General features: G+C 37.6%; 4 protein-coding genes across 5 annotated transcripts in view; all 4 read left to right on the forward strand.

Annotated features, from left to right (window-relative positions):
* Positions 1-1,584: 1,584 nt before the first annotated feature.
* pi4k2b (phosphatidylinositol 4-kinase type 2 beta) lies at positions 1,585-19,447 on the forward strand. The gene is made up of 11 exons (XM_028462138.1): positions 1,585-2,169; positions 9,706-9,857; positions 10,808-10,888; positions 10,981-11,100; positions 11,173-11,304; positions 12,519-12,672; positions 14,008-14,069; positions 14,378-14,480; positions 15,353-15,486; positions 15,601-15,660; positions 18,321-19,447. The coding sequence occupies exons 1-11, from the start codon at positions 1,815-1,817 to the stop codon at positions 18,492-18,494; spliced, it is 1,527 nt and encodes a 508-aa protein (XP_028317939.1). The 5' UTR covers positions 1,585-1,814; the 3' UTR covers positions 18,495-19,447.
* Positions 19,448-21,637: 2,190 nt separating this feature from the next.
* On the forward strand, positions 21,638-34,768 carry LOC114470000 (serine protease HTRA3-like). 2 transcript variants are annotated; one of them, XM_028457972.1, is made up of 10 exons: positions 21,638-22,205; positions 23,775-23,880; positions 25,780-26,005; positions 27,140-27,334; positions 30,025-30,057; positions 30,159-30,273; positions 30,353-30,421; positions 31,417-31,474; positions 31,590-31,685; positions 34,394-34,768. In XM_028457972.1, exons 1-10 carry the CDS (start codon positions 21,785-21,787, stop codon positions 34,560-34,562), a joined length of 1,488 nt encoding a protein of 495 aa, XP_028313773.1. In that variant the 5' UTR covers positions 21,638-21,784; the 3' UTR covers positions 34,563-34,768. The 2 variants fall into 2 exon arrangements, with proteins under 2 accessions (XP_028313773.1, XP_028313781.1); XM_028457980.1 differs by having other exon boundaries at positions 31,420-31,474.
* Positions 34,769-53,682: 18,914 nt separating this feature from the next.
* LOC114470012 (G-protein coupled receptor 26-like) lies at positions 53,683-60,045 on the forward strand. Its single transcript, XM_028457993.1, has 3 exons — positions 53,683-54,690; positions 56,344-56,457; positions 59,236-60,045. Exons 1-3 carry the CDS (start codon positions 53,990-53,992, stop codon positions 59,477-59,479), a joined length of 1,059 nt encoding a protein of 352 aa, XP_028313794.1. The 5' UTR covers positions 53,683-53,989; the 3' UTR covers positions 59,480-60,045.
* Positions 60,046-61,872: 1,827 nt separating this feature from the next.
* The window catches only part of cpz (carboxypeptidase Z), a 12,158-nt gene continuing 1,941 nt past the window's right edge, over positions 61,873-72,089 (forward strand). Inside the window, exons 1-11 of the mRNA XM_028453967.1 lie at positions 61,873-62,065; positions 62,570-62,602; positions 63,714-63,765; positions 64,399-64,721; positions 64,822-65,037; positions 65,471-65,706; positions 67,907-68,068; positions 68,816-68,974; positions 69,066-69,201; positions 70,940-71,079; positions 71,216-71,315. Of these exons, the coding sequence (XP_028309768.1) occupies positions 61,915-62,065; positions 62,570-62,602; positions 63,714-63,765; positions 64,399-64,721; positions 64,822-65,037; positions 65,471-65,706; positions 67,907-68,068; positions 68,816-68,974; positions 69,066-69,201; positions 70,940-71,079; positions 71,216-71,315 (1,708 nt within the window). The 5' untranslated portion in view covers positions 61,873-61,914. The remainder of the gene's footprint in view (positions 62,066-62,569; positions 62,603-63,713; positions 63,766-64,398; positions 64,722-64,821; positions 65,038-65,470; positions 65,707-67,906; positions 68,069-68,815; positions 68,975-69,065; positions 69,202-70,939; positions 71,080-71,215; positions 71,316-72,089) is intronic.

The following is a 72,089-nucleotide window of genomic DNA, read 5'->3' on the forward strand; positions in this document are numbered from 1 at the left end:
GGTCTCTCTTTTTTCCTCCAAGCTCGGGTCCTCTACCAGAGGCCTGGGAGCTTGAGGGTTCTGCGCAGTATCTTTGCTCTTCCTAGAACTGTACTTTCCTGGACCGAGATGTCTGATGTATTTCCTATGATCTGCTGGAGCCACTCCTCCAGTTTGTATATAACAAAATATGTGCAAATCACTAACAAGTAAAGTTTTCTTGCTCGCTGTAAAAACTCAAACTAGTGCATAGCTCGGTCAAAATGAATACTAACAACACCAAATCTGAGATGCCTGGTTGGTTTGTGACTGCGGAGGTATGCCCCAAATTTGAATAAATTAGGCCGCTAGGGGGCGCTGCAAATATGGGAAATGTAAATCTCTTTAATGGCAAGACCGATTTTTACCAAATTTGGTGGGTATGACCTTGGGTCACTCCTGAGGCCATATTTTAAAGTTAATCACGATTGGTCAAAGTGGGTGTGGCTTATTACAACATAAACAACAAGCATTTATTTCAGCTGAAGAACTATGTTGATGGCTGAGAAATTTGCAGGGTATATATATAAGAGCACACAGACCACTCATACCAAAAAGCGTGCCACTAGGTGGCGCTATAATGAGCGCAAAAGCATTTTAAATCACATCTTCATAATACATGTGTTCCCGAAATAGAATCACATCTTCTGCCTTCTCTCGAGGCATATTTTTTTCGATTACAACACTGCAAATGGCACGTTGGCTTGTGTCCTGAGGCTCGTCCGAAGTCGGTCAATCCTTTGTGATGTACTTGAACTTCCATGGGCTACGTAAAACCTGGGGGCCGAGGCGGGTCAGACATGTTTAACACAATTCATCTACGTGTCAGTAGAATCTGAATCAATCACACTTGATAATAATTGCACTCATTTTTGTAAAAAGACGCTGTACAAAGTGTTTTATCGGAAATATTAATTTTAACCAGTTTGAGGGCTAGAAACAAAAATCAGAGTCTGATTAAATCTGCAACACAGGTTTGTTTATCACCAAACAGGAACATACACTGTAAAATGGTTGATCGCTGGTGTCTGAGAGAAATTATGAATAGAAACATTTTCAAAAGAAAAAAATAAGTTCGTTTTTATTTGATTGAAAATATTTTTTAGATTGAAACATTTTTTTTTAAGTAATAAAAACACAAATCTTTCTTTTTTACATATGAGCACACACATGCTTTTTGGAATTTATTACAGGATTCCATTTCTGGGCAGGATTCAGGTTTTCCATCTCTTGATTTTTATTAGATTAAGTTTGTCTTGAAAAAATAAAGGATATAAACGCAGATATTTAAAAACGAAGCCACGTTCTTTGAATGCGCCAAAGATAATTAAAAAAATAATACATTTTCTGAAACCACTGGACATTTGTACTTTGAGTGATCTCTTATTTTGGTTTTAGTTTTATTTTGGTTTTATTGTTAATGTTTTGATCAGTATTTGAATATTTGTTCATGTGTTTCTCATTATTATTATTATTATTACATTTTACTTTTTTTAAATAATGAAAGCGTTGAAACTTTATTTTCCCAGCAGCACTTGAACCGACGCTGCTATGACGACCGCTCAGGATCCGTTTTGCGCATGCGCACAGAGCAACAAGGAAGCGGCGTTTGGGATGATTGAACGTTTGTGGAGAATGGATCGATTACGTGGAACCACAGAGGCAGCAGTGTTCCTTTAATTCATGTTGGATATTTGTATTCTTGGTGGAACCGGTCGTGCCTTTCTAATGGAGGGCTAAGGATGTCTGCGTAATTCTGTGTATACTTAACTGTATGTATCTCAAACGGTGCGACCATGATGACAGAATGTGACCCGACGGAGACCAGCTGCGAGCTCGTACCGGAGCCCGGGGCGACACCGGTGGCTCCGGTCCTGGACTTCAACTTTTCTTCCACAGACACACCCAGTGTGTTGTATGACAGAAACCGGACATGCGTTGGGCTTACGGGGAACCCCGGAGTCGCAGTCCGCATCTCGGACTCTCGTGAGAGCTTGTTGACGGAGCTGGAGACGGAAGGCTCCGGCGAGGAGTCGCTGTTGTTACCGTGTATGCCCGGAAATGCGTCGTCTCCGCGGGCTGCGAGTGAGAAGCGAAGCCGGAGAAACAAACAGAGCCCCTCCTCGGATAAAGACACCCTATCCTCTCCAGGTAATCACACTGGATCAAGGACTATGTGATCCATTTATACAGAGCTGTCCGGCAGGTAGATCAGGGTTACATAATCTTTGTCTAATGGTGTATACTACATATGTCATTTATAAAGTCATTATTTACACCTTTAAATGGTTTGTTCAAGGCTTTGCGTGGAGTGCAACGTGTTCTACTTGTTATCGTTTAATACAAGATCTCTGAGATCCTGAACAGGTGACTAACAGTGCTCAATTTAGACTCAAATTAACTTCATTTGTGTTTTTGTTTTGATACTGAAACGTATGAATAGACTGTGAATCTGCTCATACGCAGTGGATCTCATTGGCCAGTTTAGGTGACGTGGTAGGTGCACTACGTGACTTTAAGTTCCGTCAGTTTTATTTTAGCTCATATTTATTTTTAGCTAACCCTTTTATTTTGCCTTAGATCAACAGGCCATCCAGGCACATTATCCTTAAAAACGTCATTTCAACATCATTTTTGCCCTAGTTTCCACTTCCACGTGTAAATGATATCTTCGTCCAAGCAATGCATGACAGATTTGAATCCCTGCAGGACCTTCACTTCTGAATTCTTCGATTTTGAAAGGCCAATTTTTGTGTACGTTGTTAAATATATTTATCTTGCCATGCCTGCATATGTTATCAAAGGTTAATGCTACATGTACTGCTATATTCTTCTGTTTTTTAACAGCACAGCAATACATTGTTTAGCCTTTAATAAAGTAAAATAATGCATTTTTTATTGTAACTAATTGTGAACATCTTTTGTGTAATCTTTAATTTTGTGCAATTGTTTGAGAAAATTTCAAAGTTTAAAGAAATATTCTTTCCACAATTTGTGTTTTAAAAAAAACAGTAACTTTCTGGGCATGCGGAACGTCTCCGTGCCGAATTCCATGTTCCCGAGAATTCAGTGAAGTGACTCGGTTCTACCGAGTAAAACAAATATGTCGCACTGCTATGTTTCGATAAATTAAAATTAAAAAAAGGGGCTCGAGCATCTCATCATATTCATTCATAGATTATTCATACCAATCTAACGAGAACTAACAGAGGAGTAGTCATTTGAAAAATGGGGCCCTCAGGGTCCCCCTGGCGCCCACGTTACACGTACAAGGTAATTGACCTCATTTATATAGTGGTTTGCGTCAATGATTTGGTACCACCAACCATTGTAATATTTGACTCGCAAATAAATGAGAAAACGACTTTGGTTTTTTTATTTTTTTATCTTGGGGCCCCAAATCGAAAGTCGGGCTCTGAGCGTCAATGCCTACACATCCATAGATTATACCTACCAAGTTTCAACCCAATCCGTTAACGAATTGATTTCGATTGTTGAAGTATTGCTTTGATTTGTAACCGATTTTATATTATTAATGATTATCGGTTTGATTTTAAACCAGTAACAATTATTGATCTTCCATTTAACATCAGTCAGCTGCTGAATTAGTTTTATTTAAATATCCAAATTAGGAGGACAAGCCTGGTTTGTATCACAATTGGAGAAAAAATCCATTTTTCGAAAATTAATTAATTCATAAACTTCTATTAAAAAATAAAAATCACAATTAATCGATTATCAATTTTTCCCCACAAATCCAGATTCATTTTATTGTAAACTGAGTCAGCATTTTCTTCATGAATAGAAATCCATCAGGTGTAATTCTAAAGTGGGATTTGATTCAATAAAGTTCCAGCTTTGCGCTCGAGGCAACAGTTTCACTATTTTTTTTAAAAGTCGTCACACAATCCAGTGAAAGACTGGATTGTGTGTGCGTGAGTATAGACTGTAGAGTTTGTACTTGGTCAATATTGTCTGAGCTCCCTTGATATCACCTGTGATGTGAATGACATCAGCTAGACTTTGACCAGTTTTCCTAATCAGTCCAGCCACGTGTTCACAATCAGTATCTAGTCAAACATCATGGTTTCTTTAATCTGAAGTCACACATAACTCTTTTTTCTTTTCTATTTTTGTTGTTGTATATTTAGACACTTCTTATTGCTGAAAAAGGTGTATTTATATCCCTTGTCATGACTTGAATCTTCAGATCTTCACAGCAATGATTGTCAAATGCTAAATAATGCTAATGTTGAAGGTGAAAGTGAGTCAGTGATATAACAGCACACCTCCTTATACTGCCTACCTCTGTTTTTTCACCCACTTCTTTTTCAGCCTTTCACTTCCAATTATTCAGCTGTGTTAGTGCTTGGACAATCTGGGCCAGAGGCAGACTGTCCATGCTTGGATTAATACAAGTTGTTATCAATGATATCCTCTTTTCCATGGCCTTTAAAATGATTACTGCTAATGATTAAAAATTACGTAATAGCCTGTTACGTTTATAGGCACTAAATCTTCAAAGCTGCCACTTAGTAGAATTGAAAATGTCAGTGCTTCCTCCATTTCAAATCATTACAGTTACATTATACGGTCTTTAGTGGTCCACGTGGACATGAGATAGAGGTACAGGAAGTGGATTGACAAAGTGCTTCCTGTCCCTTTTGTAACTTCTTCTTTTCTGTTTTTCAAATATAAACGGGTATGTTTAGACTCTAAATGTGATTTGTGCTTGGTACACTACCAAAAACCAACCCAATCAATAAGATCAATGCCCAAAGTACCATTATTGTTTTGCCATCATATGCAAACATAGCAATGACTAAAAGTTAAGCGAGCTGTGTGTGCCTGCAACATTTTGCTATGATTTACTTTATAAGCAACTCAACCACTTTTCATTTTGCAGGTTTGGGCATCTTCAAATTTTGTTCAAAGCATGATCCAAAAACTTGTTATTTTTCTTAATCATGTTATAGTCATTAAGGATGCACCGCCGACCGATCAGCACAGATTTCCTTCATTTTGGGGGAATCAGCGATCGGCCGATACTTGCATACAAAACGGATCCTTTCTACCACCGCAAAGGTCTTGAAGTCTGCCAACGTGCCCTTCTGCTGTGAGATGACTGAGAGGCCTGCCCACCTGGTCATGTCTGCTACACGGGTTAACAATAAGCCGGAGTGCGGTCGATGTGCGGCAGTATTACACCAAAAAAAAAGAGCAAACGATCGTGTAACAGCGGAAATAAGTGGTGGTGGGACTGCAAACAAAATGTTAAAACAAACCTCATTTGCTTTTTAAGAAACCACCACACCGCTGAGTATGCAGCATTTTAAGCTAGCAATCTAGCTAAAGCTAAATCTAGCGGGGCCACTGTCAGCGCTTATGAGCAGTGAAAGGAACAAAGCTGCTACGAGGAAAATGATGGAGTTCCGGACATCAAGAAACAGCTTCCACTGATGATCACGTGTCTCCAATAAGTCTGAGAACAACTTATGTTAAATCTTGTCATTAACCGAAAATGTTACACATGCTGCACTTTATTTATTTTTGTAGAATATTTGACTTTTAGGAGCTTTTATCCTGTAGGCTGTTGCAAGTTATTTCTGGATTGATACTTTTACATTTAAACAACCAAAAAGCTGCACTTAGACATTTTTTTTCTTTTTGCACTACAAGGAAACCTAAACCTCAGGAGCAAGAACACTTTATTGGTGCTTTAAGATGTTTTGTTAGTTTGTCCTGTAGATTATTATTTTATCATCTTCCTCAAACCTTTTGATTCTTCTTTATTTGTAAAATCAAAATACTGCTGCGCTGCTTTATTTTTGGGAAAATAGCTCAGAGCAGGTCTGTAGTGTAACCTGTTGCATAAGTTTTGTTTGTTTTTAAAATGAATGAAAAAAGACTAAATTAAGGAACTGATATAATTTAGTGTTAGACAGCAATGCTCTAAACTTTTCATTTATATTTCAGATAATTACCCCATGTGCAGTTAAAACAACAAGTTTGTGTTGTTTCATGGGTATTGTTCAACGTTTTACAATAAAATAAGTTTAGAACATTCAAGATGTATGCTGTCAGTTATAAAAAAAAATCGTGATCGGTCGTAAATTGTAAAATCGGTACAGTCATAATAGTAATTCTTTGTATCCCAATGTCATGACATGTGACACACACTGTAGGTAGGCAGAGTGAGTTTCTTCCCAGCTGCGAAAGGAAAGGTTCTATTAGCTGACCACATCTGAGAGATGGTTATTTAATAATTAATATGTATGAGGCACACATGCAGTCTGCAGGGCAGTACAGCTACAGCATGTGATGGGAGGAGGGAAGAGAGGATGGCATGTGTATTTGCTGTAGTTTTTCAAGCAAGTAATATGATGTTTTAGAGAGATCTGTTCTTGTGCAGGTACACTAAATATTTACAGTGCTGTGACAACTATTTATCAGTAAAAATGTGACATACTATGCTATTCAAAGCAGTGGGAATTACATCTGTTTTTGGGCTGCAAAATAACATTCCCATTTTGCACGAATTGTAAAGCCGAAACTCCGAGGTTAAGTGTATTGCCACATGCAAATGATTTCCCAACAACATACACATTTGCAGAAAAATACAGAAAATGACAACAATTATACAGAAAAATAACTGAAAAATAAACAAAACAAAACATCAACAAAAATACAGACAGAAAATGACTAGAAATGTACACAAAACAATGGAAAAATGTACTAAATGTCAACAAAAATGACTTTAAAAACAAGCAAAATAACAAAAATATACAAATCGCCTCCCATAACACACAAAAAGGGAGAAAAATATTCAAAATTAATCCAAAAACACACAACGCGACAACAAAAATAGTGATAAATGGCCACACTAAACCCATTGTTCTTTCTTATGTTAATGCTCGGATTGGTCATTATTTTGAATGCTGACATAGGATCAGACTATTGTGTTTTTGAGGTGCCCGTTTTGATAAAAGTTGTCCATCTTTGCTGTATCTGGTGGACAGGAATCACTAATAAAAGCTCCACATTAGACCTGTTTTAAATACTTGTGTGGGTGTTCATTTGCTTTTATTTTGTAATATCTCCTTTTGGTTGAAATACATCCTTTACAATAGACGAAATGGTAACTTTGTTAAAGAATAATAATAAAAAGGAGTTTGAAATCTAAAGGTATTTTAACAGAGACATATAATCCATTGTGTTGTGTTACTGCATCAAACAAACTCTCTCTTGTTGCATTGCGGTGCATTTGGAGAAATTATTTTAACAGCTCTGATTGTATCCCACCTTGGCCCAGAAGCATTATGACATTGAAATGTCATGGCGGTTGTGTTGCCCTCCCACGTTTAAAACATGACTGTCAGTTCAAGCCTCTTCTGAGAGAGTGAGTGTCAGCAAATGTGTACTTCAAAGACATTCAAGGTTTTCCTTGTACAGAGCTTTCATCTTTCATACGTATCCATGGCGCCAGTTTCAATGAAAGTCACTGTCGGCTGCGAGGAAAAGAAATGCTTTCTGACACATTTGAAAGTCTTTGTCAAACTCAGGACAATATAAATGTAACAGTGGACAGCCAGATTCTACTCTGCATATGTATGAACGATAACTGATACGCGTAGGCTGCGTATCTCAACACTTGGTGCACAACTATTGCAGTTTCTAAAGAAACAGATGTCCGTGCCAACATTTTAACTACTGTTTAAAAAAAATAAAAAAAACAAATGACTTATGTAATAATTGTGATTCTTGTCTTGTATTTTTATTTTCTCCTCTCTTTGGCCCTTCATGTGAATGAGCCTCATGGCCATCTTTGTTTCTCCTTATCTCCCAGTGACAAATGGCACATTAATTGTCCTGCACTTCCTTTTATCCAGTCCTCCTCCTCCTCCTCCCCCACACTGCGTCTGGCTCTTTCATCATTTAGTGCATCCCACTGAGGCCTCAATGTGACTGATACACAGCACATGGGCTCCATCCATCAGCTAACTGTTATGCACAATCCCAAGGCGAAGTTTGTTATGTACTTGAGCAATAGAAGTAATAACTACCAGCAACCATCCATTGGTGGGAGGAGACTTTAGTAGGAGAAATGCCTTACGTTTTCAAATTGCAATGCAACGGAAGGCTTCTTCTGGGAAATCGATTCACAAATGACTGAATTACAACAAGCTGTGGTAAAATTGTGTAAATGAAAATCAGCTCAAATAATCTCAAACGGGTTTCTGGAACATGATGACCAATTCTCTCCAAAGACAACTGTGATTTATCGTGATAGAGGAAAACAGATGTAAAAATGCTGGCATGACCTCACATGCATGTTTTGGGATAATATTGCATTTTCACACCAGAAAACGGGTGTGTTACTGTCTAGAACAGTGGTTTTCAACCTTTTCAGCCCAAGACCTCCACTGTACCTGAAGGTGTTTGAACACAGACATGAACATTGATGAACAGTCATGTGGAGACAGGACCATCTATAAGGGGGAATAAAGGGGAGAGTTTTTTGGGGTCCATCCATAAAGTCAGCAAAATGATGATCCATTGTTCTATGAATCTGTGATAACCACATTTATTTATTTATTTATTTGATAATAATAATATCCACTGTCATTCAGGAAGTTTATCATTATTTGTGCCACAGTATATAGTCATCTTAAAGACATAAATCCTTGTTTTAATCAGAAATAAAATGGGTTAAATTTGTGACCGCTGCGGCTTCTCGGCGGTCGAGAAGAAGCATGCTATGTCAACTGCGTAAACTTCTTTGTAGCTATTAAGGAGCTATTTACTCCCCCTTAAACATGACGCTCTGGTGGGTGAAGTAAATGCAGACTGGAGAAGAATTACAAACGTGTTTAAGGGGGAGTAAATGTCCGCAGGGGTTGGAACTGTCGCCACCTCCGGTCACAGATTCTTTTGGGTCACAGATTTTGGCACAACAGCGGTCTTCCCCCGCTAACGGAGCCTCCGCCCTGCACTGCTGATGTTTTTCAGATTTGCTTAATACGCAGACATGTTATCACTACAGCTAACGTTAGCATGTATATTAGCCGTAGTATCTGCCTACCAGCTGCAGTTTGAGCACAAACAAGGAAGGAGCGAGAAACGCTTGATGTTGTGCTGCCTTGCCGTGCAGGGGTACTAGGACCTTCGTTTGCTGTGTTGCGCCGCCATCTTGGGCAAAAGTCAGGTACTGCAACTACTCGGTCATGTGGACAGAGTCGCGAGACAACACTAATTCTGATTCTGACTAGTCGACTAGTCTGTTCAACCCCTAGAGGAAATAGTTTTTTGAAGTCGGTAAGTTTGTTTATTGTTCTGCTCCACTTCACATGACGACGTAAATCGTTATTTTTGCACTTTAGCTCCACGTTACATTTTGTTCACGGCTGCATATCTAATGCAGTATAATAATATAATGCTCTTTAAATTTTTAGCCCATTCTGCATTTTGTTTAGTGTTATTGATCTTTATTGTCATTGAAGAAAGGTTTTTAAGAAGATTGGCATGAAACTGAAAATGTCCTCCTGTTTGTCACGCCCCACCTGTCATACCTCCATTCCCCACCAGGGGAAGTTTTGTCATTTGCTCCTCTATTGTTGAATCGTTATGTTAAAAACATTCAGTCTCTCTACGTTGCTGAAATAATGACAAGATGACTTGTTTTGTTAGGTAACAGCAGCGGTGAGTCCAACCATTTTCCAGACGACCCAGAGTTCGAAGAAATCATCCAAAGGGCGGAACAAGCTATTGAGAACGGCGTCTTTCCCGAGAGGATTTCCCAGGGATCCAGTGGGAGCTACTTTGTCAAAGACCCCAAAGGGGTAAATATGAGTGATGTTGTCTAAGAGTTAACAATAAAATATATGGTTTGTGTTTTTTAGACAACGTGCCTCTAGGGACTTTCAATTGCAAACTCTATCAAAAGATCTTCCATAATACTAGGTTTATTATGATTATGTGATCCAACACGGTGGTGGTTCTGGACATTCCAAAGGCGGAATTCCACATTTATTTGTAAAATTCAGTCACATTGTGTTAGCCAACATCATCAGCCACTAAAATATGCCAGATGATGATGGTTACACTGAAGTGACCGGAATAACCATGTAGTCCGGTCCCGGATTGTGTCACAACTCTGACATGCAAAATGGCAGTGGGTGTGTCTAAGGAAATGGCAGGTTTAATTAAATTCCACCTGCTGGGAAAGACTTTTAAAGAAGATAACCCAGCAAAACTTCCAGTAGGTCAAAATTTGCAAAAAGAGAAAACCGATTTAAGAAAATGTTTTTTTGGACAAAACTGATGGAACGTTGTGTTTCTGTGAAAGGTATGAGTTTATGGAACAATATGAACAAAAAAACCAAGGAATCCAAATTCAAATTTAAAAGAACAATTGAAGCCAGTATGTTAAGGAAATATAATGAAATATGTTAAGTTTGACTGTCATGAAAAGTATTAAAAAATATTTCTCTTTTTGAAGGAGATTAACTGAATTGTACCTCGGAATTTGATTGTCAGCATTGGTCAACAGCTACTTTATTTTTATTATTATTGTTATTTATGTTTCTTATTATGTTGCCGTTGTTTTCTTTGTTGTGTTCTTTATAAATGTATTTCTTGGTGAAAAGGGGCAGATAATACAAGATTATTGTTCTTTCTTCTCCCTTTCATTCAAGATATTTGTGTTCCTATTAAAGAGTTTTGTTTTAATCAATGAATGAAATTAAAATGTAAAATAACAATAAATAAAATAACTTTTTTTTTTCTACAGAAAATTATTGGTGTTTTCAAGCCAAAGTCAGAAGAACCGTACGGTCACCTGAACCCAAAATGGACCAAATATTTTCACAAGGTACACTGAGACAACCGTCTGTACAAAATCATATTTGAAGTTTTTAATATCAGGTGGTTTATTATAGACCTCTTCATTTTGTGTCTCTGTAGCTGTGCTGCCCATGTTGTTTTGGCCGAGGCTGTTTGGTGCCCAACCAGGGGTACCTGTCCGAGGCTGCGGCCTCTCTGGTCGACTCTAAACTTGGCCTTGGAGTGGTTCCTAAAACGAAGGTTTGCTCCTCAAGTCTTTTTATTCTGGAACAAAATCTAAAAGTTGTCGTTTTTTTGTTTCTTTGTCTTCAGGTAGTTTTTTTGTCTAGTGAGACATTCCACTACAACGCCATCGACAGAGCAAAGTCTAGAGGGAAGAAATACGCCTTAGAGAAAGTCCCTAAAGTAGGACGACGCTTCCACAGAGTCGGTTTGCCTCTCAAGGTAAAGATTTTATATTATACATGCATGTAGGGCTGGGCATAATATTGAGATTCAAGATATATCCATTTTTTTATTTTATTTTGGTGTTATAGAAAATTGCAATATCGCCTATATAGATATATATTTTTTTTATTGTATAGCTTATTTTGAATTAAAATACTCGATTGAGGAGTCGCTGCTATCACTACTGCTATCACTACTTTGAACACAGTTAGATCTATTCCTGAGTTCGTCCTAACCCTAAACAAGCCACACTACAGAACTCACTGACACGTGCTGTCCCTTATAGGTCAAAAAGGCGAAAGTAGTGAATATTGTGCAGCTGTTTGTTCATAAATGTCCCAGTCCCATTGTGTATTTTTTTTCTTCCTTATGTGTATTTTTTTGGTAATTTTGGATGTCTTTCTGAGTCATTTGTGTATTTTTTGGTATGTATTTTGTTTTTAGATTTTATTATCCTTTTGTTTATTGTTGTTCTTTTATGTCTTTCTGTTGTCCCATTTTTTTCTCTTTTTGTTTCCTTTTGAGTATTTCTGTTGTTCTTTTGTGTATTTCTCTGTTTATTTATATGTTTTTTTGTGTATTTTTGTTGTTCTTTTATGTATTATTGTTGTCCCGTTGTGCATTTTTTTTCCTGTTATGTATTTTGTTGTCCTATGTATTGTTTTTGTTCTTTTGTGTATTTTTCAATAATTTTGGATGTCTTTTTTTTAATCGTCTTGTGTATTTCTTGGTATGTATGTTTTTGTATTTATGTTGTCCGATCGTGTCTTTTGTTGTCCTTTTGTTTATTGTGTTTCTTTTATATATTTTTGTTGTCCCATTGAAAATCACCGTTTTGATAAAAAAAATATGGAAATTTGAATTTTGGTCCATATTGCCCAGCTCTACATACATGCACTCACTCAACTCTGGTGTTTCAAACATAAGTGCTTCGAGGGTAGATAATGAGCTGCCAGATAATGATGGTGTACTTGTACACAGGTATGTTGAAGCTGCTTTTTTCTCATGCCTCTTTTCTACCTGGTTAAATAAAGCTTCAGCTTTAACGTGAGCTGTTATCATCAGCAAATGTTCACAGAGGAGATATTTACTCGACTTGACCGTTAAAACACATGCTCTTTGCATTCTCGTGTGTGTCTGTGTTTGTGCCTGTGTGTGTGTGTGTGTGTCTGTGTGTGTCTGTGCCTGTGTGTGTGTGTGCTTGTTTCCAGGCGGGCTCCTTCCAGCTCTTTGTGGAGGGTTACCGTGAAGCCGACTACTGGCTGCGACGTTTCGAGGCCGAACCTCTGCCTGAGAACATCAGGAAGCAGCTGCAGTCCCAGTTTGAGCGACTGGTGGTGTTGGACTACATCATAAGGAACACAGGTGAGGGCGTGTCTGGTTTCACTGGCTGTCACGACTAAACCAGCTGGTCTAGCTGTGTTACTGAGCTGCTGCTTAAAATAATAAAAGGTTTGGAATGGAGGTTGTTAATGACGTCAATTGGAGGCTTTTCTCAATTGTTTAAACTGTAGTGTTTAAAGAGACGCTACAGCAAGATTTCTTTATTATTTTTTGGCTTGTTTTCCTGATCCCCGGTTTATCATGACTCATTTGATTGGCTGATTTTATTTTATTGTTTTATTGAGGCATTGGAATTATTTATTAACTAGGTGTATTAGAGCTGAGACATTCACAGATATGCACAGCAGCTGATCATCAGAATTAATACAAGCACTGCATCACGTGGACAACAATGATTCCCTGAATAGATTATCTATTAGAAAATGAGATTTTAGATGCCCTTAATGCATGGGCCTCTACTGCCATGGTCAAACTGTCAAACAGAGGTATCATAATTCTAGAGATGGGTGATGTTATCGACCTATATTAGCCATAAAATGTATTATTGGTCAACATCGTTATCATTTTTCAATCGAAACCAGTTCTTTCTGACAACCGGTTCCCCGTAATCCAATTCCTAGGAATCGTTTGTTTGTTTGCCTGTCAATTCTGCTTATCGGTTCCTCTTACCTCGCAAATACATAACGATAAACTTCTCCAGGTCCTGTATATTGTGTGTTTATGCGAGCACCAAGTGAAGCTCCTTCCACCATATAGTTGTTTGCTGTGCTGTCCTCCATGCTCTGTTTGTAGCGTCTCTGTTGCTACGCTAGTCACTTCCGGGTTCTGTACACTCGCTAAATTCTTATCAATTCCCATCCCTAATAATAAGACATAAAAACAAGGTCTGTATATATCGGTATTGGTTAATTTTAATCAAACTTATTGGAAATTTAGCTTTAGACTCAACGAATATTGGCAAAAAGCTAATATCAAACATCCAGTGGTGATTTTAGGTAGTAGGGGGTACCGGTACGTGGCTTCAGGTTAAATGTCTGAAGGGGTACGGGACTGGGAAAAGTTTGGGAACCACTGACATACAGGATTGAATTGAGTAGTTTTAATGAGTGGGTAACCTGTTCCAGGACAGAGATATTAAACTCAACACGTGCATGATATCATGAGTCAAAATCATCAGGCGCCTCTGCCACTGAAAAGCATGTCAGGTTGGCTCGTTGTTGTTCAGCTGCTGCAGCTCGTTAGTAAACCAACACATTGATCTGTAAATATAACTAATAAATCACCTTCCTTAAGCACATTAGTCTGTGTCATTATTAAAGCCTCTCATCAGGTTATTTTCTTCTCGTTTTTTCTTAGATCGAGGAAACGACAACTGGTTGATCAAGTACGAGAAGCCTGGAGACGGAGCAGGACAGAAGGTGTGGTTGATCTGTATATAGTATATACTTAAAGGGCGTTTCACACTGTTAGAGCTACATATTCACTGATAGATCAACCTTAGCAACACACACACACACACACACACGTGCAGACAACAGCAGCTGAAGAGCAAACAGGTGGTGTGATGATCCTGGATAACATTAATCACTCTTTGTCACGCAGCGATAAACCAGAGCGTTCATCCATTTAAATATTCAGCCGATCAATATCCAGCGTGTTCACGACTCATCAATAATTCACCCAGGTAATGACGAGGCGTGTTTGATCTTCTCCCTCTGCGCCGTAGGATGCAGAGTGGCCTGAGAACTGCTCCGACTCCTGCATCAAGATCGCAGCCATCGACAACGGCCTGGCAGTTCCCTTCAAACACCCAGATGAATGGAGAGCCTGTAGGTTTAGTCATTACATTTTACATTTACATACTGTAATATTTCTATTGACCTGGTTAAATTTTTCATTTTGTCATCAGTCGATGCCTGATTAACCTCGCTGAGAATTGTGGTGATGGTTTAAGTTATTTCATCAATGTCTATCTATGAATATTACATTGTTTTTCTTAGACATAATTTAAACTAACAGGAAATTAAATATGTTTCAGAGGAATGTGAAATTATCTTTAGCATTGGGATGAAAGGCTGTGTTTCATTACTTCTGCCAAGGAGCTCATGTTTTCACTTTTTTAATAATTTATTTGTTTGTTTGTAAAATTTGAACCAAAAATGGACTGTGGAGGGGATTCAAATCAATAAACTGATTCTGGATCAGTTTCAAAAATCAAAAGATCTCTAATCCTCATCATTAATGGTGATACAAATTTTTAAAAAAAAAACACCATTCATTCAATCAATCAAACTCTATTTATATGAACTAGAATTTAAATTCAAACAATTTAAATTCTAGTTCAAAGTGCTTTTCAGGATTTTATTAAAGGGATTCACAAAAGGTTTGAGAGACCAAAGCACATAGAAGTAATTAAAAAGATGACAAATAAGAAAGAGTGAGAGATAACAAAAAACAAAGCAGAGAAGGGAATAATTTATTAATATAAAACATTAAGATTTGCATAAAAACATTAAAAGTTGCACAGTTTGAGCTGGAGCTGAGTGCAACGATTGAAAAAAATCGCAGTGTATCCCAGCCTTTACTGGTTACTAACTGTCACCGTTGGCCCCGCCCCCTTTGTGTTTAAAAACCATTGATAGGTGAAGTTTGTGCTCTGATTGCTCTTATTTAATATCCTTTTTTTTTTTCCTCCAATCAGATCCGTTCCACTGGGCGTGGCTCCCACAGGCCAAAGTGGCCTTCTCCCAGGAGACCAGAGACCTGGTTCTGGCCCGGATCTCTGACATGAACTTTGTCCAGGATCTGTGTGAGGACCTTTATGAGATGTTCAAGGTACGAGACATTTCATTAAAGCCTTTTATTTGCTTTGCTCTCCATGACTAAACATTAGAGGCTTTGATGCTTAACATGGAGATAAAAGGGACTAACGTGACTTTATTCCTGCAGACGGATAAGGGCTTCGACAGAACCATGTTTGAGCGACAGATGTCTGTTATGAGAGGACAGGTGGGTGGTCTTTGTTTGTTTCAAACAAGGTATTTCTGATGTGTTTTCTTGTACATCTGATCCTCTTCACTTTCTATCCAGATTTACAATTCTGGCTTTTTCTTTCTTTCTTACTGTTGAAAAACTCGTACTGTCATATCTGATCTCATCTTCTATACCACATGTATCAAACTCAAGGCCTGGAGTCGCCAGATGTCTTCGAGAAACTAAGAATATTTTTTGAACAATTTGAGCCCTTTTTTTTTTTTTTGGCTTATTTTTTACAATTCTTCTGCAACTACACCAAACTTGCCATATTTTAACCAGTTTTCATCACATTTGTTTTGCCATAATTTTGCTACTTTTAATGCATTTTTGCTACATTATCCCCCTTTCCGGCAACTTCTATCTCAAATTTCCATGTCTTTTTCCACTTTCAAGACATTTTTTGCACTTGTAAACCCTTTCCACCTAACGTTGCATATGTTGACCCACTTATATCACTTTTAACCTCTTTTCACCTTATTCATGCTTATTTTTTTCAATTTCACCACATTCACAATTTGTCCTACCCAATATTTGCCAGTTTAAACTAATTCTTACTACTTTTTAAATTACATTAACCAACCTAAAAACAAGGATTTACATCTTTAAGGTGACTATATACTATGGTGCAAATGACAATAAACTTCCTGGGTAACAGTGGATATTATTCAGATAAATAAATAAATAAATGTGGTTATCACAGATTCATCATTTTGGGCTCCAAAAAGCTCTGTTCTTAAATATAATGAAACTCCACACTATTTTTAGTGCTCCAAGTTTTCACATGATTTTTTAACATGACTGCAGTCATTTTTCATCTCAAAATATTCAAAGTTCTCAAGTTTTCCTGCTATTTTTCTGTAATTATTCCAAAATTTACAGCAAAGATGCTGGAGGGACTGAAATCTGTCACATGTTTAGTGATAGACTGATACATCGGCCGATTTTTGCGTTTTTTACGCGTGTCGGCATCTGTTGATGCGCTGCTGTGTTCGCCGATCCGCATTATTTATAGAGTGCAGAAATATTTTTGTAATTGTTCTTGTTTTTAATATTTGTAAATATTTTTACTTGTTGTTCTACCTCACCTTTGTTCATTTCAATTAAGTGGTCTTGTGGATCCAATCCAACCTCACTTAGACTCACCCACCCCCCAGATAGGAGGTTATCTTACTATCCCTCACTCTAACCTAGTTTTTTGACTGCCCTGCTTTATTTCCACTCTTTCTATTTTGGTTTTTGGTTTCAATGATGTGCCTGAAGCACATGTTGGTGGTGCGTGTGTTTAAAAGGCTTTTTCCACAAATACTTTAAGTTCAGATTTCAAGTTTGATCTAAGTTACAGGGCGTAGCCACCATGCTAACATTCAGCCCGACACAATGTGACCATGTCCAATTAGCTGATCTAAAATGCTGATAAACTCTGAGTTAAGGAAATGCCAACCTCTCTGTTGCCATTTCAAATTAAAAGCCCAAAAGTGAAATAAATCTAAAAATTTCACCAGATTTGAATATTCCCTCTGGTTCTATTGGAAGGGAAATACTTTTACTTTCTCAGATTTTAAATATAGAAATGTACTGTCTCTGTGTATGTTTTAGGAAAAAACAATGTATTTTTATATGTAGTTTTCCACCCCACTGCACCACAGGGAGGGGCTCAATGCAGAGAACAAAATGTCATGTTGTGGTCAATTTTTCAGTTACAATTACGTTTTCAATTACCGATGTTTAATTACAATTAAATTACAAATATTTTTAATCCTCAGAAAGTCAATTACAATTCCATTCTCAATTACTAAAGTTCAATTAATCGCAATTACTGAGCCTGAAATAAATAACCTAATAAATATTCCTCTTGTTGTAGCTTTCTGTTAGCATCTCTAATGATAATGATGGTCCTAAATCAGCTGTAAAATATACTAAAAATCTGTCTATCATCTAACTTTTTTTTTTTCCTATTTATTGGTTACCTTGGTTCCTAATCAATGAAAATATAGGTTTTAATATTTCTGAGCCATTTTTGTGTCAGTATAGCCCTAGATTTCATGTTTAAAATGGTGAAATGTGGCGACGCTTGATATGAAACATAATAATTAACTACATATGTGTAGAACTGTGCATAGAACTGTAACATGGTTTCCCAGTTAGCACAATTTTTATAGTATTTTCATGGCAATTACAATTACAAAGTCAATTATTTGAACTTAATTACAATTTAATTCCAATTAAGACAGCAACAGATTTTTTTTAATTACAATTATAATTATTAATCATAATTGTAATTAATTATCAATTATGCATGGAAAAGTATAATTGGCCCCAACCCTGAACTGTACATATGTGACAACAATGAAGGTGATCTATCAGTCCTATGATTATTATGATTATCAAGCCTCAAATCTGTCACTTAATTCCTCCTGAAGATGCCTTCCTATTCTTTGGGTTTTATTTGAGTCTCACGGCCTATATAAGCTCTTATTTTTCTGTCTACTTCAGTGTGTGTGTGCGTGTGTGTGCGTGCGTATGCAGTACTTTGACCAGCAGCTGTTGATTTAAATCAACTCTAACCCTGTATTACAGCCACTAGCTCAGCATGTTTATGTAACGTTTCACACTTTGCATGAATCTGGTTCCAGGTCCTGAACCTGACCCAGGCTCTGAAGGACGGAAAGAGCCCCATCCAGCTGGTGCAGATGCCCCGGGTGGTGGTGGAGCGGAGCGCCACTGGGAGCCAGGGTCGAGTGGTCACACTGGGAAGCGCCTTCACGCAAACCTTCCACTGCAAGAGGCCATTTTTCACTTCGTGGTAGTGAAGAAACACAAACAGTGGGAGGGGATGAGAGGATCACATTATGGGAACAAAAATAAACCGTTTTGGAATCTCCAGTAGAAATATTATTTTTATTTTGTTCATAAAAACACTTTTCCGAGGAGGAAGCAGTGAAGCGGTTTGTGGTTACCATGGCGACCTACTGGGATAATTTGATTTTTTTTTCACAGAGTTGGGCTTTGTTTATTGAGATCTTGTGCACAGTTGTCACTGAGTGGGGGTTAGGCCAAAGACAATGGGCCCCAATATGTTTGAATGTTGTTTATTGATCCCCTTAAAGAGAGGACGTATTTACTCTATTGGTTGATATTATTTCTAAACCAGGGTTTAAGTCTAAAAATAGTTGCTTACTTTGCCTTTTTAGGATTACGTGTCCAGCCACAGACGTGTTCTCGCACTGCTGGGAGCGTTTTACTGGTTACACCCACTCTGTCGTACCCAGTGGCCGTCCTCTAAGCCACATCTGCTCTAACAGTGTCTTTGACTGTGTGTACTGCCAAAATCTGCTTTTTCCTGAGTCCTGAAGGAAAAAACAATCAATGAAACTTGAACTTTGGATGAGGAATAGGAAGAGTGACACACGTTGCTTGAATGTAATTTGTTTACGGTTTCTACACAGAATCTAGCTCCAAAACATTTCACTAGAAGGAAGGAAACGATAACGATGAATGTATTTTGTTGTCTTGACTTTTAATTTAATTGCTGATGAGCGACTTTGTCTCGAGTCTCGTTGCAGAGCGGAGAACCTGCAACTCTACTTTGTGATTCAGAATGTGAAGAGGAAAAAAAAAAAGAAAAAGAGAGACAAGGTTTCACATGTTTTTGCTTGATTGAAGTGTTTTTCTAATGCATCTTGACATTTTTAATCAACTACAGTGATTGTATGGAAAAATTGTATATTTAGCAAGTTTAATAAAGTTTGGCAAATTTGAATCTGTTTTCAGTCATTGTGCTGCTGCATTGTTCCTCAATCACATGTAAAACCACTTTGTGTGGAAACAAAATGCAACAAAAAAGCCTTAAAAAGACAATAAATGAAATCAGATTCATGCGATATAATAAATAAAAACAAAATCAATAAAATTCTGTCTGATCATCAATTTGGTGTCATTGACAACCACAGTTAAGCTTTGCTAGAACTAAATTTCCCTTTACTAGTGCATGAGTACACTTCACTAGTAAAGTAAAAAGTGCCACTAGTACTACTAGTAAGCAGTATAAAGAAAACTCAGACTTGCCAATGATTTTTTTTTTTTTTTTAAATTACAACCAATCAGGGAGCTGTATTTGGTTATAATCCCTGCTATTAGTGATTATTTAGAGGGTTTTTTTTAGCACAAATTTGATATCAGACGTTAACCATTATAAAGCTCTACTCATGCTCAATTTAAGATGACATGTACTCATTTATGGTTTACTAGTGCGTGAGTAGACTTTACTAGTAAAGCAAAAAGTGTCACTAGTAATAATAGTAAAGAAAAAGGTGTCCATAGTAAGTTATGATAACAAGGGAAACTAAATTCAAGCTTGCTATTGGCTTTCCAAAGATTTACAACCAATCAGGATCCTGGATTTGGTTCTAATTCCTCTTACTTCATTATCGCCCACCACAAATGTGTAAGGGGGATATAGGTTTGAGTTCCGTCCATCCGAGTTAAAGGGGACAGCTTTTCTCAGAAACTGTTTAAGATAGGATAACCATATTTGATGTGTGGCTTCAGGGTATCAATATCTTGATGGAGTTCGAAAATGAGAAATGCACAATTATTTCTTCCGGAGTTAATGACTTGTGCGTTTTTTCTTTACTCTGTTCGAGGTATCTTTAAAGGGGACAGCTTCTGTTAGAAACCGTTTAAAATAGTAATTTCATATTCTGATGTGATCATATTTTCTAATGTATACTGTATACATAAGAAAATATGATCACATGAGAATAGTAAATAAAATATACCAGTTAATTTGGTGCAACTAAAAACTTTTACTTGTAAAACTACAAAATCTCACTAGTAATAGACTGTTTTCAGTCTACTAGTGGTATTAGTAAAGCCAAAAGATTCACTAGTCGTAGTGCTGTAAACCTAATAAAACTAAAGGAGGGATCAAACCAAATGCAGCTCCCTGATTGGTTGTAATGTTATCATAACATTGAATGAATTAATAAACACTACCATCTTTCTAATGTAATCAATATGTTGTGATTGGCTGCACGTTTGTGTCCTCGTGACCCTCGTTCTTCTGATAACCTCAAGCCTGTGTGACTCATCGTGACGTCATCATGACATCAAATGAGCTGCAGGTTTTATCTCAGGTTTCTTCAATGCACGCACGCACACACAAAGCAATTGGAATCACACTGTTCAAGTGTGCGTCTCGATTGAAGAACGTAGCTCACTACTGCCCCCACGTGGACATCTTGTTTAATTTTATTATTTAATTTAAAACTAGCGCTCATTGGCAGTCACGTGGCTTTTTTTTTTTTTTTTTTTTTAACAAATATCTTAGTACAAAACAATAATATATAGCTAATATGTGCAAAGTGCTTTGTCCTGTTACTTTTAATTTTCTGCTTCAGTTGAAGGCGATAAACAATTGTCTTCATCTTTATATTCAGGTGGATTTATGTCTTTGTTATTCAATCACATCTTATCCCAGTGTTTTTCAACCTTGGGGTCGTGACCCCATGAAATGTCAGTAATTGATAAACAAAAATAATTTACTGAAAAAATGTTTTTTTTTTTTTTTTTTTAAACATAATTATTTTTCAAATGAAAACAAAACACACAATCGTATACAATATAACGTCGTAAAATAAATATATGAATAAAATGCAGTATAAAAATATCTGCAGCTTGTCACTTTGTGCACTAATCCTGGCTGCTCTGTATTTGAAACACAGTATAACTAACATGATGAAAAACTAATTCTATAGAAGAAATAAAGACTTTTTGGGGGGTTGCCAGAAATATGTGATAATAATAGGGTCACGATCCCCCCCCAAAAAAAAAAAAAAAAAAAAGGTTGGGAACCATTGCGGTATCCTGTTGTTTATGTTCTCAGGCTCAGGTTCTTGCCTCCACTAGGTGATGCTTGTCTTCTATTGGAGTTCAGAAGTTTCCAAAGCGAATGCGTGAAGAAGTGTGTCCAGACACTCCGGGCTCAGAGTTACATCTTGTCCTCAAACTGTGAGGAATTTAGACTAAATGCTGGAAACTTCTCAGCATATAATCTATAAAAGCTGTTTGTCTGAAGAGGCGGTGAATAAACAGAATAATGCACTTACTGCTTCTTTCCGTCGTTTTCCTCTCGACGCACGACTTCTCCACGCCGCTGCGCTCCCAGTGCGCCTCCCGGTGCGACACGACTGCATGTCCGAGTCCCAGCTGCCCCGGGGGGTTGGTGCTGGACAGATGTAACTGCTGCATGGTGTGCTCCCCCAGGGATGGAGCGCGCTGCGGCCGCAGAAACGACCCGCCGTGCGGGGACGGGCTGGAGTGCAAAGCTCTGCGTGCGAAGGACCGGCGGGAGACTGGAGGTGTCTGCCGCTGTAACGAGGACAGCGAGGTGTGTGGAAGCGACGGGAAAACGTACAGGAACGTGTGTAGGATGAAAGCATCCAGCAGGAGAGCTGTGCGTAAAGGGAGAGCAGAGGTTATCCAGGCGCGGAAAGGAGCGTGTCCGGGTCCAGGCGCAGGTAGGAACCGGTCAGGATGAAATAAAATAGTCAATAGAAGTTTTTATAAATGCAATGAATTAGTTGGATTGGATTTCAATACAATATTGGAGGTTTATCATAAAACAGGTCCAGATATTGTCTTTGAAATGCTGCTAATGGCAAAAAATAAAAAAGTAAAAATAAAAAAATGTGGACTCTTAACTTGAAAACATTTGACCATCGCTCCCTGCATAATGTAAGCCTTGATTATTATTTATTTTCACATTTTCTGTCAATTTGATATAATTATAAATGGGCCAGATGTTTTTCTTTTGCATAAAAATGTTTTAAAGGCTCAGTTAAAGGTTCAAATCATGAGTGTCTAAGATAGCAGCCAAAAACATAAACATGCCTAGTTAGAGGGTCTAATGCAGCCCATAGGATCCTTTTATATAAAGTGCATGTTGTATTATCTAAAGATAAACTTTGATTCATTGTGCCTTTACAGACCCATCAGGGGCAAAGCAAAATGGCTCAATATCATAGAAACATAGAGTTTAAATTATAGCTGTCATTTTTAAAGTAGACAAAGTTTGACATTATTATTATTATTATTATTATTATTATTATTATTTAATGCACTAGGAAAGTTGAATGTTGTCAACTTTTGCTGGTTAATGTGATCAGCATTGGCAATAAAAAATAAATAAATTTAAAAAAAAAAAAATGTCAAATTCTAGTGCATTTCCTTTTTGCAAACTTTGGAAGAAAGTCGTCCCATAATGGAACTGCATCTCTGTTCACCATGTGCAGCCAGAGGTTGGCTCACAGCAACACACACTCAGCTCAGTGACAGTAAACAACAAGTCCAGTGCATTAAAGCAGGGGTTCTCAACTGCAGGTCTAACCTTGGGACCCACATTTTGCCACGCGACCCACCTTTTTTTTTTTAGAATTCAGTCAACCAAACTAAGTTTTTCCAAAATAGCTGTTGAAAACACACATATAGAATCTTTTTTAAACATAAATCTACATTATTTCCTGTGCAACATGCATTTCTCAGCATGCTTGTCAAAAGAAAAGTTTCTTTCAAAATAAGACAGGTCCAACTTGAGAGACATTAAGTATTTATTTATTTTTGACCAGCTGTCCGCGACCCATCCAGTACAGGTCCGCGACCAACTTTTGGGTCCCGACCCACCAGTTGAGAATCCCTGTATTAAAGCACTTTCCAATGTAACTGCTGCACAATGAATGCACCTTTAGCCAGTATCATTAGCCTGATTTGAAAACTAAACTGTACAAATATTTACAGTTAAAAGATGAATGTTCTTTCATCAGTTTTGGCCTTGATGTGCCACTCTTCATTTATTCCCCCAATTTAAATAATAAAAAAACCTGCTAAAATTATCGTCAAAGAACTGCTGACACAGTGTTTAGCCACTTTTTAAATTGCTAACTGAGACCTCCATAACTGATTCATCCAGTGAGTTTCCCTGGTTTAGAGACAGATTGGATGCTACTGTCATGATTGTTATTGATGTTATTTGTATGTGTGTGTGTGTGTGTGTGTAATAATGTGGCTGCTCTTATACAATGTCAGTGTAGGTCGTACGCTGGTCCGAGCCAACAGCCCAAGATACAAGTTCAACTTCATCGCCGATGTCGTGGAAAAAATTGCTCCAGCCGTCGTCCACATTGAACTGTTTGTAAGGTGTGTGTTTGTGTGGAAACACTATACAGTACGTTCCTTTTATCCTCATTTTAAAAGTCCAAAAGGTATTTAATCTTTATTGGGTTCAGATTTATACAGCACCGGACGTAGTGACAAATGTGAATATACTGTAGTTCCGGCACTTCCTGCGCACATGCAGCCGCATGCGCAGTAAGACGAATGCCGGTAGTTCCGTCACTGCCGGACCCGTGTTCTCTTAGCTATAGTTCTGTCAGTTTTATTTTAGCCCTATCTCTATCCCTAATCCAGGAAATACCCTAAATGTTTTTTGTTTTTTTTTGTATATGTATTTTTAAAGGTGTAAAATTATGTTAACATGATAAAAAATTAAATTAAAAATATGTCAGAAGTGGGATTCAAACCCACACCAGAAGAATCCTTCCGGTGGTAATACAGGCACATTACTCTTATGTAGAAAAGGTCCAGCAGTGACGGAACTATAGTCAGGATTGTCTGAGGTCCAGGTCTGGAACTATAGACACTTCATCAAACGTATTTTTGGAGTCTCAGATTTTCTGTTTAAGAAATTTCCGTAATTACGTTTCAGGGTTTACCTCTGTGTTTTTCAACCTTGGGATCGTGACCCCATGTGGGGTCACCTGGAATGTCTAGTAGTATTTATTTAAAAAAAATATATATACTTTTTTTTTTTTTTTTTTTTTTTTTTTTTTTCACCTTGTCTGCACATTCTGTTGAAGGTTAACACTACAAGAAGTGCAATCTTTTGACAGCAATGCATATTTTATTATTGCAATTAAATAAATGAATTTATTTCATTGCATAATTGTGACCATCACCAGCCCTCCCTAGGGAAGGGTAAATACTTTATTAAAGGGAGGATGTAAAAAAGAGAGGGCAGTGTTACACCAGGGTGAGGGGGGTGGGGGGGGAGTTAACAGGGAGGAGGGATACAAGATAGGAAAACGAATGGGTGGGGAATAGTCAATAAGTCCGTCCGTCAGAATTAAAGGGGACAGGTTATCTCAGAAACTGTTTAAGATAAGATAACTGAATTTGATGTGTGGCTTCAGGGTATCAATACCTTGATGGAATTCGAAAATGAGAAGTGCGCAATTATTTTTTCCAGAGTTATTGCCCTTTTGCCATTTGTTTTTTTACTCTGTTCAAGGTATCTTCATAGGTGACAGCTTTTCTTAGAAACCGTGTATGATAGTAATTTTATATTCTGTGATAATATTTTCTTATGTAAACATCTAAATTCTTAGATTTAGGACATTTAGGAAAAGGTTGTGAGTTATAATGAGAACCAGTCTGGTGGGGGATGTTGATGTTTTTTCTTCTTTTTATTATTATTATATAATCCCGAAACATTATTTGTTAAATCTTAAATTGTCACTGACCGGCAAATCACCCTCATGTTTTGCATGGAATCTTGCTCAGCCGAGTGATTTAATGCTTCTGCTGTGACGTGTCACCAGGTAAAATGATCACCAGTTCACCAGAACAATTTTAAAGGCACACTTCAGATGAAGCTCTGTATTCATTTTCAGTCACAAGATAACATGATCACTAGTCGAACCGTAACGCGTAGGATTATGGGTGGAATTGGGCACATTTGTCAGTTTGTCACACATTCTTTTTAGACATTCAATCTCCCGTTTTTTTAAAAATGTAGTCCAAATGTGTGATATTTTCCCAAAACATACACGTGAGGTATTTCTGTGTCACGTTGAGGCTCGATTTTAAACAAATAAGAGACAGAGAAGACACTGATCTGATAGCTTTTTCCATTTTTTTGACCCCGGTTTTCCGCGATCACGGAAAATCGGAGACATATATTATTTTAATTTCCAAACATATGACGTCAATCAGACTGTAAAACATTCTACTTGGTTTGGTCCTCTCCTTCCTCCTCAGACACCCTCTGTTGGCTCAGCACGTGCATCTCTCCAGCGGCTCTGGTTTCATGGTGACCCACTCAGGTGTGATTGTGACCAATGCTCACGTTGTAACCACGACAACCAACACGGTTACAGGAAGTCCTCAGCTCCGTGTTCAGCTGCCTGATGGCGACGCCTACGAGGCTGTGGTCAGAGACGTGGACAGAAAGGCCGACATCGCTACGGTTAAAATCAACCCACAGGTGAGCAGAGCACGGACTGACCAGTAATATGCTTTTATACTGTAAACCAGTGGATCCCGACCCTTTTTAGATCGTCACCCCATTGCGATATCACACATATCTGGTGACCCCCAAACACATTTTTTTTCTAGAATAATTTTTTGATCGTGAGGAGCTCAGATATTTTCATACAGTATTTTATTTGAACTACATTTATATTTGAGAAAGTGAAAGAATAGAATACAGTTGTTTGAGATTGTGTCGTGTTTTCATTTAAAAAACAACTAAATTAGAATTTAGTAATTAAAAAAATGTAATTATGTATATTTTTGATGAGTAATCAATTTGGTATGTGTCTTTAAGGCATTATATGTATTTTTGTTCATACATTTCTCTGTTATTGTTGTGTATTTCTGTTCACATTTTATATATTTTTGTGTTTTTTTTTCTCTAAATTCTGTGTTTTTCTAGTCGTATCGTGCAACTTTTGGGTAATTTGGTGTGTTTCTGTTCACATTTTAGATTTCTTTTGTGCCATTTTTGTGTATGTTTGTTGTCCTATTGTGTATTTTTCTGTAATTTTATGTTTTTTCAGGCATTGGGTGTATTTTTGTCGCCATTTTGTAAATGTCTCTCATGTTTTCTTAATCATTTTGTTTGTTTATTCTGGGGGCCACACAAAATTAGACCGTGGGCAGCATGTGGCCCCTGAGCCTCCTGTTACCCATGTCTGAGCTAGAGATGATAAAATGAGCAATATATATATATATATACACATACATATCAGTTATTACTAGACATTTCAGGCGACCACATATGCGGTCACGACCCCAAGGTTGAAAAACACTGCTGTAAACCATTAAAATAATAATATAAAAATAAAGATACTCTGCAGGCAGCTGGACATGTTTTTGTGTTGGGGATTTGACTGTTTTCTGTGAGGCATTCATCATGTGTGCTCTGTGACTCACACACAGCAAACAAGTGTGTATTTTCACACTCACGTCTCAAATACCTTGTCTATTTTATAAGCTATGAACTGCTCCACCTTGTGTTCACCTCTTCTTCTCTTTCGTTATTATTCTGTATATACAGTATGTCACTCTAGCTACATTCTGACCCACGTTGTGTGTTATTTACTGTATGAATGAACAGAAAAGGCTTCCTGTGCTGTCTCTGGGCCGATCGTCTGATCTGAGGCCTGGGGAGTTTGTGGTAGCCATTGGGAGCCCGTTCTCTCTCCAGAACACTGTGACCACCGGCATCATCAGCACGGCTCAGAGGGACGGCAAAGAGCTGGGCATCAAGGACTCAGACATGGACTACATCCAGACCGACGCCATCATTAACGTGAGCACATCACCTACACTGATGGAAGAACGGGATTCACTTCTTCCGCATTTCCTTTTTTTTTTTATCAGATAAAGATGATCATGTGCTTGAAAAATATGTAAAAGGGTGAAATTGATGCTTGAAAGATGGGTTTTGATGTTCACTTTAAACATTGTCTTATTTACATTGTCATAAATGTTTTGCGCATTGCATTGTGGGATGTGGAGTCCCTTATTTGACCAGTGTTTCTCAAACACTGATGCGATGGCACAATAGGGGGTGCTTGAGAGAGACAGGTCAATTAACAAATGAAAGCATTAAAAAGATGGGGTTTTGTGATGTTTATTTTTAGTTAAAAATGATAATCATACCAGCAACTCATAAAACAAAAACATACAACATAAGAGGAAAATATACTGAATAACAAAAAACAACAAACAATGACAAAATACACAAAATGACACTAAAAACATGCACACTAAAAGAAAAAAATACTTACTATTACCAGCAACACACAAAACGACAACAAAGACACACTAAATGAGAGAAAAATACACAAGATCCCAACAAAATACACAAAAATAACAGAGAAACATACAAAACGACATAAGGAACAACCAAACGACACCAAATACGCACACACTGAGTTAGAGAATAATTCAAATAATACCAACTACACACAAAAACGACACCAATAACACACAAAATAGGAGAAACATTTACTGAATAGTAAAAAGAACAGACAAACAACAAAATGACACAAAAACACACAATGATGGTAGAAATGATGATTAAATGTGTTGCAGATATCACTGGGAATTCTGGGAACAATCTAGAACAAAAATGGTGTTAGGAGATTCACTGTCTGGAGAAAAAACACAAAAAATCACAGTAAGAATGAAGTAAAAACACTGCATCAGTTTACAGGACTCCACATCCCACAATGCAATGCACCAAAATTTCAAACAGCAATATCAACCTTTTTTCTGTGCAAATGATCTTCCATCTATTGCTCTTTGAGATCTATCTAATATATATATATATATATATATATATATATATATATTATCTCCAGCGTTTTAAATCTAAAACCTGAATCTGCTTGTCATGCCTCACATCTGTGAGTTAAAGTTCGTGCCCCTGCAGCAAAAAGCTTCACGCTCTCACTTTAGTATCAACAACTTCAGCTGAAAGCTTTCAGAAGTTACAGCTGTGGACTAACGGTGTCCCACTTTACTCAGCAGAGAAGATTCACTGCAGCTTCCTCAGAAGTTTCTTCTTATTTAAAGATACACCCAAGTAGGGCTGCCAACTTTGGTCGATGCCGTCGACTAATTGGTCGATGCCGTCGTGGTCGACCAAGATTTTCATTGGTCGACCAGCAATAGTATCAGTTTCAATACAGTTAAAAAAAAAAAAAATGCACTGCACTTATATAGGTGATAAGGATTAAATATCAATATAAAGTATTTAATCCCTAAACATGATTCTATGTCCAGAAACAGCTCTGTGTGAGTGTGCTGTCCTCAGAGCAGAGAGGGAACAAATTAAGACAGGCTTGAAGCACAAGCATCCACTATTGAATCGATCCTTTTTCTGCACAAGAACATGGATTATCCTTATATTTGATGCATGGATTATGTAAAGAGATCCATTGCTGTCTCTGGCGCCACGGGCACACTGTTCACCTGTGTTTCCCTGTGCGCTGATCTGATGTTGACATTAACAGTTATTTATTAATAAAAGCAGACTTACCACTAAAACAAACATAATTATGTCATTTGCTTGAGGAAAAAATGGGTTTTAATTGTCGGTTTCAGGTCGTGCTCTGATATAATTACCTAATGTCTGTCAGAGCTGTAGTTTTCACTTTTGCTTTGTCGGGTTCTGGTCAAAGCTTGAATACGGTTCATATCATAAATGATCTGTGTTTAAAAGCAAATCTGCACCACAAAACGCCAAAACTAGCCTACTCAGTGGTCGACTAATCACTACGTGTTCCATAATCCAACCATTTCCTTGGTTGGCTACAGCCCTACACCCAAGCATCAGCAAGCTCTGTATCATGGATCAGCCTCTCAAAACCTTAACCATCCTATTGTCCTCAAAATATTACTAACACATTTCACCCTTGGGGTCAATCTGATCTTTGCCTCCAGAAAATGATTTTCAGATCATTGTTGACCAAGTTTTTGTGTCAGGCACTTTGTTTTTTGAAAACGTAAATAAACCCTTGATAATGAAACGTTGACCATTAGGCCAAATCTTATTTAATTATTTTTATCTCCTTTTTGGAACATATTGGGGTTATTCACTATTAAGTTTCAGACACATTCTCCTCTATGTCAATTTTACTGTGAAAGAGCTGTTCTATTGACAATTAACAGACAAGTTGTACACAGCTAAAGCAGCTTGGGGTCAAATCGACCACAGAGGGAAACCAGTGCGTGTCCAGGACATTGAAAAAATATCATCATGATAATTTTATGCTTAATCAATTGTACTCATCAAATTAGTAACAGTCATGAAATATAAAGCAAAACAAATTGTTTTTGAATGATAAACATTGAATCGGGTAAAAATGGACCACAAGGATAAGAGGAGGGATGATAATCATTTGTTGATGAAAGGCATACAAATGTAGTTGTGGGATTTTTTGTTGCCATATAAGTTTTGTGATTTTTCTGTTTTTTTATAACAACGAGAAGTACGGCAACTCTGGAGGACCACTGGTCAACTTGGTAAGGGATTTGCTGACTTGTCTATTCTCAGATCAAAGCACAATAATGTAACATAAATAATCAGATTTCCTGGTGTTTGTGCGCATGGGACTCGTCGTCAGGATGGCGAAGTGATAGGAATCAACACTCTGAAGGTGGCTGCAGGGATATCCTTCGCTATTCCCTCGGACAGAATCAGCCGCTTCCTCTCCGAGTCCCAGAGCAAACACAGCAAAGGTGATGCAGCACTTCACACAGATCAGTCTGTCACTGTTAGTCAGTCACCGTGGTGATGAAAGCTCCTATTGTTTCCTAGTGGAAGCTTTTCCTTTGACGCAAACGACAAGACAAAGAAAACTCATAGAGGATCTGCAGTCGGATGCAGGTGAGAAAGAAAGATAGGTTCAGGGTTGGAGTCAATTACATTTTCAAATACAATTAGATTATTATTATAGTGACAAGCATTTTTTCCAAATACTATTCAATTACAATATTTTTTTCATCCGCAAAAGTCAATTTCAATTACAATTACGTTCTCAATTACTAAAGTTAAATTACAGCTAGAATATTTGAATAGAATAAGGATGCAGGTGCTTGCCCGTGCCACACTGCATTAGCTTAGCATTAGCTAGCATTAGCATTAACACATATTAGCCTTAGCACTAACCTAGCATTAGCATTAGCTATCATTAGCACAAACCTAGCATTAGCATTAACCTAGCGTTAGCTAAAACAATAGCTTAATATTAGCAATAAGTTGAAATGGGTTGAGGATGCCTTCTGCATTCTCATTAATTAATCACATATACTGAGCTTTAAATAAATACTCTTATGTGTTAGCTTCCTGTTAGCATCTCTTATGATAGCGGGCCCTAAATCAGCTGTAAAATACACTAAAAACAAATATCTATCATCTAATTTATTTCCTATCTATTGGTTACCTTGTTAGGTTTCCTAATTAATGAAAATATAGGTTTTAATATTTTTGGTGAGGGCGTCTGAGCCTTTTTTGTGTCAGTATACGTCTCAAATTATTATTTTTTTTTAAATGATAAAATGTGGGAAAGCCTGATAAGAAGCACAATAACCGTTAACTATGTATGTGTAGAACTGTACATAGAACTGTAACATGGTTCCCCAGTTTTGCGTTCATTTATAATCGACAATGTTTATAGAATTTTGATGTCAATTACACAATTACAAAGTCAGTCACCTGAACTCAATTACAATTTCATTATGATTACGACAGCAACAGATTTTTAAAATTACAATTATAACTACACCATAATTGTAATTAATTATCAATTATAATTGACCCCAACCCTGGATACGCCACACTCTGAGCTGGAAGGTGATGATATTATTTCATGTTGTTCTCAGAAGCTTCAACCACAAGACGATACTTTTTAGGCATCAGGATGATCAAAATAACCAAAACGTGAGTCGTAACCTCAACATGTGACTTTGGATCCTTGTTTGGAAGCTCCTAAAATAAGAAAGGTAAGGTCCTTTTCATCACTATGACCGGCTTGTGTGTGTGTTGTGTGTCACAGTCTGGTGGCGGTTTTGAAACGGCAGTACTCAGACTTTCCTGACGTCAGCTACGGAGTTGTGGTGCAGCAGGTCATACCAAACACACCGGCTGAGAAGTACGTTCACACACAAACGAGACGAACACACCCAACGTCCACAAAGAGTTAGTTTGTCTTTGTGAGGACCACTCAATGACCTCACTCTCTTTTAGTCTCACATCTAGAACATCATTAGCATTCTAATGGGCATTTTACATCAGTAGAGGCTTGAACTCATAATTTTAAGCACATGATAAATGTGTTTCCATGGGTTTTATGGATTAAATGACCACATGTTGATATTCTACTGGGTCACTTTCTCCCTTAAAATGTTTTGTCTTTCAAAGGTGGAGAATCAATGGATATATTTATATTATCCATCCATCCATTTTCAGACCCGCTTGTTCCTGTTTTTCAGGGTCACTGGGTGTTTATATTATATATAGAAATATTGATTTATTATTTTGTTGTTGTTGATTCGAAATGTATCTTGGTAAACTTGGTAGTGTACTTCAGTGGGAACGCTCATCTTCCTAATCATGCTATACAGAGGTGTCCCGATCCGATATTGATAACGGATATCGGTCCGATATCAGTCAGAAAACGAATACTGGATTTTATCAGACTGCATCTAAAATCACCGATATAAGCTCTCCGATAAAATTTTTCATTTCCAGCACTTCTATCCATAGGTGACTGTGGTTCAACATTCCAAACTACAAAATAAGTAATAAAAGTATGTATGGTTCTTGCTGATATCATATCGGATCAATATCGGTATTGGCCGATACGCTAGGCTGCAATATTGGTATCATATCGGAAGTGAAAAAGTTGTATCGGGACATTATAGTATATAGTAGACAGTATATAGTCTATATAGCCTTTCACAACGGGGAAAGACTCAGAGAAGTCAAGAAATGTTCAATGTTTCTACCCTATCTGTGAGCCTATTGTGTGCATCAGTGTGTTTATCATGGGATGAGCAATGGGTTCATTTTATAAGCTGGTGTTAAATAATATCTATTTTGTGTGTCTTCTCAGAGCTGAAGGAGAACATTTGTTCCACATTCTGTGGAGAACTCGTAAATTAGATTATGTACATACACAATACAAAACAGCACTCAGTGTAGGGATAAGGTCTGAGACTTGTCCTTTGTGCCAAAAGATGGTAGTAACATGAAGTTCACCAGTGGTATGGGAGCTGTGTCTAAGATACGGGAAGGATGTAAATATTGGGATGCATCATCAGTAGTGTTCCTTTGAATCAGGGAGTGTTTCGGCCTTTTTAACACTAAACACCCTCATCAAAGGTGGTCAGCTACAGGCTGATCAAGCCTGAGCTTGCGTCCCAGGACTGTTTCCCAATCTCTCCAATCTGCAGCTTTAGGCCACTTCACACCTGGTCTGTGGGCTTTGATATTTTTCTCTCTAGGAAGTGTCTGCACTTTTATCTCTTCCTTTGAAGTTCTGGCAGGGTCGAGTCCTCCACTGGCATTTCTGTGACATGAGTGCTGATGCTCTGCAAACTGTGGTTTTGTACTCGTTGTTGTGCTTCACTCACTAGTTTAGTTTAAAAAAAGGGGAGGTTGATGACTGGTTAGGTAATGATTCCCCTAGAGTCTGAGGTACAAAGTAATGAAGCCAATAGAAGCTTAAAAGTGCACCATTGCTTTTTAAATGTAATTTAATATTTGTAAATATGTAAATAGGAAGCAGTTATTATCCCCCACCACAAAGTGTGAAGGGGGATATATGTTTAAGCTCCATCCGTCCGTCCATGTGTCCATCCCTCTGAGTTAAAGGGGACAGCTTTTCTCAGAAACCATTTAAGATTGGATAACCAAATTCGGTGTGTGGCTTCAGGGTATCAATACTTTGACGGAGTTCGAAAATGAGAGGCACACAATTATTTTTTCCGGAGTTATTGCCCTTGTCTTGTTTTTTTACTCAGTTCGAGGTATCTTCAAAGGGGACAGCTTTTCTCAGAAACCATTTAAGATTGGATAACCAAATTCGGTGTACGGCTTCAGGGTAATAATACTTTGATGGAGTTCGAAAATTAGAAGCGCACAATTATTTTTTTCCGGTGTTATTGCCCTTGTTTAATTTTTTTACTCTGTTTGAGGTATCTTCAAAGGGGACAGTTTTTCTCCCAAAACCGTTTAAGATACGATAACCAAATTCAGTGTGTGGCTTCAGGGTATCAATACCTTCATGGAGTTCGAAAATGAGAAGCCCGCAATTATTTTTTCCGGCGTTATTGCCCTTGTTTAATTTTTTTTACTCTGTTTAAGGTATCTTCAAAGGGGACAGATTTTTTTCAGAAACCGTTTAAGATACGATAACCAAATTCGGTGTGTGGCTTCAGGGTATCAATACCTTAATGGAGTTCGAAAATGACAAGTGCGCACTTATTTTTTCTGGAGTTATTGCCCTTGTTCTGTTTTTTCTTTACTCTGTTCGAGATATCTTCAATGAGGACAGCTTTTCTTAGAAACCATTTTAAGACAGTAATTTATATTCTGATGTGATAATATTTTCTAATGTATACATCTAAGTTTTTAGATTTAGGACATTTAGGGAAAGGTTGTGAGTTTTAATGACAACCAATGTGGCGGGGATTGTTGATGACTATGTACAGTATTCTTGTTTCCTTATACTTTTACTTTGGTGCTGCAGTGAAATGTGTCCATGGCCAGAGAGAGGCTACGTAGCCCCGCCCACTGCAAGTACTGCCTCGTTTCATCTGTTTCATTGACTTTGTTTCCTTTACCGTGTGATTCCAGGGGGGGGATCAGAGAAGGTGATGTTGTGGTGAAGCTGAACAGCAAGCCCATCAAGGACCCCAAACACATCACAGAGGCTTTACACAATGACAAACCGCTGCTGCTAGAGATCCGTAGGGGGAACCTTGAACTACTGTTCAACATCTACCCTCAGCTTTCTGTGCATTGAATAAAAACAGGTAACGTGTGTGTGTGAACAACAGCTGTGCGGGGCAGGACTCCACTGAGTTCACACAAGACGAGTTTTTCATACTGATGTAAAATAGTTTTTATGAAGAGATTTTTCATCAAAACAAAAATAATTTCTGAGATTTTTTTAATAGATGGATGTTCTAGACATTTTATTGTTAAAAAACCATGGTATATAACTATATTAAAAAGGTCAAGTATCAGCTTTAATAATAAAAAATAAAAAAAAGATCTTGTACTGTGGTGTGTGTTCATCATGTCTGCTCTGCTCTGTTTATGTCTGTCTTCTTTGCTCTTCTTCCTGGAAAAATGGTCTTCTCATATAAACAAATCCAAATCTTAACTTAAATAAAGAGCACACATAAAAAGAAAAATTCCCTTTATTCCTCTCCTTTTTTGGCAATGGGAGTTTCTCTACACAATCAAAGTAATGTGAATTCACTGTGGGTTCAGCAACTGAAGGTCTTGAAATTGTTTGAATTTATCTTAGATGAAGGAGCAAAACTTTGTAACTCAACCCACAAATGTAAAATAAGAGACCAATGGTTTAGTTTAGTTTATTAAAATCCCCATTTACTGCAGCAGAGATTTAGCTACTCTTCCTGGGGTCCAGGAACATACAAAAAAAACAAACCATACAAAATCATAGTATAGCAATTAAAAATAAGCAAAAAAACACATACATACAAAACATACATCTATATTTCTGAATACAATCATACATCTTATTATTATATAACAATGATAATTTTAACAAAGAACTCAAACAATGCTTAAAATCAACAACAATACTAACATGAATAGTCTTAAATGGTTGATTCCTTAACCGTGTGGCCTTTGCATTGCAGTATGTATTTAACAGGAAAACTGCATCTTTTTAAAACTTTTTTGTTTTTTTCATTTTCTTGTTAGCTACTTTTATTTTTTTAATCATTTATAAAGCCTCCTGTGTCCACAACAATTCATGCATTTGGTTTTTTTTTTATGTGTAATTAAATAGATAAGTCATTTTTATGGAGTTGGATTTGTGTCTTTATTATTAAATCAAAAAAAAAAAAAAAAAAAATCACTTCAATCAAAAAAAAAAAAAAATAAAGAAAAAAATGTTAAAAATGCAATAAGTAATAATTGGAGACCCAAAAGACTACATTTGAACTATTTTCTTTCTTTGATTGAAAATACATTTTTTATTTTTTTTTTTAAATTGAAGTAATATTTATTTATTCCAGCCATATTATGGGTAGTACATTTGTGTATTTATTATTCAATGAAAAAATAAAACAATTTCAACAAAAGGGGGAAAAAGTGTTCAAATGCAATTATTTGGGTCTCAAATATTATTATTATTTTTTTTTTTTGCATTTGAACATTTTTTTATTCTTTGATTGAAAAGGTTTTATTTTTTTATTGATGTGATTTTTCTTTTGATTTAATTTTTAATTTTTTTGTTTGATTGAATCATAAAGAAGCTAATCTACCTCCATAAAAATGCATTTATTAATTTAATTACATTGAACAGACCAAATAATAATTAAAAAAAACAGCTAATAACAAAATTTAAAAAAAAGCAGTTTTCATTTTAAATACATACATGAGCTGAATTTTTTTATTTTTTTTTAATTATTATTTATTGAATGATAAAGAAATAAATCTTCTTCCATACATTTTTAGTCACAAAATCAGTCACTTCCCATGCTGGCCGCTAGATGGAGTATTAGATGTAGAAATTTCCTCTTGACGTGGCAAACGCTTCGAGGCTTTTCTGCATATATGAGAAGTATTGCAGCAGCAGATCTAAATATAGCCCTGGCTCCTGAGTTATTGTAACGTTAAAGCAGAACACGCTGTGTGTGTGTGTGTGCAGTTCTGTTCTCTGTGCTGCCTGTGTCTCTTTATCACTTTAATGTGAGCAGAAAGAACATTTTATTAAATGTTAGTCCTCCAAAGGATCCACAAATCTTCCCTCAGTCCTTATCCAAGAATGACTGTGTGTATGTAGAAGCTGCACAGAGCACAGTTACAATGTAAGAAGCAGATGTTCAGTTGAAATCAATAAGAATAAAATCAAAGATGAAACTACTGCACATTTTTAGGAGGAGAAAACCTGTGAAATACTCATGTGTCAAGCTTCAGATATTCCCAACGTGTGGGTCAGGATCCAATAGTGGGACACAAACCTGTTTTCAGTAGGTCGCAGGTATATGCTACAAACTCTTAAACTAAAAATTTTGTAGTATTTTTATCGACTACATTTTTAAAGTGACAATATCTCGACTATGGCTAATTAAACAAGTTTGGATGAACTACGAGGAACCTCTCTGCCAAATAGCACGTACCACGTTTCTGAGAATTCTGTCAAATGACTCGGTTCCACAGAGTAAAAAAATTAGCGCCCCGTGGCACATATGGAGTAATGGGCTCCGTTCATATATTGGTATGTGTCAATGATTCGGTACCACCAACTGTCGCAATATTTCAGTCACAAATAGATGAGGAAACTATTTTAATGGAATATGGCAAAAAAAAAAAAGGGGGGGTGGTTCCCTCGGGCCCCGAATCAAATTGTGAAAGGCATAATCGTAATCTATGTCGAATTACCTTTGAAACAATATATCACAAGACTATGTTCGCATAAATTAGGAAATTACCGGAAATGGGGGTTGGGCCCCCAGGCCACATTTCAAAAATAGGGCTCCGAGCATCTCATCATATTCATTCATAGAGTTTTCATACCAAAGTGCATTCCAATCTAACGACAACTAACAGAGGAGTAGTCATTTTAAAAATGGGGCCCCTGGCACTTGTGACATGTACGAGGTAATGAGCCCCATTTATATATTGGTACGTGCCAATGAATGGGTACCACCAATCGTCGTAATATTTGACTCACAAATAAATAAAAAGTCCATTTTTTTTTTTCTTAAAGCAAAAATCGGGCTCCGAGCGTCAATGCGTACACATCCATAGATTATAGCTACCAAATTTCAGCCCGATCCGCTCACGAATGACAGAGCAGTAGTGATTTTAACAACAACAAGAACAAAGTAAGCCGGCCTAAAAGTACATCAAAATATTTTGATATGTCTGTTAACTAATAAAAATAAAAACTATAATCTCTTGACATGTTTCGACTGTCAACTGCCAGTTTTCTTCAGAGGCATCTGCTGATCGCTTTGATCGTCCCATATAAATATTCACATGGGACGAAATCCAATCTGAACAAAGTTTCATATTTGAAAGGTATCCAATCAAGACTACGTTTGTTGCGTGGAGGGCGGGACAAACCGGTAACTGATCCAATGGGAAGTAAGCTGATTTTGTTTGTATTCTTACACATTGATCAAATCAAATCAGTCTGTGTGTATTTACAAACATTAATATCATCCCATGTCAGGTTGATAAATGGTAAATTAATCTGTAAAAAAAATGCATAAACTCATGCTTTATATTTTAGTCAACTACAACAGATTTAGTCGACTAAAATTTTAATGTCATTGAGTTGACTAAATCTACACGTAAACTGAAATAATCCTAATGACAAAATTTTGACTAAAACTAAGTTGCATTTTAGTCAAAAGACAAGTGAAAAACCAAATCAAAATTTGGTGTAAAAATTAGAAAGTGTCTATTTGTACGGTTGAGTACGGACAACTACCGGTGCTATTGGTACGGTTACCGAAGTACAAGTACGTAGTGTCTTAGGGTTAGGGTAAGGTTTAGTCTTAGGCACACAACCTAAACTGGCCAATGACTGACCTCTCATGTGACCTAAACTGGCCAAATAGGGGCGCTGCGCACGGATAGTATGTCGGTATATTGATACGGCAACCGTACGGATAGCCACTGCCTAAAAATTAACACTGGTCACAAAGCAAAGGTCTTTCTTCAACAATATGAACATGTCTACATTTTCTAGCAGCAATCGAGACCCCGACCCGTTTTGCAACATCACTGTATTACCAGCGCCCTCTGCTGGTCCAAACAAATATGACGTAAATCAGTGCAATCGGTTTTTTTTTTTTTTTTTTAAAGTCCAATTGTTAAGGCACAAAATACATTTTCAGTTGCACTTTTAAAAGAAAAATAACTATTATGCAGTTTTGCATTGTTTATTATAGAACCAGAATTTAAATTAATCGGCTTCATTTTCATTTCTATTATTCCTTTATTTATTTCATTCAAGATTTATTTTTACTTAAATTGCATTGTTTTGAATAGTTTATCAAGGAATTATTTTGACAATGAAAAATAAAAGGAAAATAATACAGTATTTTCTAAAAAAAAAATTTGTCTACAGTCCCATTTTGTAAAATAAATCGTGAGAGAATCGTATCGTGAACCCAGTATCGTGAATCGAATCGTTTCGGGAGTTGAGTGAATCGTTACATCCCTACTTTTGGATTTAACTTCAGTTCTGATCTACATTATTGTTACCGAATGCTCTGCAGACTGTGTCGTAAGTGGTCATTTACAGCTGCTTAATTGTCTATTATCCAGATGTTTCCCGACTCTGATATTTCCACAAAAATGCTACTTTCAAAGAAAATGTAACGAGTCACAAGGTAATGGACTTACTGGTTGTGATATTGTGTAATGGCCAAGAAGTTGCAGACAGACTGCACTCGTTTAGAAAAAAAAAAGAAAAAGAAAGCAGTGAAGTGCTACAGTAATCCATAACCACATCCATCTGTCAGGAGTTCCACTCTCAGCAAGATTGACTGCTTCCCTGATCAGAGCTATGAGCAACACGCTCCAGTAGAGTTTAGCATCCAGCAGTTTCCTATAGTCTGACACAATATCAACATGTGGGCTTTTACTGCTAAGGGCCACATCTCTCTCCCCGTGAGGCTCCACCACAGGAAAACTAGTTCCGGAAACTGTTAAACACATCCATGTGCTGTTGCGGGAAGTTTCCTGGCTTAAAAATGAGCACTTTTCTACTTTTCTTCTCCCTTTTTCCGCACGTCTAAAATACATCTTACATGTAAGATTACGTCAGTTTCTTTCTTTTTTTTTTAGTACATCAGCAGTAGTCCAAAGGTCACTGAGCTTTGAAAGATTTAACAACGTAGTGGAATTCCAAAGATTTCTAGGTAGGTATGATACGTTTTTACTGGGATTTAACACTGGATTAGACAGCTTTTAGTTTGCATGGTGTCAGGGATGTGCATCTTTAATACATCTTTTTGAAATATTAAAGTTTTAAAAGTTAAAGCTGCAGGACACAATTCTTTACCAGATATTAAAGACAAAGCGTAGATTATTGGCTTGGAAATAAAATATGTAAAACGTTGAATCTGCCACTTGAAAGCTTGTTTTGAGCTTCAGTGTTATTGACGTTGACGGGAAATTTTCGCGCATTGCATTGTGGGATGTGGAATTCACGGAGACAGATGCTTAGGAGTGTTTTTACTTCATACTGATGTCACAGGGAATACTGGGAACAAACTATAACCAGAGTGATTTCAACCATATCGCTGTCTTTGTAAGAGAAACCTCTATGCATCTACGGTACTCCACATCCCACAATGCAATGGGCACAAACATTTCAACCAATGGAGTGTGGAGATGAAAAAAAACGTCCGAGCCGCAATTTCAACTTTTTATCTCTTTTTTTCTAGCAATTGATCTACGAGGTATTGATCCATGAGGCCTACACTAACTGTGTTTTAAATGTCATACTAACATATTACTCATGCTAAGTCTGATGTCAAAATTAGTATATGTAAAGCATTCACATTAGATAGTATGCAAAGTTTAGGTACGCGAGAAAAACCGGATGTATACTATTTTACTTGCCCCATGATGCATTGCGAGTGGAATCTAAAGTCGTCCTGGGACCAAATTCAAGATAAAATTCAAACGTCACTTTTTCAAAATAAAAGCATTTTGTCTTGTTTTCCATTAGTTTTTAACGCTTTTATAAATAGGACTCTTGTTTTGAAGGTAACCAGAAGTTTTGTAAGTATCACAATGGAGGGTCTCCGAAAATCTCCAAAATGTCGGCATAAAATATGTTTTATGGATCAAATGAGCACATGTTGATATTCTACTTGGTCACTCTCTCATTTAAAATGTGTGTGCCAATCAACAGAGATATTTAGCCTCAGTACGCTTCGGGTTTTTGCCGTTGTTGGTTCCAAATGCACCTTGAAAAACTTGGAAGTATACTTCAGTGGGAACGCTCATCATCCTAATCATACTTACAGTATATAGTAGACAGTACACTATATACTCATTGAGTTTGTGGTGCATAGTACGGAGTGTGATAATTCAAACACAGCCTCTGTCTTTATCTGATAAAAATGTTTTGTGATGAAATCTACAGTTGCACTACAGTTTCACAAATGCATCTGTGATTCTCTAATGCAAATTTGTAAAATTGTACAAATGTTTTCATTCGCAGACAATTATTTCCACGTAAACACACTATTCATGCACAAAATGTGCATATAGACGGGATATTTGCGCATTAACTTTTACATGTGCAAGCACAAATTGTTAAGTGACTTTATGGCATTAGTGAGTGCTCTAATGATCTTAATGCTTTAAATTTAAATTCTCTGTGAGAATTTAGGTTCATAAATCACTTACTGCCACCCACTGGGCTGGAAGCAAAACAACAAGTAACTTGCATGAAACATTTTGTTCAAAACGCAAAAAAACGGACATTTAGGCAGCGCACTATCTGTGTTATATGTTACAGTTTAAGAGTGAAAGTTACAAATTTGACTCGTCACTTAGTTATCGTCACAACTAAAGTTAGCGTTTGAATTTTATAGGTTTTTATTTAAAAATTTATTTTAAAAACACACATACCCTCGGTGGGTTCGAAACCCACTGAAATCTCTCCCTCTCTTTCTCACTCTTCCTATCAACTCGTTTCTGCTGACTCACCCGTTTCTCTTTTCTCTCTGCTCGACCTCCCGCCTCTGTGTCTGTATATGTTTTTATTTCTTTCTGAGCACAGTTTTTGTCCAAACTGCTAAATAATTTTCTGCATTTCCACTAATTCATCCATATTTCCATGACTGGTGACCTCTGTGTGGGCGGCATCTGCAGAATTCTTGCGAGTGTACGTGTTGGTTCATTTCATGTGGGTGTGTTTATGTGTGTAGATGCTCAGTGCCAGAGAAACTAATTGCCTCATGCTGTTGCACTAAATTAAACTCCCGTATCAAAGTTTCCTTTTCTCACCTCAAATTGGTTTTGAAACTTTCAAGTGTTGTGTAACAATTAAGCCTTGTTTTTAGGTTTTATTCTAAAACTTTATTTCAGATTGAGGAAAACAGATAACTCACTATTCAGCCAAAAATGTCATCAACTATTATTTAAGGTGCTCCGCGGGGAAAAAAAGGAACCACAACAGCAGTCTTATTCTGCTGAAAACAAATGTATTTGGTATGAGGTAACGTTGTTAATTCATTCATGTCCAACTCTTGACATATAGTCATTAAATTTGGTGTATTTTGTTGTAAAATGTGAGAGTGACTGCCCTCTATGGGGTGAAACCCGGCTATTACAATTACATTTTACTATTGGCTGAGAATGGTGTTAGTGACGTTTTGGTGGCTTCTTACATCACAAACCACCACTGTTGGCTCCGCCCCTCCAATAAAAACTAAGGCTGCGTCCGAATAGTCCCTTTCCTATCCACCTTTCCTATCCACTTATCCATAACTCCGTGGATGACGTCACAGGGTTAAGGAAAGGTGTTAGGAGACTTCCTAAAGGTGTTAGGGCAAGGCCATCACGTTGTTTTGATAATCGGAAGCACTTCCGTTATGTGACGTAATATTCAGACAACGGTGAAGGTTAGTGACGTCTGCCGTGTTGAAAAAACGACAAATTTATAACACTTCCCCATGTGCCTCTAACCGCTGATATAATCTGAAATATCACAAGGTTTGAATGTAAATCAAAGGAAAAGAGGCTTCCAGGCTACGAGGAACAAAAGTGAAACCAAAAGAACGTCACATTGAGAGTGGTTGCTCACACCTTCCACTCAGAAATCAACATTAACCTAAAATAAGTATGATTTTATGAAATTGTTACATTTATGCAGGATATAGGCCTACATAACATTGTAGGTATACACATGTACAACTGCACAAAGTATTCCTCGGTGAATGAAACATAATGTGGCTAAAAATGTCTCCGATCCCTTTTTCTTGAACAACAGAGTGCTTTGTTTTAGGTCAGTTATAATCTAATAATATGACTTACATATGATTAGATATGGGTTTTGGGAGGGAATCAGACTCACCCTAACACCTGTGGACTGCAATGTGTAGATTGGATTGAGAGAACTGTGAATAGAGACACATAGCGAGTATCTAGTTGCTAGTTAGCATAGCATAGATTGTTCTTTGTAGATTTTATTGTATAGACTGGGGGTGCGTCTGAATATTCCCTCCTATCTCCTTTCCTATCCACTTGTCCTTAACCCCCGGAAGTGTTTAACTGGTGGCCATGATAAGGAGCGTTCCAATTCTCTAAATACTAAGGAAAGGAGGCTCAATGCTTCCTTTATAACCTCCTTTAGCCTAGGAAACACTGATTCATCCTTCAGAAAAGGAGACCAGATAACACTGACCCACAATTCATTAAGGTGACATTTAAAGGGACACACTCATCAGTGTTCACAGAAATTCACGAAGACTGTAAAGGGATGCAGATCATGTAAATTACCAATGCAACAATATGCCTTGAGCAACTTTAAATTGATTGATTGATTGATTATTTATTCCAAGTTCAATGTACATTACATATACACACACGACACTTTTCGAATTAACATACTTTAATATATACATAAACTTGAAAAGGAGTGGGAGGAAGTAAACTTATAAGTTCCCACCCCTGTAATTGTCATAATTCATATCAGTGGTTGCTTCCTTTCACAAAACAGTTAACGTAACAGATAAACAGTTTACACGCAAGAAACATACATATGCATATATGTACACATATTTATATATATATACATATATATAAATATACAAAAAGATATGTTACCAACAATGATAAATACTTTAGTAGATCACAATCTATTGTCAAGCTCTTATATGTAACTGTTTTATTATATATATATATATATATATATATATATATATATTCCTGTCATTCTTATACTAAGAACAGATACACCCTTTACCTTTATAGTCGCTATTGTTACAGTTCAGCGTCTTCAAGCACAACAATCTTTTCAGCACTGTTATTGCCTTTTATTATTATTATTATTATTATTATTATTATTATTATTATTATTATTATTACTATTATTTAGATGTACTTAGATATAGAACATGAATTTGTCTCAAATGACTGAATTCAAATGAGCTAAATGTGAGTAAAGTGAGCTAAATGTTCAAAATATGCAGGCTATGAACCAGTGACTGAGTTTTTACATTTGGCACCCCATACAGAATGAACCAAAAAGTACAAATAAACATAAATAAAACCCAAACAAGCAAAAATACAAGTCAGAATCTTCCAGATTAATATGCATCTAAAGGTTTGCTTTGAGGCTGTAAGCTCATTAGCAGCAGCTTCTGTATAGTCAGTGTTGTGCATGCTGTCAATTGTGAAAATGCTACTGCACATCACACACACACACACACATACACATACACACACACATGCAGGATCCCATACTGTCAGCACGTGAGTAGGAGTGTAACAAAGCAAGAACTAGAGAGAGAGAGGGCGAGTGTGTGTGTGTGTGTGGACATGTGAGTGTCCTTGTGAGTTAGCGTTTCTGTCCACTGTTTAATCTGGAGCCCAGAGGTTTGAAACCTTTGAGCAAACCCTGAACCTGAAGCTTCACCAACCCTGACCCATGGCTTGTGTCCTGCTTCTGTTTCTATGTTGGTTGTAATCATCCATATCCACACTGAGTGTTTCTTCTTCTTACGATGCAGGCGCGTGCTGCAGACACCTCGACAAAATCTCTTCTTGCTCTCCAGTCTTTTCTTTTCTGCTGCAGGTTTGACTTTAATAGAGTGGACAGATCAGGCTCACAGCTGCTGGAAAGGGACAACCCTCCTCTTCCAGTCTGTAGTCATGCTAAGAAGTTATACACATGGGCCACAACAGGCATTTTGTGTATAAAATAGACACGTTTCACCTGGAGGAAGGTTTTTCCTAAGACTTGTATGTAGATTAGCCCCGCCTCAAGGAAGCTCTCTGCCGTGATTGACATGCCCACAAAGGTGAGCATTTCAGCATCCTTCACGCAGTGCTATGTATGTATGTATTTTCTAGTCTATGTATGTACCGGCAAACGCCACGCACCCGCGCTCTGTCTTGTGTTTATAAAGCAGCATGAGCTCGGCCATGGAGTGGGTGGGAGGAGGAAGTCAGTGTTCGTCTATAGACACGCCCACTCATGAATATGCAAAAGTAGGCCGCAAAACAGCCTGTTTGTGTAGAGTTGCTCAGAAAGTGACTTTTCAGAGGCTAAAACTCTGGAAAACAGGCGAGTTTGGGAAAATAAACCTCAAATACTATGTTTTTGAGGTTCTTAGAACAAATAGAGATGGGTGAAAAATAGCATGACATGTTAGCTTTTGTGACTTAGTCCTGTTGATCGATGCCGTTTTACTGCAAAAATCTAGAATGCTTGTATTCTTGAAAAGAACATTATGTCTTTTTCTATATATATATATATGTGTGTGTGTGTAGGTATATACTTATGTATATATACAGTGTATATAAATGATGTAGATATATGTTTATAATTGCCCCCTGTACTGATACCTGTGTGTATATGTATGTTCGTAAATGCTCCCTGTACAGACATCTGTATGTAAATATTTTAAGCAATCAATGAATAGTAAAATGATTCATCAAAATCAAACAAATGTAAATGCTTGTCATTTTTATTCAGAAAATACACCTGTCACATTCACGCTCCAGGATCAAGTTATAGATTCATATAACCAGATTGTTTCCAGAATAAATAATGTTAATTTTTCAATATTTATCCACACAATAAGTGTTACATACATTGGTAGCTGTCATCAAATATAATCATCAAATTCAAAGTTACATACATTGTTTTGATGCCCATTTGTTTCACAAATATATGAATGTGTGTGTGAGTGGGTTAATAAAAAATAATCACTCTTATGTCTTTGTAGAAAAAGCACTTTATTAACTGGTCTGTTCACTTGCATTAGTTTACAGGACAGCTTTGCCTTTACCAATATGGCGGACACGCTGACGTGTCGGAGCAACGGACCAATCCGCTCAATGAGGAGTCAATGTATTCATGTCTTCGGCTTATGCCCGAAGGTGTGTAATTGTTATAAAAAGTCATTTTAATGTGATGAAGTGTGTTTGTTCTTGGGTTTCTTTAACCAGCGACGGATTCGTTTCAAGAATGATTTCTGTTTTGAAGCTTCCTTCTCATGCACTTGTTGTTGCAAGCTATGTAAGGCGTCTTGTGTTTGAGTGAGGGTGGCATTCATGGTGAATATTATAATATTTTTGTCCTCAAGTTTCCACTTTGCTTTATCCAGTTCTGTCTGTAATTGCACCAGCTTTTGTTGGGTCTCGCTGTTATTATTGGAGTGAGTTTCCACTAATTTTTCATTCTCCTCCACCAGTTGGTTGCATCGCTCTTTCTGGGTTTTTAAGTCACTTTCTGTCTTCTTGAAAGTGTCCTTCATTTCTAAAATGTGAAGATTCATCTGTTTTAATTCATTATTATTGTCGCTGATGATCTTCACTTTATTGTTCATCATTTCAGACAAATCAGCTTTTTCTGTAGCCCACTGCGTCTTCTGAGCCTGGAATTTGTCATGTAGCTCCTCCAGTGAAAGTTGGAGGCTGGTTATTTCTTGACTCTGGCTCAGAAGTTTGGTGTTGATTTGTGCTTCTCGAAGCAGGTTGTCCTCCAACTGCTTGTTTGTCTCCTCTAATTGTTTTTTTGACTCCTCCTGTAAAAGTTTGAGGTTGGAGATGTTCTTGTTCTGCTCTTTAATGATGCAGTTGGTTTCCTTTTCAGTGTTTAGCATCTTTTCCAGTTTCTTTTCCCATTGGATGTTGTTCTCCTGTAGGTCCTTTTGTGCCTGAAGCAGTGAAAGATTGAGGTCGGAGATTTCCATCTTCTGCTTTTTATTGATGCTGTCGGTTTCATATATTGTCTCATCCACTAAATCTTGGAGGTCATTGATTTGATTGTTCAAGTCTTGAATCATGGAATTTGATTCTTTCTCCCGATTAAGCATCATTGTTCGCTCTTTTTCCCATTGGTCGTTTTGTTTTTGATCCTCTTTTGAAAGAGCAAGTTTAAGGTTGGTGATTTCCTTATCTTTTTCTTCCACTATGGACATGTGACGCCGCTGTACGCATCGGATACAGTCTGGATAAGCTCGGTCCAAAATATGTTTGCATTTAGCCATGTTTGGTTTTTTCTTCAAGTCGGGTGAAGCTTTCAGAGCCACTTGAGCAGCAGCAGCAGCAGCAGACTGTTTTCCACTGGCTGGTTTCTTTGTGTTAAGCTTCTGAGGAGGCTTGCAGTAGGCTGAAGCCCTCTTGTCTCTGTTGTATGAGGGCTCAGGTTCATCCAATTTGGGACGACCCCTATTCCCCAAAGCTTGGTTTGGTTTAGCCATATGGTGGAATGTAGCCTCGATGTTTTCGTCAGATGAGGAGGATCCATCACTGTCAAAATCATCAGCAAAAGTAACTTTCTTTGTTTTTTTCTCCATTTCAAATGATCCACTGCTAAGTAGATTATTTGAAGCAAAGAACTCAAGTATTTCAAGCTTTAGAAGTCTGTGTCTGCAGTGAATAGAATCCAAGTTCACAGTGAAAGGAAGTGGATTTTAACTCCTGTTTTAGAATGTGACCTGTGACATCATTGCCATTCATCATCTTTGGGTTGTCACATTTTAGAACCCAGTATTTTATTCATTGCAATAAAAAAAAGGGCTGATGACATCATTGGGAGCTGGTGACACATCAAAGGACTCAGTAGCACACTAAGTGTGCCATGGTAACGCGGTATTGCTAAGTACCATACTTACAATTTTGTTTTCTTTAATATTATGATTCATTTTATTTTACAATTTTTGTAATCTGAAGTAAATGGTACCGAGATTCCCACACTCCAGTACAGTAGGTGGTGATACGCACCTATTCAAGTTCCTTGTAACACGCCATGAACCAAGAAAGAAACAAACGTTTATTAAACTAATTTCATCATTATAATGTTGTGGGAAAGAGCACAAGCAGAACCAAACCACCAGAGATCACATTCATTTTCACCAGAAATGACCAAAAACATGTCAGGCTATATGTATTGTTATCTGTGAAACTGCTTCCAATAAAAAGAGTCATTACAAAAGAAAACAGTGCGAGGGGTTTTCTGTCCGTCATCCATACTCTGCAGTGAGAACTTCAGACAGGAGAACTTTGACAGGACAGGTCAGACAGTCTGGATCAGATCTGGAGCTGTTCCCTCAGTCTTTAGTTTCCCACCTCATCTCCACAGATGTGTGTAACGTATGTTATGTGTGTAACATATTTATTGTGTTTGACATGGGTTAGGGTTATAGGGTTACCCCTAACCCATGTGACTGGTTTTGCGTTGACTGATTTAAAGTCCATTTGAATCATATAATGTATTCTTGAAAATATCACCAAATGACACTGGGTATGAGTCATTGGCATGGTTTGCACTGCCTTAAAAAAAGTCTGTAGCACTTGAAGTTTTATGGCTGTCACTATCTGTCATTAGCATGAATAAGGTGTGATTATGTTTTGTTCGCTAAATAATGACACCTTTGGAGCTATGTTGGCATTTCTTGGGTTAGATGGAAGAATCTAGTGGGGCTAGGGTAACAAAAGGTTGGGGGTTAGGGCAGTGGTTCCCAACCTTTTTTGGCTCAAGTCCCTCCTTTGTCTGACTACATTTTGCTTAGAAAACTATTTAAAAACAACTATTGAACATAATGGTGGAATGAACGAGTGATTAAACACATTTTAAAGAATCACATTTTGTAAATAAGTGGAAAGAAACTTTATTTAATGCAGTGGTTCACAACCTTTTTTAGATTGTGACCCTATTTTGATATCAAGAATTTCTGGCAACCCCAAAGACATTTTTTGTCGAATTAGGTTTTGATCATGTTTGAGCTAACTGCATTTTAGCTGATCTAGATTTATATTTCACAATGTGAAAGTATGGAAATACAGTTGTTTCAAATTGTATTCATATAGTTTTAAAAAAGAATCATAATTTCAAAAATTCTAAAATCTATTCTAATTTTTCAGAAATTTCAGGCGACCCCACATGGGGTCCTGACCCCAAGGTTGAAAAACACTGATTTTGTGCCCCCTGAATAGATTTATTTCTATAGTTTTTATCATTTCCGGTCATCTCACGGCTGAGCTGGGACCAAGACTGACACTTTATTTGTTAATTTTCTATTCTCTTTCTTAATACCCCCTGTAGTGCCATCGCGTACCCCTAGGTGGGGGTACTCGTACTCCCATTTGAGAAACACTGGTTTAGGGTAACGACACTCAATGACAGCCTTCATGACACCTTATCCATGCTAATGACAGATGCCATGTCATAATAATGACAGCGTAACTATATAAACTGTATAAAAGTTCAAGTAAAGTGTTACCAAAAAGTCTTAAATAGTTGCAAAATTCATCAATAATGGTACACAGTTAATGCCCCCCATTTAATACCAGGCGGTATTAAATGGGGGGCATTAAGAAAACTGTGGGGGGCACAAAAACCTCTGCTACCAGATATCTTTGATTAATAAAAAGCTCCCCCTGTAGTGGGAAGAGTGTGTGTGTGTGGGGGGGGGCACAGTAGGTCAGCTGGGGGGGGCACTGCCCGCGAATGCCCCCCCATGACGCCAACACTGATGGTACAATAAAATTGCCAAAGGATGTTTTGAAGTGTGTGGCACTCAAATGTACATCTTGAAACTTGATGTGATTGTATTTGCATATTGTTGTAAAAAAAAAAAAAAGCAAAAAAATGCATTTATTTTATTTGTAAAAACTAAATTGGGAGCTGACGGTTGCTGCTCAACCTCTGGTCAGATGTACAGGTACGCATGGACTGGTAGATGAAGGCTAGAATCATTAAAGGTGATGCAGAGCTCCATAGTGTGTTGCACGTGTTACATAATGGTGAATATATAGTCCATGCATCTACACAGTCATGCAGCCAGAGGCGAGGCGGGGCGGGGGGCGGTGAAGGGGTGAGTCGCACGGACTCGTCGCCGCCTGCTAACGGGACTCCTACTAAGTGCTCCTGATGCATTCTGCTGCTTGTGTAACAGCCTCTTTTAGCCCTGAGAACCCAGAGAAAACACGTGATCACTAAGAGGGTTCCTTATGGCTGCAGGGGGGATTTCTCATTCCCTCTCTTCTTCTTCTTCTTTTTCCTCTTTCACTCACTTACTTCTTCTTCTTCTCCTTCTTATGTAGCAACAGAGAGGTCTTTCCCATCGCATCATTTGAGCCACTATGTTAACATGCTGCTCAACGACAGCAATTCCACTGAGGTTAGTCCTATTACAGAACATAAAATGATCAAAAAAAGAGCTGTATTTTTAGAATATTACTGCTTAAACTATAATACAGTAGTCTATGAGTGCTTAATAGCTGTGTATAAGTGGAACCTGAGGATAAAAAGGATCACGTGCCTGCATAGACATGATGCAGGCATCAGTACCGTGTGTACGGTACTATGTACCGTACACACTGCAGAAACCAGATGCCCACGCGTTCAGCTACAAACACACTCGTGCTGCTATGCCTGCAGCGGTGAAATCAGGGACTAATCCAGTGATTCTCAAGGTTCAAACAAAGATAAAGATACAGTTCAGAAGAACAATAACCACAGCTATAGAGGCAGTAACAATATCAACCTGAATTTACAACACCACATACAGCTTCAAGTAACCTCAGTGCAGTGTCAGCAGCAGGGTTAGTACTTTAAGTATATATTTATTTAACATGGAAGCTTTAAAAATTGATGCTGTGACATTTAATCCAAACACACTGCAGTAACGACTTATAGCAAAATTACGGTGGCTGAGAAGTGCAAAACACTTTAACAAATGCCACAACGAATTTACAATATTGAAATTGACATAATTAGCTAAAAAACGTACAAATGTTTGCAGATTTACGATGGCGCATTGTAAATTTTTCTTTTGACAATGAAAGATAAAAGAAAATAGTACAGTGTTTTTATTTTCGACAAGAAAAAAAAAAGAATATTTTTCAGTCCTCATTTGTCTACAGTCTCATTTTGTAAAATAAACCGTAAGAGAATCGTATCGTGAATCGGGAGTTGAGTGAATCGTTACATCCCTAATAGTTATAGATTATCTCTCAATGTCTGTTTTTAAAATTGAAATACTGCAACACGGTGTTGTTTTTTTTTTTACGGTGAATCAAGGCTTGGGAAAATAACAAAGTGATGCATTGCAGTTTGGCATCAGCTCTGAACACAAAGTTGTCAATGCCATTCATTGGGCGATGCAAATCAATAGAGATCCTCCATAGAAAGCACAGATGGATTAACTGGGTTTACAGTGGATAGCTGCAGCTTTAGGGTGTGAGCATGTGGCAAAGAGAGACTATAACTGTAACCAGTGAGGAGTGAAGGAAACACGAACCCTCCATATGTTGCATTTTTTTGTTGAATCACTTTTACTAAACAGCACGTTTAGACGTGTGTGTGTGTGTGTGTGTGTGTGTGTGTGTGTCAGACTTTTACTAGGCCTAATATTAAAACTACTGACCGGTTCAGTGGAACAGTGTTCATTTAGATTTTGCTTTAGTTTTGTTCATGGTCTTTTTGACTAAAATGCAACTTTCTTTTAGTCAAAATGTAGTTATCAGGACTATTTCAGTTATAGTTTAGTTTGAGTCAATGAAATGTCATTAATCTGTTACAGATATAGTCGACTAAAATATAAAGCATATACTAATCAGGTGCTGTATGTTTTTTCCTCAATCTTAATAATAGAAACGGACTAAAATAAAAGAACAATAATGCATATAGCAAACATTAATGCTAATTTAAATTAAGATAAAGTCATTAATTACTGCCCGTCTTCCGTGTGTGTGTGTGTGTGTGTGTGTGTGTGATCTGATGCACAACCAGCACGTGTACATAAATGAAAGATCTTATGCCAGATACTATACAGGTGTTCAATGCCTGCATAGTAAAAAGGTAAAATATAAAAATGTTGACTTTGTTGTCATTTGTGTGACTTTGGAATCATTTTGTGTATTTTACAGCCATTACAGGTCATTATATGTGTTTTTGTTAGTATTTTTTGTGTGTTTCTGTTGTCATTGTGTATTTTTCTATCATGTTGTATATGTGTTGTTGTTGTGCGTGTGTTTAAATTGGTTGTTTTGTATATTTGTAGTTACTTTGTGTATTTTGGAATATTTTTGTGTGTGTGTTCTTTTGTTAATTTGTATATTTTTGTAGAAAAATTTCTGTCGTTTTTTTTTTTTAACATTGGTGTCATGTTGTATATGTTTTGTCATTGTGTGTTTAAATAGTTTTTATGAGTTTGTTGTTATTTTGTGTGTTGTAGTATGAGTAATTTAGTGTGTTTTTTCAATATTTTTGACATTTTACTGTCATTTCATGTATTTTTCTATTATTGTGTGCATTTCTGTTGTTTGGTGTATTTTTCTATCACATTGTGTAATTTTGTTGACCTTGGAGTCATGATGTGTATGTTTTATTGTTGTTACGTTGTTTGCTGTTAATTTGTGTGTTTCATGAGTTATTTTAGAATCTTTTTGTGTTTGTTTTTTGTTACTTTTGTTGACATTATGCAGTCGTTTCATGTATTTTTCTATCCTATTGTGTTTTTTGTTACTTTTGTTGTTTTGTGTATTATGTTGGCATTGGTGTCACTGTATATGTTTTGTTGCTGTGTCTGTTTTAATGCTTGTTTTGAATGTTTGCTGTTAATTTGTGTGTTTTGACTTACTTTGTTCATTTTTTTATCTTGTGTGTTTTTTATACGTTTGTTGACATTTTGCTGTCGTTCTATGTGTTTAGGACTTATTTTGTGTATTATTTTGGCTTTCATATTCCTTTTGGAATTACAATTTTTAGATTTGTTTTTTTGGGGCTGCACAGATATAGACAGAGGACCGCATGTGGCCCTCGATCCACCAGTTGCCCATTAAGGGTCTGGTGCATTATAGTGACTAAGGGAATGTTTTATAATTTATTTATACGTGGAAGTGCAAACTATAGCACAATAATGGTTCAATCACTTGTTTTCCCGCCTAAAATCTGTGGCCCACTTAAGATAAACTACTCCGTATTAAAATAGGTTTGTCAAAAATGTTCTTTATAAAAAAACTACACCAATGAGTTCAATTCAAAAATTAAAAAAAAATATCAGGCTCGAAGTATAGCAACATTTATGAACTGTAAAAGCTGATGACGTGCATTAAATTGCATCTGATTGGTCGGCTATGATGTGATGCATTTAATTGTCGTCTGGTCATTTCATTGTCTGTTCATTTACTCAGTAGCAGTTGGGTGTAGAAATGTAATCAGAATCAGAAATACTTTATTTATCACGGGCGGGGATTACTTGTGTTGCAGAGGCTCGAGAAATATTACAGATAAAAAGAATGCACACTGAAGAAAGAAAGAAAAAAATGACATAATTAAATAAGAATTAAATACAAGTGCACACATTACAGGAGAAAAGACACAAGAACCAAAGCTGTCAGGTTACAGTGATGAATTGTACTGTTTAATTAATGACTTTAATTCTTTTAAAACGCACTTAAATGCAAGCAAAATGACTGATTTAGAAATACACTCAAAAAAAACTATACGTAGCCATAAAAGAAACTCAATTACAGTAACGTATACTTGTAATCTGGTACTTTCACCTCTGCACGTGTGCATCTTTGGCTCTTTTGCATTATGATGCTGGTCATGTGACTCATTTTGTGTGTGTGTGTGTGGGGGGGGGGGACTAAATGATGACATCCCCATCCCTCACAGTTACTCTATGCTTGCATGAATATTGTTCAGGCGTCACATGAGCCAGCTACTGACTGCACGTGCAGAGCGCACGGCATCAGCAGAGAGAGAGGAGAGGAGAGGAGGCGCCGCTCGTGCGCATGAGCGCGTGTAAACAGAGAAACAACGCACACGAGACTTCATTAGTGCTGCGTTTCACTTTGGATTTGAACTGGGTTTTTTTTGGGGAGAGAAACCGACTTAAGTATTTCTTCCAGTTGTTGATTTTTATTTTGAACTTGTTGTGGGTGCATTTCTCTCCTGTTTGGTGATGATCAGTCACAGCACGTGCACGGATGAAGCTCCACGTCCATCATCATTAAAAGTGTGAGCACAGAGAGATGAGCATACCGGAGTTCCTTCTAGAAGTGTCCATCGTGGTCATAGCCGTGGTGTCCCTGCTCACTAACTTATCGGTGGTGTTATGTTTCACCCAGAGCGCGGAGCTGAGAGCGCACGTGCCGGGCATCTTTGTGCTCAACCTGTCCTTCTCCAACATCCTGCTCGCGGCCGTCAACATGCCCGCCACGTTCCTCGGGGTGGCCCGCAGCTCGAGGCCGTTCGGGGACTCGTTCTGCCACGCGGTGAGCAGCGCGGAGACGTTCATCAGCATCAACGCGATGCTGAGCATGGCCGCGCTGAGCATGGACCGCTGGGTGGCCGTGGTGTTCCCGCTCAGCTACCTCAGCAAGATGCGCCACAGGGACGCGCTGCTCATCGTGGCGTACTCGTGGCTGCACGCGCTCAGCTTCGCGCTGACTCAGCTGATGATGGACTGGGGAGGGTACAGCCACACCTACGCCTCGTGCACGGTGCACCTGGACAGAACGGGTGATGGTGGTGGTGGTGGTGCGTCGCAGGTGCAGGTGCGCGCCGCCTACACCGCGTTCACGGCGCTGTTCCACTGCAGCAGCTTCGCGCTCTGTCTGCTCGTGCTGTGCTTCGCTTACCTCAAAGTTCTCCGAGTGGCTCGTTCTCACTGTAAGAGGATCGATGTGATCACAGTGCAGACCCTCCTGCTGTTGGTGGACATGCACCCCAGGTACGGGAACACCTTTACGCACAGGACGCAAACGCTGATAGAAAAGTCACACCTAGCCTGGAATACGGAAGCGGATTAGGGACAGTTTTGATGGCGGAACAAATTTTGTGCAAATCAAGAATAAAGTCGAAATGTCGAGATTAAAGTTGAAATTTCGAGAAAAAAAAGTTGAAATGCAAAGTCGAGAAGACGAGTTTAAAATTGAATTTTTGAGAATAAAGTTCAAATATATTATGTCGAGATTAAAGTCAGCATTTCAAGAATGAATTTTATAGATAATGTCGTGATTAACGTTGAAAAGATGAGATTAGTCGAAATTTGAAGAATAAAGTTGAAATATAATGTAGAAAGTCGAAAAGACGAGTTTAAAATTGAAATTTTGAGAATAAAGTTCAAATATATTATGTCGAGATTAAAGTCAACATTTAAAGATTAAGGTTGATAGATAATGTTGTGATTAATGTTAAAAAGATGACATTAGTGGAAATTTGAGGAGTAAAGTTGAAATATAATGTCGAGATTAACGTCGAAAAGACAAAAGGAAAGTATTTTATATTTTGATGAGTGCTTTGAGATGACTTTTGTAATTTGTGCTATAAAAATAAAGTTGATTTAAAAATGATAAAGTTTGAATGTCATGATTAAAGTTGAAATCTAATGTTGAAATTAAAGTTGAAATCTCAAAAATGAACTCAAAATACAACATCGTGATAAAAGTCGAAGGTTTTCTAATAAAGTCAAATCTACAGAAGCTGACTAGGGACAATTCACCATATACGACAACAGTCTCCATGCAAACTGGCCCTAATCTGTTTCCGTAGCTGCTCAGTAGCCACAGACGGACTGAATGCTCCACATCTTCATAACTTCACTGGTTTTTCCTTCTGACAATTAGATTTGACTTCTTAGCAGACCTTCAACTTTTATCATAATGTGTGTTTCAACTTTATTCTCAAAATGTCAACTTTATTCACGATTTGCCCAAAATAATTTTCTCTATCAAAATTGCCGCTAATCTGCTTCCGTAGATTAGGGGCAATTTTGATGGAGAAAAAAAAATTGGGCATATCAAGAATAAATTTGAAATCGAATGTCGTGATAAAAATTGAAGGTTTGCTATTAAAGTCAAATCTACTGAAGCTGACTAGGGCCAATTCACCATATAACAACAAACAGCAGATAGTGGCCATTTAAAGTTGGGTTTAATAGATTCTTTCTTTTTTAACTCACAAACACAGCGTTGTAATTTTTTTTAAGACTTTGACGAGCTATTACCAAAAACATAATTTAGAAGGAAAAACATATTGTGGCTATTGAGGAGCTACGGAAACAAATTAGGGCCAGTTTTGATGGAGACTGTTGTCGTATATGGTGAATTGGCCCTAGTCAGCTTCTGTAGATTTGACTTAACCATCAACTTTTATCACAGTATTGTATTTTGAGTATATTTTCAAAAAATTCACCTTCATCTCTTCTTTTCGACTTTAATCTCAACATAATATTTCAACTTCATTCTCAAAATTTCAACTTTAATCTCGACATTTTGACTTTATTCTTGATTTGCCCATCAAAATTAGCCCTAATTTTCTTCTGTACAAATACCTTTGAATGTTCCTGTGAGATGTTCAAACTCTCTCTTTCTGTTTGTCTCAGTGTGAAGGAAAGATGTCTTGCGCAGCAGAAAAAGAGGAGGCAGCGTGCCAGTAAGAAGATCTGCGTCTTCATCGGCTCCTTCGTCCTCTGCTTTTCCCCTTACGTCATCACAAGGTACCGACATCTTGACATTCATGTGACAGAGCTCAGCTGCAAACTACGCTTGGTTTTACCCTGTGAAAGATAAACCTATAAAGAGTAAAAATAAATAAATTCATAAATGTGTACATTTAGCTGCTTACAGGGGCTTATATACAGTATTTGCTGTTATAATAATATGACATTACAAACTATGGAATCAGAACAGTATCATAATGGATGAACTCTTGCAGGGTTTTTCACGTATGCACATGCTTTGTTTCACAGTTGTATTTCAAATTCACAAATGCGCACGATCTGTTTCGCGAATATATATTTTATGCAAACTTGTAATATAAATTCTGAAATGCACACGCTCTACTTCACGAATTCTATTTTGAGGCACACTTGTAATATAAATCCACAGTTCATACAAATTGCTGAATGTGCATTTACACACTGCTACTGTGCTGTGAAACCTCTGTGTATTTGTGAGAGAAATGTGCATGTGGTGAATTTTGAGACTGCCCTGACGCCGCGGGTCAACGAAGGTCACCATTGGCTGATAAAAGTGATTGACAGATTCATCAGCCAATCAAGTGTGTTTGCTGTCAGCCAATCATATGGCTTCTTACATTTTCTCCACACTTTTAAACCAATTGCAGAGCTACTGATATGTGTGCATGCGCAGTGTTCAAACAAGAGTGTTATTAGACAAAATAGAATATACTTTTAATTCACTTGTTGCAGCAACATGATAAAAAGACTGTAGGAAACAAAAATAAATACCAACATACAGTAGGTAATTGTTCAAAAATATTAAAACTGTAGGACAGACATAAATGAGAAAAAACTGAATCCAAAATTATAATAAATAAATAAATAAAAATGTGCAAATGACATTTGAAGGAATTGGATGACGGTGTAGTGACCATTTTGGGTTAAACAGTTAAAAGTCTGTTCTATAATAGTAAAAAAGTACACGAAAAACAATAATGAGGATGTTGAGTTTCTAATGTAATTAATACAAAAAAAAAGTCAAATGAATAAATAATCACAAGTTGTTCTTTTCAGTAAAAATATATATTTTTTAAAAGTCACCCTATTCATGTTAACAACTCCTGATAATAGTTGTACTTTATACATTTTGCAAAGAGCAACAGAGTTACGATAAAAATGATGCTATTGATAAAGCATGTTCACAATGATTCTGCATTGTGCTGTGAGACAGAAACTAACTTAGTTAAAGACTGCAGACAGGAAACACCCACAGGTGCCTTTGTATTACTGTAACAATAACATATTTCAAATGAAATCACTTAAGAAATGCAACACCTGTTGAAGCTTCGTCTTGTGTTAATCATGTAAAGCAATAACACAAAAAAAAACTCCTCTGAAAAGAGACTGAAAGATACTTTAGTTTTTTTACTTATTTAACTAATATATTTCTTAAAAAAAAAAAATGCAGTTTACTCTCAATGACAGTTGTCTGTTACAATGAATTTTCTGTTTATTATTGCAATAAAGTATTAAAAACAATAGAATAAGAAATAAAAACGTAAAAAAAAAACAGTTTTTTCTTGTCCTATGAAATGATGAAGACAGTTTGAGAAGTTCTGGGAGAGTTCAGACATCCAGGAGGTGATGGGTTTGTGCTTTCACACTCTGCAGGATCTTCACACCACAGTTTGTTGCAGGAACACACGTGTGTGGACAAGCTTTTTGGTATCAATCAGATGTAATGAAAGGATGGAATTTAAACATGTGCAATATAACGTACATTCATCTTACTAAGAATTGCAATAAATTACAATATTACATTCATTAATTAAAAAAAAGTAGTTTAACTGAATAAAAAGCCACACAAAGCTGCAGTAAACAAATTGGATGGATGGATAGTAATGAGTCCATTACCATATCTTCATTTTAAAACACGAAAAAGAAGAAATGTATAATGTATGAAAATGAAATAAAATATTATATGCCAACACTTTATTTAAATAATGTATTTTTAAAAATCTCACACCAATTTACTACAGATTTTTAGACATTAAAGCATTTGTGTCAAACTTAAGGCATGGGGGCCAAATCTGACCCTTTAGAGCGTCAAATTTGGCCCTTTCAAGAAAGTAAAAAAATGATAGAAAAAAACATGAAATTCAACTAAAGATATCTCAGCCCCTCCAAATACAACAATTATATTAAAATCCACAATAGTTTTCCAGTTCATATTTTTAATCTCAACTTGTTGAAATAACTCGCAATTTTTAAAAAATCTGGCAAATCTTCCTCAAACTATTCAACGAAATTTCCCTAAATTCCCAAAGTCAGGGAAATTTAAGTGAAGATCCTGCAGGGACTACTGATATACTCACATACCTTATCATTTATATATCAAGTGCAAGTATAAACCAGGGCACATTAATGTTCAATTTGCTCTTTTTTGCCCCACCTAAAATCTGCGGCCCACTTAAAGGTCCAGTATCATGCTATTTTTCACTCATCTTCATTTGTTCTAAGAACCCCAACAACATAGTTTTTGAGGTTTATTTTCCCAAACTCGCCTGTTTTTTGGAGTTCAATGCGGTTAGAAGAATGTTTATCACTGTAGCAAAACCATTGTAAAGTGCATTTTTCATAATACTGCCCCTTTAAGATCAAACTGGTCTGAATTTGGCCCCTGAACTAAAAGAGTTTGACACCCCTGGATTAAAGAAACAAAATCATAATGTGCAATAAAGTAACTTGTTTCAAAGCCACAAATATTTGGAAAAATGCAGAAAAATCAAATCTATGTTTGTCTTCCTTCTGCAGGTTGGTGGAGTTGCTTCCTTACGTGCACGTCCCCCGTTACTGGGGCATCGCCAGCAAGTGTCTCTTCTATGCCAAGGCTTCCACTGACCCGTTTGTCTACTGTCTGCTACGTCAACAGTACAGAAAGGTTCTAGTTAGCGTCTTTAGCCGCTTCATGACGAAAGATAAGCCATTTTTGTCCGTGCACAGCTCCAGCAGCATGTTGGACGCCATAGATGATGTCTCTCTAACAAGGGTTACCTGAGCGTCACGCATTTGACTTTAAATGGTTAAATCATTAAATCCTTTCTGCAGGAAGGTCAGAGGTCACCATCTTTGCAGTGGGCGGCGCTGCAAATGGAAAGCCACTGCCTTGTTTTAAAGATTCTTTAACCGAGGGCTGCGCTATGACTGTTACAGAGAGGAGATGTTGTAGTGGGTGAAGAGCAGCTTATACTGGTTTTCACTTGTGAATTTAGCCAAAGGTCTCTTCATGATTCAGGATTCCTTCGACTGTTGTTTCCACAGGGCTCGTGAGTTTGGCCTGCTGATGCACAGCCAAGGCTGCACCGCATTAAACCCACACCGACCTTGTTAGCGTCATTAATGTCCGTCCATGTATCTTCGGCTTGTAATGTAACTGTGAACATGTCCAGAAGTGATCTTTACATTTCAGTACGAAAACTGGGGGAAAAAAAGGAATTTTTTTGTGACTGTTTTGCAGTTTATATTGATAGTTGTGAAAATTATATAAGCCCACAGACTGTACAAAAAAAGTTGTAAAGATGTGAAGACGTGTTGTATCACATTGCAATGACACATGAAAATAAAGTTCACTGCCACTCATTGTGAGTCCACTTGTTTGTGAAAGTTATTTGGACAGATTTCTAATTTATTTATTATCTTAAAGGCACACTGTGTAACTTAACTTTTGACCACTAGGGGCGCTAGAGCTGTAACTTTCACCTCAAGCGCCCCGAGTGGCCACAAGCACCGCAGCACTGTTGCAAAAATCAACAAAGTCAGGCCAGCCCCCCTTGTCTTGTGATTGTGTATACAGACAGAGTTGATCTGTAACTTCGAGATATGGATTGGCTCTAAGGGTTGGGTCGGTCAGGCTGGGGTGCGAAGCGGGGCTGGGCTCGGGCCGCGGCTAGAGAAGCAGCCGCCGCCGCCCTCCTCTCCCCGCCACCGGAGGCCCGGCCCCTGGCCTCCTCCCCGTGGGCGGGTCGCCGAAGGGGTCTGGGTCTCGGCGGTGTCTTTATAGCCTCCTCATAAGCAGTTTTAAACTTTTTGCTTGCCTTGACCATGACCAGGAGTCGAACAGGCGGAAAAATACTAGCAAAAGCCTTAGCCCAATGAGTATATCTGAGGCTGTGGTCACGTGACTGCCATAAAGTGATACGTTTTCCAGGTATTTTACAGGTCACGTGACCTGGCCAAAGATGGTCTGTCTCTCCAAACTTTCATGGGCGATATTTCAAGAGGGAAGCCCCGCTCGGAGCATTGATGCTGTCAAGTTACTTTATTTTTTAATTTTATTTGTTATTTTCAAGACAGAAAATTAAAGGGGGCGCCAGTGGGCGTCACAAATTATTAAATTTTTTATTATTTACATTTTTTTTTTCCCGAGATGGCGCCCTAGGCGACCACCTATGTCGCCTATGCCAAGGGCCCACCCTGAATAAAACAAAATAAAAAATTCAACAATGCTCCACACTCAACTTGTACACAGTCTATTGATAACAGTAAAAGTCTGACACCCATTGTTTGGTTTAGCTATCATTAGTGGATTATTATCGGAATATCATCATCTCTGTGCACTGTTATTTTTGTTGACTACATTTTTTTAAGTGACAATACGAGACTGATTTTTTTTTTAAGTACATGTTATCAAAAACTATATCAACATATTTACAATTTCATTCCAGCAAGTTATTTTTGTCTTCATTTTGAATAATATGTTAAGGTTTCAATTATTCAGACTACTTTTTTTGACTTCTCAAAGTCAAGGACACATCAAAGCGACAGCAGACTCCTCTGAAGAAGACTGGCAGTTGACAGTCGAAACATGTCAGTAGATCAAAGTACATTTCCTGAAAAACAGGTGTCTGACTAAATGAAACCTCAACATATTTACATTTTCGTCGACTAACAAAAGCAGAAGTCATGTGGTCTTATGCATTGATTGCATAGAATCTGTCTTGAAAAAAAAACAATTAAAATAAAATAAAATAGAATAAATACAAACATTAATACACTCCCATCACAATTTGATCAATGCTATTTTAATCTTTTTTTTTTAAATATTATTATTAATGCATAAACAAATATGCTTTATATTTTAGTCGATATATATTTGTAACAGATTTAGTCGACTAAAACCTTCATGACATTGACTCAAACTAAACTATAACTGAAATAGTCCTGGTGACTTCATTTTGACTAAAACGAAGTTGCATTTTAGTCAAAAGATCATGACTAAAACTAAAGCAAACACACACACACACACACACACACACACACACACACACACACACACACACACACACACACACACATAGTGTAACATGAGCTGTCAGGGATGCTCTGTGCAGACAAAGGGAGGATCTCTTCTCTTCTTGTAGTTAGTAATTATCAGTCTGTGAGTTTCAGCTTCAAACAAACCCATTTTTCTGTGTTTCTCTCTCACACACACACATGCACACGCGCACACACGCACACGCGCACACACACATTGCCACATCACTGAGCTCCAGCATGCGTCTCACACTTTGGGCTGCGTTTGTTTTCTTGCTGCAAAGTTGTGGAAGTGTTCCTCAGAGCTGCCATCCGACAGACGAGTTCCTCGGTAAGGACTGCGTTACTCTGCGTTACTTTGCGTTACTCTGCGTTACTCTGACAATCTGTGGCTCTTTGCCTGAGAAACAAGCTGCACTGGGAGCTTTGGAACTGTAATCATATATTTTTTAGGGACCAAATGATTCAGAGTAACTATGTACTTAGAATAAAAAGGTATTGTCAGTTGCACATCATATTTTATCTTTTTTTTTTTTTTTTTTGTTTTTTTTTTTGGAGTTTTAGTATCTCATTGTTTCTTAAAGTATTTTTTTTTTTTTTGTTTTTGTTTTTTTTTTTTGCAGCTGCTGACCTACAACTTATAGTGCTCTCAACATGGATTATAATTAACGTTATAAAACGTGACAAACATGTCGTTTTCTAAGCAACTTATCTGTGTTTATATTATATAGAATATATAAAAGACGTGCAGTTGATAAGCACGCCCTCTAGTGTTCATAGTGAGTCATGCACTCCTTCCTTTTGCCTCTAAAAGTCTGACTGGTTTCCTTCACAGGAAGATGCAGCCACAATGTGCAAGAGGAGAAACGTACGTATAAAAAACCCCACTGATAAATAATGCAATGCTTGAACTTGATCATAAAAAAACCAAATCAATAGTCATGCATTATAAGAGTTTAGAACTGAAGAAGGACCCCCTCCCCAAACCTTTTATGGGAATGAAATCCACACAGTTTAGAATACCAAGTGTTTTCTGCAAGATGTAACAGGCCTGGCCTCCAGGAACGACCACTGACTCAGCAAAGTCTGTACCTGTCTGTTCTCATTAACCAGGGGCTGTCAGCACTTTTACCATCATACATTTAAACAGAATAGGTGGGTGTAGATCAGAAGATGGATGGATCATGGAATCATCAGCATAGTTAGCTGTAATAGTCTCCAGCTCTATTAAACTTACGCATGACAAAGCACATTTTTCCAGCTGCAGTTTGACTATTAATAATATTCATTCTTCATTAATTTTAATGCATGTCAGCTGCAAATCTCATGATTTTACAGCCCATGCCTTTGAGATTTAGCTCAAGTCTAATTTTTATAATACTAGAGGTCGACTGATATAGGATTTTCAAAGACCGATGCAGATACTGATTTAAAACAGCCGATGGCCGATATCTAAAGCCGATTTTGGAAACCGATATTTGAGGCCGATATACTTTTTTTTAAAGCACATTGATTATGAAACACAATTGAAACACTCATATGATATAAATATATATATATTAGAATATACCCGTACACAACCAAGTAAAACAAAAATCCTTATCCTTAACGGATATAATAGGATAAGGATATTTAATCAAGCACTATTATATAATATCGGCTTTTTATTTGTAAGCCTATTGGTTTCTACCTCTCCCATGCACATGCTATTATTATTATCACTTATGATTTTGTTGTATATTCATGCATCCAAATGGATGTTTGTTATGTTCTTTCTTTTTTCCTTTATTGGCTACTCTAAAGCGCTCAATAATATTTTTTAAATATCGGTCGATAGCAGATATTGAAAAGAGTCCATATATCAAACTTTATAAAATATTGACATCAGATCCTAAATTTCCCATAAAACCTCACAATGTTTTTATGTGACGGAGCAAATGCAGTGTTGATGTGTTGATTTTCCTTCTGTCACCCAACAGCTACCTGTTCAGAGCTGAATCTCGGCTACTGCAATGATCTGGAATACTCAAGGTGGGTCACTGTCCTGGAAACATTTCATCTAACCACACGTAGCCTATACTGGTGAATGGTGTTGTATCCTAGTCCACATTCAAATATCATTTCTGTGTTAACATTATGCTCTACGGCACAGGTTTTCAACCACTGTGTTGCGGCACACTTGTATACCATGGGAAATTATTCATTTTCACCTATAACTGGTCTAAAAAACATTTTTGAAAGCTAATAAATTATTGCCTGCAAATATGCAATTGTGCTGCTGTGAGACAGACACACAGTCAGATGCACAGCAGCTAATATCATATAATATTAAATTATGTATTGTAAAAAAAAAAACATTATATAAAACAAAATGATATTTAACAGAATAAAGTTTATTTGTAGTTCTAATCATTTTGAAAGTTTTTACTCATTGTTTCCCTCCCATGATGTGTATCAAGTATGCACAATATGAAAGATGATTAAAAAAAATGTTTTTGTTTGATTTGTATTCAAGACACTTTAATAAGAATGACTGTATATTCTTAAAATAGGCTACAAAATGTTATTTTTTAAGCATTACCGATTGGTGGTATGCCTTGGGATTTTTTTCAATAAAAACATGTACCTTGGCTCAAAAAAAGGTTTAAAAACACTGCTCTACAGGACAATTTTCCCCAACATTCTCGGCCACCGGACTCGAGTGGACGCGGAGTCGGGTGCAGAGTATCTTCTCCTCAGCGTCATCCATGGCCTGCTGAATGGGGAGTGCTCCCCTGAGATACGCCTCATAGGCTGTTCAGTTCTCGCCTCACCGTGCCAGAACAACAAGATGATCAAACCGTGCCGACATGCATGTGAAGCACTGAGGAAGGACTGTGCCCACGTCTTTGAGGGTATCGACATGGCCTGGCCCTACTTCCTGGACTGTGATCGATTCTTTGCCAGTAATGAAGAGGGCTGCTTCGACCCTCTGGCAGGACTGAGAGGTAGAAGTCCTATTATCACATCACTGTAACTGTAACTGTTACATTTGGGCCCAGTCACACTCTTTGTTCTTTTCTTGAACCCTGTGGTCCCTTTTTTTAGCCAGACAGGAGGGAGCACTGTCCAGTCTCTCTCCTGAGGAGCCCAGCACCATCATCCAGTTCACCTACACCTCCAACGCTCAGATGTACAGCTTACTGAAGAGGACAGCAGCCAAGTGCTCTCACATATCCCACGTGTACAGCATCGGACGCAGCACTGAGGGCAGAGACCTGATGGTGATTGAGTTCACCAACAATCCGGGACAGCACGAGCTCTGTGAGTAACAAAGAATCTACGGCGTTGGCTATTAATGCATTTGAAGAGGAAGGTTGTGGATTCACGTCTTGTTCATAGGCGGAGTTGCAGTAATGCAAAAATGATTGGTTACATAATTGATAATGTTGACCTCAAAGATAAATTCATGACAAAATCAGACTTTCTGCTCCATTTTTATTGCAGTACCATACATGAACTGCTGGGCGCAGTGTCGCTTCATCATTTACATTGTGAAGAAGAATTGCACTACAGTAGAAGAACCAACCTTGATAAAAATGAGCTTTAATTTGAAATATTTTAAATACCACCCGCCCAAAAACAAGATAAAATTATGAAATGCTTTATACTGTGTTAGTTATACTTTTCTATACTCCCTTTAAGGTAACATCACTGTGTGACTGCAGCTTGTTCTTCTATGTTTGTTTATTTTCAGTGAAGCCAGAGATCAAGTTGGTTGGCAACATGCACGGCAACGAAGTGCTGGGCCGCCAACTGCTCATCTATCTGACCCAGTACCTGTGCTCTGAGTACATGCTGGGAAACCAGAGAATCCAAACCATCATCAACACCACACGCATCCATATTCTGGCTTCCATGAATCCTGATGGCTACGAGCTGGCCGCCTCGGCTGTAGAGGACACCTATGACCCGGAGCTTGCCAACCACGAAGTAAATATTGTTCACAAAAAAACAAAAGACAAACTGTCATTGTCCGTTATCCGTCCACTGCATGTTTTTCTACTCAGCTTGGCATGAGGAGGTGGAAGACTATGGAATAGTGTTTCTCAGACTTGGAAAGGGAATGGAAAGTTACTTTGTTCATCCGGTCTAAGAAACGTTTTTCCCTTTGTCGTCTTAGTTCTCACAACAAAACAATGCTCTGTCAGTCATGTTTGGAAGCGCAGGTGTGAAAACACCACAAGAAAACCCACAGTGGGCTCAAACAAGCTCAGATGAACAACGGCCAGGCCCGCTGAACATCTCCGTGCCGAATAGCATGTTCCGCGTTCCAGAGAATTCAGTCAAATAACTTGGTTCCACTAAGTAAAACAAATCAAATTGTACATCGTAAAATCTTAATCTACGTTGAATTGCCTTTGAAATGACATATCACAGGAATATGTTCCGATAAATTGAGAAATTAACAGAAAAGGGGGTGGGCCCCCGGGCCCCTCATCAAATTATGCAAGGCATAATTGTAATCTACGTTGAATTACTTTTGAAATGATATATCATACGACTATGTTCCCATTAATTTGGAAATGACCAGAAATAGGGGTGCCCCATTTAAAAAAAAGGGCTTCGAGCATCTCATCATTATCATTCATAGAGTGTTTATACCAAACTGCATTCCGCTGTAACGGGAACTAACAGAGGAGTAGTCATTTGTAAAATGGGGCCCCTGGGGACCCCCTTGCCCCCATTTCCCCAATTGAGAAATCAACTTTTGTTTTTGTTTTTTCTTTTGGGGCCCCTGGGCCCCAAATCCAAAATCGGGCTCTGAGCATCGATGTGTACACATCCATTGATTATGGCTACCAATCAGTTCACGAATAACAGAGGAGTAGTGATATTAACTAGTGTACACAACAACAGGAGGAAGAACAAAGTGAGTGGCGTTTTGAGTTTGGTAGCTCAGCCTAAAAAACAGGAGCACAGCAGAAGAGAGTACAAGACTACAATCAGACAACAGAATAAAACCAATTTAGCTAAGTGACACAGTGACAGTGATGAGTCTCCATGGTCTTGTTGCCAGAAGTTTTAAAAATCATTAAACACGGGATGTGAGGATGGTAGTCACATGAGGTGTACCATTGGAAATTGGTATGGGAGCTTTGTCTAAGACACATCATCAGTAGTGTTCCTTTGAACCTTTTTAATACTAAACATCCTCATCAAAGGTTGGCCAGCTACAGTGTGATCAAGCCTTTATGTGTCATTTAGCAGGGATCTTTAAAATCAGGTGCAAAATAATGATCTGGGAGTAGCTGCTCTAATCGTTCTTCATGCGATCATGTTCTCTCATCCCTATTTGTTCTTTAGGAAAGATAAAGTAGGACTCTCCTATTAAAGCTGATATCCAAAGTTTCTCAGAAACATCTCGATGTCCCGCCCTAAACAGCTTCACTTCCTCCCACTGCCTTTCCCATTCTACCAGAAGTCACGCCCTACTTTTCTGCACACGCATCGCGGAACATAACAAGGTCATATGGGGTCGTATTGATATAGTTCTATGGGTCGTGAGAGCCAAAATCATATTTACCTGTTTGCTGTTGTGACGCGTGGCCTTGTTTTCGTGCACAGTTCCACATTCACTTTGATTGACAGTCTCAAAAACAGGAAGTCGAAGCCTAAATTTTTTTCTTAATTTTTAAATTTTTAAATTTCTACATTGTACTTTCCCTGCATGCCCCTGTGTTCCCATACCTGTAAGCTGCTGGAACTGTGAATTTCTCTTGGAGATGAATAAAGTATCTATCTATCTATCTATCTATCTATTGGCTGGGTGCACTCTGCAATTGTTTCCATTTGTATAGGGGTCTATAGGATGAAGGCGGGACTTAGATACATTAATGTATATGAATGACCACAGGCAGTAGACTCTTTAGGTATTTTTTTGCATTTCAAAAGAATGATACATAAACATAGATTTCTCAGAAACTCCGGATATCAGCTTTATTTTCCCACCTTTGATCACAATCTCGTCCAAGGTCCAGTGTTTCTTTTGCACTCACTGTATGAACAGAAATGTGGAACAACATCCTATAAATCCAATATCCATCTGTCACTATGTCACACTCTTATATTAACTTTATGTGACTTAATGTTTCCATTACATTCATGTTTTTACTTACTGCACTTGTTTCAGGGTCATTTGCTTAATGGTTGGACCAACGGTCGCACGAATGCCCAGAGCATTGATCTGAACCGCAACTTTCCCGATCTGACTTCCATCTTTTACCGCAACCGTCGCAGCCGACACTACCGAGTGGATCACATCCCCATCCCTGATTCGTACTGGTTTGGCAAAGTATGAAGAGAGTTGTTCATACAACTCTGTTGGGGGGGGGTGATGTGTTGATTTTTGCTCATCCTTATTTTTCTTCCATTTTCAGCTTCCAATATCTCAAAAATTACATCACATAGGAAAGTAAAATTTGCTATAGTAATACAGCTCCACCTACTCTCTGAGGATATACAAAAATAACTGCCATACATTCTGTCTGGTGGACATGCCAACCCCTCAAAATTGGAAAAAAGTTTGTTGGGGTTTGGGTCTGGAACATGTTTGGGTCTTCAGTAAACAACTTTACATATGCCTCAGCTCCCTGTAATTTTATCAGCTTTGAGTTATGTACATAGACTGTTCACATCACTAATGATTAGTCGCATTCTCTTGAAATCTGAAAAAAACTACTTTTTTTACGACATTCATTGGCCCATAACTGCATGTGGCAATATAAGTAAATATCTGATCTCTGTTTTAATTTATAGTATAAAGATTATTCTTTCTTGGGATATAAAACATTTTTTCCTTATGCTACTTCTTCTTTTTTGATTTTTGACCCCAAATTTGGGTTATTTTCACCTCTCGCGGATATTAAAAACGGAACTATTTGTAAAAAGATTTAGAACTTTCTGAGACCGAAGGGCGTGGACCATTTGTGAAATGACATGGAATGACCCATATGTTAAGTTTGACGTTGGTGATGATTTGGCTGTTTGTACGCCATGCAGATGATGAAAGATATACCCTGTGCTTGTGTTTGGACCGTAGGTGGCTCCAGAGACCTACGCGGTGATGAAATGGATCCGGTCTTTGCCTTTCGTGCAGTCTGCCAGTCTCCACGGAGGAGAGCTGGTTGTCTCCTACCCCTTCGACTTCTCTAGACACCCCCAAGAAGAGAGAATGTTCTCGCCGACTCCGGATGAACAGGTGAGTAGACGGCAGGATGACTGCACAGAAACTGACTTATGGCCGTGAGCGACGTCTCATGTGTGTTAAATGTCATCCCCGTGCCCTGAAGATCTTCAAGCAGCTCGCTCGCACCTATGCCGACGCCCACACCACCATGTCCAACAACGACACAGAGAGATGTGGAGCTTCTTTTTACCGATCACGGGGCATCATCAATGGGGCACTTTGGTACAGTTTCATTGGTGGTGAGGACATTTTTCAGTCAAGAGAAAACCTGTTGTGCTTTGGTCTAGGGCTGGGCGATAATATGGACCAAAACTTGATATTTGTTTTCAGAATGGCAATATACAATATAAATCTCCATATTTTTAACTCCATGAAGTCTAACCAGAAAGACAATTCTGGGTTAAATTTGCTGATGAAAAAGAAAGTGTCTATAGATATGTTAAACGTAGCCATAGCCCCCGGGACTATGGGTACGACTGATGACATTGCGGACCTTTTCCTGACCTTTATATTTATATTCCACCTTTAAAAATACATATACGTAAAAAAAAACATTTTAGGGTATTTCCTTGGTTAGGGTTAGGGATAGGGCTAAAATAAAAGGATTAGCGGGATAGCTGAAATAAAACTGACGGAACTTTAAGTCACGTGCTGCACCTATCACGTGACCTAAACTCGCCAATGAGGGGCTCTGCGTATGTATAGAGTGGCAGGCTATTGATACGTTTAACGTACCCATAGCCACGGCCAATTAAAAATGCCACACAGGCACATTTACTAACAAACAGCTGCACAATATGTGCGACTTTTGGCTTTTTCTACTCTAAGACAGTGGTTCTCAAATGGGGGTTCAGCGGTACATGATCGCACTACAGGGGGTACTTGAGAGAGAGAGAGAGAGAGGGCAATTAACAAATGTATGCATTAAAAATATGGTTTTATAATGTTTATGTTTAGTTAAATATGACAATCATACTAAATATTACCAGCAACACACAACATATGAGACAAATAGACTGAATAATAAAAAGAACAGACAAACAAAATACACAAAATGACACCAAAAATACATGCACTAAGAGAGAAAAATACTTATAATTACCAGCAACACACAGAACGACAACAAAGATACACTAAATGAGAGAAAAATACACAAGATCACTATTAAATACACAAAAAACCGACATAAGAAACGAACAATTGACACCAAAAACGCACAAACTGAGAGAGACAAATTTAAATAATACCAACAACACACAAAATAAAAGAAAAATACATTGAATGATGAACAAGAACAGACAAACAACAACTAAATCACACCAAAAACAAACAGAATGACACAAAAAAAACACACACACAAAATGATGATAGAAATGATCTTGAGTCGAACATAAACTGAAAATACAAGGGTCAGTCTTGGTTCCACACCTGAAGGGAGATGACAGGAGATGATAAAAACTATATTAATAAATCTATTCAGGAGGCATTAACTACAATTTCTTTCAACTTACAGTATTTACAAAATGAGATTCTTTAGAATGTTTGTTTTTATTCTAGGCCAAATGTTCTAGTCGGACAAAGGAAGGGTACTTGGATTCAGCAAAAAGAGGAAGGGGGTACAAGAGCCAGAAACGTTTGAGAACCACTGTTCTAAGGGACAGCACGTATGAGTGAGTTTTGTAGTGTGGCTGGTTAGGGGTGAAGGTCTGGGTTAGGACACACTCATAAATCTATCTAACTGTGCTTTTCATGCTGTTCTGAGAAGTAGCGAAAGCAGCAACTCCTAGAATGACTATTTTTATACACAATAAGGAATGAAATAAAAGCATATTGATATAGACAATATTGTAATTTTCTGTATCACCGAAACAGAAAACACTATATCTTGAATCTCGAAATATTGCCCAGGACTACTTTGGGCATAATGTACTCATTAAAACTGATCAGCTCTGCTCCTATAACACACGTTTCCCGCAGGAATGTCAGATTTCAATTATCTACACACTAACTGTCTGGAGGTCACTGTGGAGCTCGGTTGTGACAAATTCCCCCCAGAATCTGAGCTTTACCCAGAATGGAAGAGGAACAAGGAGGCGCTGCTCAGTTTTCTGGAATCTGTGAGTGTGAATGCTGCTCAAAAGTAACAAACATTAACAGCTTCATCTGCAAAATAGAGGGAAAAAAAACCAACTATGGTGCAGAAAAGTGTCCTTAGCATTACATGTCATGCAGATGTTCTCCTTCTCCAACCAGGTCCACAGAGGATTAAAGGGAGTGGTGACGGATTCTCATGGAAATGGGCTTAAAGATGCCACAGTTTCTGTCAGAGGGATTAGGAAAGATGTCACCACAGGTAACTGCAGTAATGAACGGAAGGGTTTAAAGGCTTTTTTCCCTTTTTTCTTTACTTCTATTATCATTTTGTTTAATTTTATAGCAGTTTATTTATGGGAAGCCTTATTTCGGGAAATCAACCATAGTTAAACTCTACGAGTTCTCAAATTTGGACTCCATGAATTCAATTATGGTGTACTAATGCATGAGTACACTTTACCAGTAAAGCAAAACGTGTCACTAGTAATACTAGTAAGCCTTATATTCTAATACGGGGAGGGGAAAAGCTTTGGAAAATATTACAACCAATCAGGGAGCTGGATTTGCCCGTAATTTTGGGGGATTTGGTGAAAATCGCTCCCACTTTATTGGCATTATGTCTACTAGTACTACTAGTGTTTTTTTTGTTTTTTTTTTTTTTTTTTGCCTTACTAGTTGTATTAGTAAAGCCACTAGTGTGGGAGTAGACCTGACTAGTAAAGGGAAATCTTCTACTAGTTGAAAGGTTTTTGTTAATAAAGCCTTGAGTTTTTTTTAATTTCTACTAATATTAGTAGTAACACAACATTGTGCACTAGTGAGGCAAGGCAAGGCAAATGTATTTCATACACAAGGCAACTCAATGTGCTTTACATGATCAAATAGTTCATTCAACAGCTTAAAATCAATAAGAACATTAGTCAGCAACAAAAAACAAAAAAAACAGTAGATGATTTTGTTTTACTAACAAGGTCTACTCACGCACTCCTGTTCGAAAACCTTTACTAATACATATATATATATATATATATAT

The sequence above is a fragment of the Gouania willdenowi genome, chromosome 1 (genome assembly GCF_900634775.1).
Source record: "Gouania willdenowi chromosome 1, fGouWil2.1, whole genome shotgun sequence".
NCBI classification, from domain to species: domain Eukaryota; kingdom Metazoa; phylum Chordata; class Actinopteri; order Blenniiformes; family Gobiesocidae; genus Gouania; species Gouania willdenowi.

Bases quoted from the DNA above. Each gene is read 5' to 3' on its own strand.
- pi4k2b (XM_028462138.1), top strand. From the start codon at position 1,815: ATGATGACAGAATGTGACCCGACGGAGACCAGCTGCGAGCTCGTACCG. The intron at 9,858-10,807 runs GTAAATATGAGT...TTTTTTCTACAG, and splicing joins TTGTCAAAGACCCCAAAGGG to AAAATTATTGGTGTTTTCAA. The intron at 14,070-14,377 runs GTGTGGTTGATC...TCTGCGCCGTAG, and splicing joins GAGACGGAGCAGGACAGAAG to GATGCAGAGTGGCCTGAGAA.
- LOC114470000 (XM_028457972.1), top strand. From the start codon at position 21,785: ATGCACTTACTGCTTCTTTCCGTCGTTTTCCTCTCGACGCACGACTTC. The intron at 27,335-30,024 runs GTGAGCACATCA...AACAACGAGAAG, and splicing joins AGACCGACGCCATCATTAAC to TACGGCAACTCTGGAGGACC. The intron at 31,686-34,393 runs GTACGTTCACAC...GTGTGATTCCAG, and splicing joins CCAAACACACCGGCTGAGAA to GGGGGGGATCAGAGAAGGTG.
- LOC114470012 (XM_028457993.1), top strand. From the start codon at position 53,990: ATGAGCATACCGGAGTTCCTTCTAGAAGTGTCCATCGTGGTCATAGCC. The intron at 54,691-56,343 runs GTACGGGAACAC...TGTTTGTCTCAG, and splicing joins TTGGTGGACATGCACCCCAG to TGTGAAGGAAAGATGTCTTG. The intron at 56,458-59,235 runs GTACCGACATCT...TTCCTTCTGCAG, and splicing joins TCCCCTTACGTCATCACAAG to GTTGGTGGAGTTGCTTCCTT.